At 42.2% G+C, this 72,089-nt stretch overlaps 1 protein-coding gene and 1 pseudogene across 3 annotated transcripts; both read right to left on the minus strand.

Moving 5' to 3' along the window:
* Nucleotides 1-1,761: 1,761 nt before the first annotated feature.
* TXNRD3 (thioredoxin reductase 3) lies at nucleotides 1,762-51,620 on the minus strand. Of its 3 annotated transcripts, none has more exons than XM_072989526.2 (16): nucleotides 51,410-51,620; nucleotides 29,322-29,382; nucleotides 26,703-26,812; nucleotides 24,780-24,899; nucleotides 23,359-23,431; nucleotides 21,254-21,373; nucleotides 20,665-20,807; nucleotides 18,334-18,449; nucleotides 16,241-16,466; nucleotides 15,727-15,819; nucleotides 15,365-15,441; nucleotides 13,178-13,334; nucleotides 9,252-9,359; nucleotides 8,732-8,827; nucleotides 7,208-7,342; nucleotides 1,762-2,994 (listed from the first exon to the last, which is right to left on the minus strand). In XM_072989526.2, the coding sequence occupies exons 1-16, from the start codon at nucleotides 51,530-51,532 to the stop codon at nucleotides 2,932-2,934; spliced, it is 1,821 nt and encodes a 606-aa protein (XP_072845627.1). In that variant the 5' UTR covers nucleotides 51,533-51,620; the 3' UTR covers nucleotides 1,762-2,931. The 3 variants fall into 3 exon arrangements, with proteins under 3 accessions (XP_072845627.1, XP_078241371.1, XP_078241370.1); XM_078385245.1 differs by lacking the exon at nucleotides 51,410-51,620 and adding an exon at nucleotides 51,240-51,278; XM_078385244.1 differs by lacking the exon at nucleotides 51,410-51,620 and adding an exon at nucleotides 50,616-50,970.
* LOC140705119 (U1 spliceosomal RNA) lies at nucleotides 30,535-30,689 on the minus strand (annotated as a pseudogene).
* Nucleotides 51,621-72,089: the final 20,469 nt, after the last annotated feature.

Raw genomic sequence — 72,089 nt, forward strand, 5'->3', positions numbered from 1 at the left:
CAGCCCACATAGAGGGTATTGCAGTAGTCTAATCTCAAGACTATCAGCGCATGGACCAGCGTGGTGAGGGACCCAGTGTCAAGGTAGGGTTGCAGTTGGGCAATCCACTTTAGGTGGAAGTAGGCGGATCAGACCACAGATGTTACCTGGGATTCCATTGATAGCACTGGGTCAAAGCTGTGCACCTCATCCTTCATGGAAAGAGTAGCTCCCCTAAAACAAAGGGAAGCACCTAGACCACAGACACTAGGGGCCCCTACCCACAGGATTTCCATCTTGTCCGGTTTCAGCCTCAGTCATTTTTCCCTCATCCATCCCAGTACCATGTCCAGACAATGCTCAAGGGACATGACAGCAGTGGGATGGAAGGAGAGATAGAGCTGGGTGACATGTCCATATTGGTGACATGAAGCTCCAGAACTCCCCCAGTGGTCTCATATATATGTTGAATAGCATTGGGGAGATGATTGACCCCTGCAGGACTCCACACCTGAGTCCACAGATCGGATAGCACCTCCCCAAGCAGTACTATCTGAGGACGGTCTTCCAGGAAAGACAGGAGCCAGGCCAAGGTCTGACTGCTGATCCGCAACCCTGAGAGCCTCCCCAAGAGGATACCGTGGTCAGTGGTATCAGGCCACTGATAGATCGAGGACCAACAAGGACATTTTACCCTTATTGGCCTCCCTCAAAAGGTCATCTTGCAGGGCAACCAATACCATCTCCATGCCATGCCATGGCCTAAACCCGGATTGGAATGGATCAAGGGCACTGGTTTCCTCTAGGAAAGCCTGAAGCTGATCGGCCACCACTTTCTCCACCAGCTTGCTGATGAATGGGATATGTTGGCAACTGGATGGTAGATGTTAACATCGTCAGCCGCCAGGCTGGGCTTTTTCCAAATCGGCTTAATGAGCATCTCCTTGAGGGCAAGGGGGACCATGCCCTCAAGAAGAGACCCATTAATAATTGCTGCTGCCCACTCTGGCCACTTTCAAGAGCCAGGCTGGGCAATGGTCTAGTGAGGAGGTGGCAGCCCTGCAGTGATCAAGGACCTTGTCAAACTCAGCTGACATCACAGGCTGCAAGACATGTTGTAGGATGTCTCGGCTTATCTACTGATAAGGAGGAGAGATCTAGGTCCTAGTGGATGACCTCCACTTTTTGTTTTAAAAAGGCTGCAAATTGGTCACAGGAGTTGCTACTGGGAGGCCCATCACTGTGCCCAGATAAATCACGTACTATGCAGAACAATTTGGCTTGATGATCCTGGGCTTGGCTTATTTGGAAAGCAAAGTGAGGTTTTCTTATAGCCTTCACTTTGGCCAGATAGTTGTTAGATGCAATTTTTGCGGCTTTTAAATTGGTTGCCATCGGAGCCTGTCTCCAAATGCCTTCTAGCCTCCTCCTATTTCACTTCAACACCTGTAGCTGCTGGTTATACCAAGCAGCTGGCTGAAGTCGGGAATGGAGGGAGCGTTTAGGAGTGATCATGTCAGCCGCCCTGGTAGCTGCTGCATACCATTCATCCACCAGAGCTTTGACAGGAGCGCCAACCAGATCAGCTGGTATCCCCCACATTGCATCTTGGAATCCATCACTGCACTGGTTGGCTGTTTAGGGTAATAAACTACAACTGGTTCAATGAGGGAAGAGCAGGCAAGCTCATACCTGTTAAGCCTAACAGGACCTCCATTGGAAGCAAGCCACAACACATATTCTTTTAGTAAAAGCTAAATGAATGTGACACTGCACACAGCGTGACATTACTCATTTATTGAACTTTTAATTCCATGATGTGGCATAAATAGTTTTAAAAAAACTGTTCATATGATACAGCTTTTGAAATAAAGGATTTCAAAACACACATTTAGACAAAATGAGCTAAACTCAACACCAACTTCTTCCAAATAACTGAGGACTGCCAAGGGGGAGTCATGGTATCAGGAATTTTACAAAACACAATATATGTTAACTGTTTTAACATTTTTCAAGCAAAGTACTTGCAAACAAGCAATCTAGGCCAAATGTATTTCATTTTATGGCTGAAAATATTTGGTGAATACATAAATGGGAGCAATATGAACAGATTTCAACTGAGATTGGAAATACTTTCCTTGAACAACAATTCAAGATGGTAATTCAGGTATCATATGAGTTTATTATGGAGAAAACACGTATTTTTGGATTTTTTTCCCCTGTCAAAATATTCTGTTCTACAAAATTTGTAAAGCTAACTGCATGCCTTCAATGACTGTGTTTATCCTGGTGACAAAGCAATTATGTATCAAAAACAAAATGAACTCAACATATCTGCTGTAATGCTTAGGGGACACAATGTCTTAAATTCATAAATATGTTTTTGAATTTGTGATTGATTTAAACAGGGATAAATTAAAAACATTGTAAACTTTATTGTTCATATTAACAGCAAATAAAATACACTAGTTGACCAGCTGAATTAAGAGCAGTTGCTAGCAGAAGCTACTAACTTTATGATACATTCAGCTGTGCCTGACACATTCATACAAAAGTACTGAAACTAAGAAAACGGAACTTCATTTGTGCGACTTAACTCAAGAAGTTCTTCTGGAAGGAATTGCCATGTGTTTGACTGGACGAATAGTCTTTCCTGACTTTGCATAGAAGTAATCTGTTATGACTCGCCTCCAGGTGGGGTTCAGAGCCAAAACTTCAAAAAGACACTTGCGTGCCATTCTAAGCAAGTCAGAACTAAAGCTAACCCTGCTGTTTTATTATTTCCTACAGACACCACAACCTCTACTAAAAGTTTAAGAAATGCACAATCTGTAGTAGCCATATACTGCTCAGATGCTATTCATATACCCGTGTATGTTTGTATGCTTCTTAAAACCTTCAGTATCGGTAAGTGGAGCCAAGAAGAAACAGTTTAAACAGCAGGGTTTAACCTCAGCAGCCAGACTGAGTGATATCTTTTCCTGAAGCCTTTGTAATATCCATTGTAGTGAAAACCTGTGAAAGAATGAAACAAATAATTTTCAATGAATGCATTTCAAGTACTTACAATCCATCTGATATAATTCCATCTGTATAATTGGGACTAAAGCCTTAATAGTAAGAATTCACTTAATGGAACTTAACTTGAGGACAGAAAGGACAGCTTACTTGTTTGACTGTAGCTCTTTGTCTGTGAATTCACGCATGTATTTTTGTGCCTGTGTGAAACTCATTGGAACATTCTAGCATTTGGAGAGAGAATAGTTAGAATATCCCCCCATCCGTGCATGTCCCTGTACCTAGTGATCAACCCTTAGTTGCCTCCATCCACTACTATACAATAAAATGTAGTAGAATGGAGGACTGAGGAAAAGATGGGCAGTTTGTGTGAATTCACAGATGACCACTCAAAGAACTACAGTTACAGATAAATAATCAGTCTTTCTTCTTTGTGATCTCTGTGAATCTGTTGGTTTGGAAGAGTGCTTGTGTTGAGGCCAATGTGAATGGATCTTAAATATAGAGTGACCTTCAGTGCAGTCAAGTACTACAGAGCACTGTAGATGGAGATTCTGAAACTGAATGTTCCCGTTCTGGAGGAACTGGCAGCTTAGCAGGTAGGTCTTTGATGCTCCATACTGGCGGCCTTAATTCCAAGTATTCCTACTCCATTGCCTTCAGTATGGGGTGTCTATATCTGTGCCAGGTTTCCATACTAATAAAGCATTGGGGGGGGGGGGAGAATACTATGGCTTACACTGAGAGAACTGGGATGTTTCTCCCTGGAATTCCATGGAAACAGAAGAATGGTGGGACAAAATGCCATTCATGTTATAGGTATGAATGTGGATAAAACTGGGACATTGTGCCAGAATCATACTGTGTTGGAGCACCTCTCAATTTCAATATAACATTTTCCCACTGGCGATAGGCTATTAGAGGTTTTATGATGGGGAATGCTTTTCTCCTGTACTGTTGACACAGACTTCAAAGATGACTTGTGCTATAAGTCTGGACCTATGACTTGATTTTCAGGTCATAGGCTTCTCTGGAGAGAGCTTACTCAGTATTTGTTCGGTAAACTGACTCCACTCTGGAGACTGACTGAATGCTGGTAATGATGCTTGAATATGAGATGTCTCTTCCTCCAAAGCTGAACCAAGACATACAGTATGAGAACACAGGATTTGATATCTGGTTGTGGAGCCAGAGGCTGTGAGTTCAATTTCCTACTGTACCTCCTTAACAGAGGCTGGACTCAATGATCCATAGGGTCCCTTTCAACTCTGCAGTTCTCAGATGATGATGATCATCTTGTTCTTTATTCAGAAATTCCTTAGATGTCTATGTAGCCAGTGTCTGATATTTAGGCACCTTTGGTTTTGATGATGATGATGATTTGCGAAAGTCATATCTGAATTGGTGGATTTCTTTTCTTAGAAACCGAAATCGATATTGCTCTCAACACTGAAACTGATGTTACCCTCAAAGAGGTAAATTTTGGACTTGACAGCACCCTTGAGTCTGATAGTATGTTGTCGGTATCAAGATACAGTAATTGCACTATCTTGGTCTCTTGTAGTATCTGTTCATCTTGGGGGTGGGTTCAGATTGAAGGGTCTCCATAACCCTCGCCTCTGGAACAACCTACCTCCGGAGATTCGTGTGGCTCCCTTGCTGGGTATTTTCAAAAATCAACTAAAAACATGGATGTTTCGGCAGGCCTTCCCTCCAGTTAATTCCTGAAGTTTTCCTTCCCTCTCCTTTTCTACTGTTTGTTTTCCGTTTTGTTGGATTTTGTTTATTGTTCACTATGTAATAATTTTATAATTATCTGTGTATTTTATGTGTATTTTATTCATGTTGTAAGCCGCCTAGAGTGGTCATGACTGACCAGATAGGCGGGATATAAATAAAATAAATAAATAGAAATAAAATAAATAAATAAATAAATGATCTTCTTGGAGGATGCCTTTCAGACAGGCACTGAGAGAACTGAGGACACTTGTTCGGATAGCAATCCAACCATTTGTAGTGATTTCTCCCAAAGCTGAAATATGAAATGAGATTGCTGGTTTTTAATGGGAACCTTGTGAACTTGCAGCAACGCTGACAAGTTTGAGTCTGGTGTCCCCTCCCTGAGGCAGTATAAGCACTTAGAATGTCCGTCCATGAGGGGGATTTTGTTGTTTCATGAAATGCACTTTTTGAAAGAGCTAACCAGCACCATAAAACTTGAGAAGGCCTTACAATATTGAAGGTGGGAAAGTCTTCCAATGACAAACACTATTTTATTTATTTATTTTAGTTGACTCATGAACAAAGGAAGAAGAACAATGATAGGCTGAGCCTCGTGGCACAGTAGTTAACCTGTGAGGGTAAGCCTCATGGCACATTGGTTAAACTATAGCACTGCAGTCAAAACTATGCTCATCATCAGAGTGCGATCCCAGTGGATTCTGGCAGTTTGCTCAAGTTTGACTCAGGTTGGTAAAATGAGTACTCACCTCACTGAAGTGAGAGGGAGTGTAATTTGTAGCTTACATAATTAAATTGTAAAGTGCCAAGAGAGTGGTTTAAGCACTATGAGGCAGTACATAAGCAGCACACTTTGCCTTTTTTATGATGATGATGACTGAGGGAGGATTTCTATGACATTTCACATTTTCTCTGCAACCTATACAGTGATGCCTCGACTCACGAACTTAATTGGCCCGGAACTCTGGTTGTAGCTTGAAATGGTTGTAAGTCAAAGTACCATTTCCATAGGAATGCACTGAAACGCAATTAATCCATTTCGGCCGAAGAAAAAAATCACCAAAAACAACAACAAACAAACAAAAACAAAAAGACCCATCTGAAACTCGCTTAATCCGTTCTGGACGAGGGGGGAGGGAAAAAAAGCAAACAAACCGTGCAAGACCCATCGGAAATGCAAAAAAAAAAAAAAAAAAAAGCAGCGAGCAAACAAACTATGCAAGACCCATTGGAAATGGGGAAAAAGCAAAGCAGAAAGCAAACAAACTGTGCAAGACCCTTCGGAAATGCAAAAAAGCAAAGCAAAAAGCAAACAAACCCTGCAAAACCCATTGGAAATGGGGGGGAACCCCAAAAGCAAACAAACCCCGCAAGACCCATTGGAAATGGGGGAGAAACCCAAAACAAACAAATCCTGCAAGACCCATCACAGCATAGAAACATAATCCCACCACCCAGCCCAAAACCACGCTGCAAAACTCACCCAGAAATTTTTTTTAAAAGTAAAAAGCAGCACACCTTACTAGGCAGTCCGAAGCCTCCTCCAATTGCACTCTGTCTAACTGCTACAAAGAAGCAGCCTCTTTGCCACCAATGGTTAGCAATTTGAATTCCCCACCTTTTTCCCCTGCCTTTTTTCTGGTTGTAACTCAAAGCTCCGGTTGCAAGTAGAAGCAAAATTTTGCGGCCGGAGCTGGTCATAACTCGAAATGGTCGTATGTTGGGACGTTCGTAAGTCGAGGCACCAGTGTATTTGAACCCATAAGCAAGTTCAAACATGCCTTTCTCACCAGATTACTCACAAACATGTTCAAACTCACTGATAAGCTCAAACTCAGGTTGCGGGGAAAATATGAGATGTCATAGGAATACTTCCCCAAATGATGACAATAACAAAAGACAACAAAAAAGTAAGATTTACGAAGTGAGAGAATGCTCTAGTGAACATGCCTTGGAATTTCCTCAGCAGTGGCTAAAGAGAACTGAGAGAAAATGGCTAGGTGCAGGGACATGTGGAGTTCTAATAGTTCCCTCTTCCAGTTCTTGAATGTTCCAACGAGTTTTGCACATGAGTAGAAACACCCACATGTGTGATTCACAAAGACCACAAAGAAGAAGAGGAAAAGTCTAGGCAGAAAGGGAAAAAAAGTGTGGTGGCTCCTGTAGCACTTACACGACAACCTATAGTTTTGTTGACTAATTCAGTGAAACGGATAGTGTCTTGCATCTGAAGCAATATGTATCCCAGCAGTCTTAAAAGAGTATTACTGCTACGTGCTAAATTTATGAAGAAGTAGAAAGGGAAAAATGGAGATTCTACAACACCCAGCAGTAACAGGGCAAGGAGTGGCTATTGTTTTAGACATGGGAGATCCGAAGACAATTATGATGAAGTGAAAAAAAATGGCTCAGATGCAGAAAGGCAGGCACTAGAGGTTACATATTTTGATGAAAATGCAATTATGGTTACCTCTGCACAAGTTGGATGTATACCGATAGTTTCATTGAGTAATTCCTTTGTGAGACCACATTTCATTGCTGCCCCAAAACCTTGGGTAATTTCTCCAGCATTAGGTCCAAGAACATGGAGACCTAAAACACGGTTCTTTAATGAAAAGAGATGGAAATAGGGAAGAGATCGAAAATTAGTTAAGTTTGTTTCTAGTAGATTTCTGCTTATTTCTGGGAAGCTATGTATACCTATGGCAAATCAGCTGTAATTTTTTTTAATTTTAATTTTTATTCTATTTATATCCTGTCTTTCTGGTCGATATGACCACTCTAGGTGGCTTACAAAGTCATAATACAACAACAACAACAACAACAACAACAACAACAACTTATTACAATAAATAGTAAAAGCTTCAAGATGGGTTAAAATGAAAAATGAACTACAAAGAAAAAAGAAGAGAGAAAGCAAATATTAACTGGAGGGGAAGGCCTGCCTGAACATCCAAGGTTTTAGTTGGCTTTTAAAAATACCCAGTGAGTGTTAGTGTTCTTAAATACTGGGTTGGCTACATACAATGTTGGGTTGGAAACTGGGAGGTTTGGGTTCTAGTCTGTACTGAGTAACGAAACTGACTACATGCCTTTGAATCAGTCATGCTCTCTCAGTCTCATAGGACTATTGTGAGGATGAAATGGGTAAAAGACCATACTACTGTTGTGAGGATTAAGTGAGTAGGAAGAGATCATACCACTTTGAGGAAAGGCAGAATATAAATTTAGCCAATAAACAGAAAGCACTTTGCTGAAACTAGTAACAATATTTCATTTTGTTCTTTATTCTGTTTGATTTAATACATGTGAACTACTTAGCAGTGCTAGGCAAAACTAATTAAAGCTTTTTAATGAGGGCCTGGGGCAACTGATGTTTACATCCGTTGCTCAGGATACTAAGAAATACAAAACAGGACTAGGCATTGTGGAGCTGACTTCACTGGGAGTAGATTTCTATGCTCCATAAAATCCAAATGGGTGCAGAAAATAGAAAGCAATACCTTAACATCATTAATGTAGATGAACAAAAATCACAGTACAAATAGATGGGAGTAAATTTATCAACATCGGTATAAACTGAGCTACATCTTCCACATCCAAGTCTTGCCTCAAACTTCTATTACGATACGACATGATGGAATTTGCTTATAAACCTAGACACCTAAATGCACACAAAACTGCAAAAGCATGCATTTATACGCACTGTAATATTTTCACTGAAAGTTTGCTATTTTCAGTAGGACTACTCAGTAGTTGGGAGGGAAACTGATCCATTACTTCAATCCAAGTGGTACATTACTACTGCATTTTTTCAACTAATGTCTAAGAAAATGAGTTGGTTTGTGGCTTCATTAAGCAGCAGTAACAACCAAACCACAGTCAAATTTTTAGGAACATCCTAGGTAGCAGCATAATTTCCATACTAGTAAGCAGTATGCCACACTTTCCAAACACGAAATCAGAAGATAGGTGTTTAAGGCAGAATACATACATTGTCAAGTTTGTTGCAGATTACTTTTGCATAAGATGTATTGTTGTCTCTATTGGGTATTGTCCATTCAAGTGGCCAAAACAAAGTATGATATACCTGGAGAAGAAAGTAAAGTTTTAAAACTCTGTTTAACTTCTATTCAACATGGGTTAATAGCTCTCTAAAACAGAGACCCAGGTAGCAGAACGGGCAAAGTAGTATCACTCTTATGCACACAACACAAGGGGAAATGCTACATATGCATCAAGTACTTAACATTCAGCAGAGCAGGGATAGAAAGAGAACTTCCTATAGTGAGGGGAACAGTTCCTTCACCTGTGAAAATACCATATTTGGGGAACTGAGCTGGAAGACTACAGTTCCTCAAGCTCTATGGAACATCTTTCCTCTCAAAAGACAAAAAAAAACCCATCTCAGTAACTAGTTAGCCATGAATAACTCCTCTAAAGCTAAAAGTTGAAAAAGGTATAAAGCATGATATGGTTGTATATACATTTAAAGCAACAGTTTACAACCTCACCTCTATGTTGTCTTGTCCAAATTGCTCTAAGGCTTGTTCTTCTGATAACCCACAACAGCCATATTCCAGAGGTGTGAACACTGTAGTTGGCACATTTATGTAGTCACACTAAAATTTAAAACATGAAGTAAGAGTCAAAAAATTACAACTGGAAGGCCAACAACTACATATATTTTAATTGGGCAGTTTCACTAACCAGAACAAAAAGTGATAACACTTTAGCACACAAGGTCTTGGAAAATATAACTATACAGCACAGAATGTATGCATATATGTGTATACATACTCTATCATGCAAATATCACATTCCAATCTTTTCCATATAAACATATATATGTGGGGGGGGGGGTCAGAGAGAGAGAGGGGGTATATATTTCTGTATACGTGGTGTGTGTGTGTGTAAAGACTGGAATGTGACATTTGCATGAGGGAGCATTCTAACCAATAAAAATCTTACTGGCATCAACAACAGAAGCTGCAAAGGTAAACTGTCAAATAAATAAATAAATTAAGTGGCAGTTGACTGTTGGTTAGTTAGGTTGTGAGTTTATTAGAGAGGATGTCTGTTAGACCAGGGGTCCCCAGCCCCTAGGCCATGGGCTAGTACTGGTCAGTGGCCTTGGAAGGGTTGGGATGTTGGGACAGATTAGTGGCAAGCAGGAGGTGAGCGGCGAGAGAAGCTCCGTCTCCTGTCAGCGTGCTCCTATTAGGTTCTAAGCCGCTACTGATCTAACAGGAGGCGGAGCTTCAATTGTAGCTCACATCATGCTCCTGCTCGCCATTTCCTTTATGAGCTCCATTCAAAGCCATCCTCCAACAACCTATTGCATAACAAGTACCCCCCCCTTGGAAGAATGGTCTTCAACTAAACCGGTCCCTGGTGTCAAAAAGGTTGGGTACCACTGTGTTAGACAGTCTAGAACAGGGGTCTCAAACAGGCGGCCCGGGGGGGGGGCATTTGCGGTCCGCTGGATGATAGTTTGTGGCCCCCGCCTTGTCTCCCCCCTAAAGCAACCTCTGCTGTCAAGAGTAAAAAAAAAAGCCTTGCCTCGCTCGCCGGCTCTCTCCCAAGACAGCGCCTCTTGCACCCTCCATCCAGAACTGCAGCCTGCCAGCCAGCCCGCCTGTCTGCCAGCTGGCAGGCTGCAGTTCCAAATGGAGGGTGCAAGAGGCGCTGTTTTGGGAAGAGCCAGTGAGCAAGGTGCACTGCCGGCCCTTTTCCCTGAGCTGCCATTAAGCGATGCCTGAGAGCAGAGCTCGCCCCCAGCCCGTCCTCAAAGAGTGCCTCCAATCCTCCAACAGCAGCTGCCGTCGCCTCCACCTCTTCCAGGGAAGCGGCTTTCTGGCTCTCTTTCTCTCTTGGCTCCCCCAGCACCAGTCCAGCCAGCGGCCGCCTCAGCGCCCAGCACTGCTTCCTCCTCATCGTCTTTGTCCTCAATTCTGGAGGCTGCCTGGGCTCGCCTTGTAAAGTTTGCTCCTCTGTCATGGTGGGGGGTAGCTGCTGCTACTGAGTGTGCCTTTTTTTGAGGGGGGCCCTCAGAGGAAGGTTGGCGGACCTCAGTGTGTGTGTGTGTGTGTGTGTGTGTGTGTGTGTGTGTGTGTGTGTGTGTGTGTGCGCGCGCGTGCACACACACACACACCTATGGGGGTGCTCCATTCTGTTTAATTTCGCAGGTACCGATGGAGGCTTTTCTCCTTTAGCAAGGTGATTATGTGAGGTTTTTTTTTAAAAAAAATGTCGTTCCCTCCCCCCCCTCCCGGCTAGGCGGTCGCCGGTGCTCCCTCCCTTTTCCGCTTCTTCATTCTGCTGCTGCTGGTGGCAGTGAAGAAGGAGCCAGAGGGGGTCATGGCTGGCAACGAGGGCTTGCACGCTCCTCCTCGTAGCCCCAGCTGGGCTAAGGAAACTCCTGGGCGGCTTCCTCAGGCTCTTGCTCCATTTGGTGGAAAATCTGATGCGGCCCAGCCTCACCCAGACTCTGCCTCCAGCAGCCCCTAGGTAAATTGAGTTTGAGACCCCTGGTCTAGAAGTTATGTTAGCTAGAGATGTATATGAGGGGGAGTAATTATTTTTGTCAAATTTAAAGATAATATAACAATATAAATAAGTCAAGCACAAGTCTATGTATAAAATAACAAATGTCAAAACACTATTTATTCCACATGTTTTACAATAAGTATTCTTTCACATTTGTTAACCAAGATTAAATGATCATTTATTTTCACTACTGTAACACACACACAAGGAAGAATTCCTGAACCTTGAGCCAACTACCTGAGATAAAACCCTGGGGTCATGAACACAGTTTTGGCTGCAGTGACACGGTTTAACCACTGTACCACAAGTGGGGGGACTCAAGCCCCACAGCATCATGTAAATAATAAAGAAGACAAGGGATAATCCTGAGCTTTTGGGGAACCCATAGGCCATAAGGCAGGGGTCGTCAACCCCTGGTCCGCAGCCTGGTGCCGGGCCATGGGCTTGCCGGAACAGGGCCACGGATACAGATCTCCTCCCCTGCATGCACGGTGGGCGTGTCATGCTCGCATGCAGGGAGGTATTGCACACCCCGTGCCCACGAGTGAAACACGCCCCCCACACTCGTGCACAAAGCAGGAATTCAGACTTACATCTGCATGTTAAAAATTCAATGCAACTCGCCTATTTTCATCCTTGTCGGATAGCCCAGCTGTGTGCCTATCTTGACATTGGGGCGCTCACCACTTTGGTACACGCGCTTGTAATCTCAAGATTAGACTACTGTAATGCGCTCTGCATGGGGCTACCTTTGAGGTTGAGCTTCAAATGGTGCAGAACGCGGCAGCCAGACTCCTTAGTGGTGTGAGAAAATATATCTCTCCCATGCTGGCTGCTTTGCATTGGATGCCCGTTTGGTTCCGCATCAATTTCAAAGTTTTAAAGCTTACGTACAAAGCCCTAACCGGTTTAGGGCCTCGATACCTGGCAGAGCACCTACTCCCACCAAAATCTGCCTGTATCACTCGATCTAGCCAGGAGGTGAGGCTGAGGAGTCTAATGCCAATGAAGCCCCGGAAGGAAAAAACAAGAAACCAGGCCTTCTCGGCAGTGGCTCCTCGCCTTTGGAATAATCTCCCTCCGGAGATTCACATGGTCCCTTAGCTGGGCATCTTTAAAAGCCAATTGAAAACCTGGCTGTTTAGGCAGGCCTTCCCTCCAACCATGATTTGATTTACTCTTTTTACCTTTTCCACATTGAAGCAGTTGATTATGATGTCTTATATTATTTTTATATTTTAAATTGTTTATTTTATATGTTGTACGCCGCCCAGAGTAGTCTATTGACTAGATGGGCGGGATATAAATTCAATAAATAAAAAATATATGAATAAATAAATAAGCAAAGCTATGGTGGCTTTCTGTTTTCATTAACCAACCTATTCATTAACTTACAGTTTTGTTGACTAAATGACAATTTGATTCTCAAAAGCATATGCAAAAATAGGCACAGACAAATTCTGATTGCCCAAAGGAAAACATATGACATTTTGGTACAAATGTCACAAAGCTAGACTGTTACAAAGCTAGACTGGTCTAGAGTCATCAACATGACCCTAGACCAGTCTAGCTTTCTTCTTGATCTATCCCATGACATCCTAGGTTGCATTTATTGGGAACAAATGGTATTCCTGAAAGCTACTAGAAACAATGTTTTCTGTTATATCAGTAGCTGGATAAAAATCAGGACCTGCCATAAGAATAACATTTATACTTCCTGCTAATATTCTCAAATTCAGAGGGCTGGACTAAATATAACACAAAAATTCTTATGTTACTATAATAAATATACTGTCTGAAAATAATTCCTATTATTATTTCAAAAAAGATACAACATTCTTCACCAAAACGACTAGTCAGTAGCCAATACCACTAAGAATCATGCCTTTACCTTGATGGAGCTCCCTCCAAAAAGCCTGCGTGCTAATAGCTTGCCTGCCTGTATAGCAACTGGAGTAAGTTCAGGCTTTCCTTCTAAAACATCTCCAATAGCATAGACGTAAGGCACATTGGTCTGTTCTTCATCATTTGCAGGTATTTTCCCATTCCTTGTTATGGAAGAAAAAAAAAGTTAACATAATTTGATGACTTGACCGTATTAAAAATTACAGTGGCTTCACGAAGTCTGCGGCCCTCATCAAACCAAATCTGTCCAGACAGCAAACAGACTCTATAAACAGAGTGATTCAACTGGCTGTGTGAAGACTGATAGCTGATATAGTAACTTCAGATTTGTTTTTCATTTAGGCAAGCAATAGCTCGGGTTCCAAGGTTCTCTTAGGATCACTTTTCAGCTGGGGAAGTCTTTGGGAGCCTCAGGACCAGGGGGTGGGAATTGGGGTTTCAATATTAGAAAATCACTGACAGTACCAATCCTGGCACCAGCATTAATGGCAACAATTTTCTGGTATGGAAGGCTTCCTCCCTCTCCCACGTCCCCCAGGCTTCATCAGGTCAAAAGGGATCCCAGGGAAGCCTTGAAATAGGAAAGAGTGGTGGTGGGAGGGATGGAATAGGAAGCTTTTAATGAGTGATAAAAGCCCATTTCTTAAAGAAATGAGGGTGCCTGATCACCTTATCTATCTCCTGAGAAATCGATACATGGGACAGGAAGCAACCGTTATAACGGGACATGGAACAACTGATTGGTTCAAAATTGGGAAAGGAGTACGACAAGATTGTATATTGTCCCCCGGCTTATTTAACTTATACTGTATGCAGAATACATCATGCAAAAGGCTGGACTCGATGAATCCCAAGCCGGAATTAAGAATGCTGGAAGAAAGATCAACAACCTCAGATATGCAGATGATACTACTCTGATGGCAGAAAGTGAGGAGGAATTAAAGAACCTCTTAATGAGGGTGAAAGGGGAGAGTGCAAAAAAGGGTCTGAAGCTCAACATCAAACAAAACAAAACAACAAAACCCTAAGATCATGGCCACTGGTCCCATCACCTCCTGGCAAACAGAAGGGGAAGATATGGAGGTAGTGACAGATTTTACTTTCCTGGGCTCCATGATCACTGCAGATGGTGAAAGCAGCCACGAAATCAAAAGACGCCTGCTTCTTGGGAGGAAAGTGATGACAAACCTAGACAGCATCTTAAAAAGTACGCATAGTCAATGCTATGGTTTTTCCAGTAGGATGTATGGAAGTGAGAGCTGGACCATAAAGAAGACTGACTACCGAAGAATTGACGCTTTTGAATTGTGCTGCTGGAGGAGACTCTTGAGAATCCCCTGGACTGCAAAGAAATCAAACAAATCCATTCTGAAGGAAATCAACCCTGAGTGCTCACTGGAAGGACAGATTCTGAAGCTGAGGCTTCAATACTTTGGCCACCTCATGAGAAGAAAATCTCCCTGGAAAAAAACCCTGATGTTGGGAAAGTGTGAAGGCAAGAGGAGAAGAGGACGACAGAGGACGAGATGGCTGGACATTGAAGCTACCAACATGAATTTGACCAAACTCTGGGAGGCAGTGGAAGATAGGAGGTCCTGGCATGCTTTGGTCCACGGAGTCACAAAGAGTCGGACATGACTTAATGACTAAACAATAATAAAAGCCCATGGCTGATGACATCATCAACTTCTACAGATAAGTTGTAACTAAATTCAAGAGGATTTTGGCCACTTTCAAACTGTTCAATTAAGGCAAAAACTTGAAGGATGTGAGATTTCAAGTTGGCACTGTGACTTATATAGAAACCAGTAAAAACAAGTATTGAATGCTGTAAGCTGCCCAGAGACCTTTGGATAGTGTGGGCGGCATATAAATTAAATAAATAAACAAATAAATTAGCTTCTTAACTGAAAAAAATAGGACAGCACTTGAAGATATGGTAATATTGAACTTCAAACACATACAGACGTAAAAGCTAATTTCAAATTAATTCTGATAGCAATGTTTAAGACACCCAGGTTTATTCTCAAAGAATTCAAAGCTGATAATTTTTCAACTGATTTTTTTTAAAATAGCTATATCTGGTGGGAGGAGGGGGCTATTAAAGACAAAAGCAAACTTCCAAACAAATATCAGTAGGTTCTGAGAGAAATCAAGGAGTTGGAATACTTACTTTTCATTAATCTGCACACCAATTTTCTCCAAGCCAATGTTTTTAGTACAAGCGTCACGACCAATAGCTATCAAAACCTGCATAAAATGAATAATTGTCTTAATGACACTATGACAGCCTTGAATGAAAAACCTCCCTCTAGTTATAACATGTTTTGTTTATGAACAGTTTAAATATTCCATTTAGTCTCAAAACTATTTCAAAACTGCCACAGTAACGTGTACTGCACCAGTTTTGTTGTACGAATGTTCTTTTACAGGCTCTCCAGTGACTCTTGCTGGTCACTGAGTTTGTAAAGGTTGCCATATTGAACACCACCCAAACCTACCACCTATGCCCGCACACAAGTATGGTGTTCTTACAGTATTGTATTCTCCTTCAATCATTTCTGATCCTCCCGTTGCTTTTGCTATCACTCTGAGTCTTCCAGGCATGCCATCCTCCAACTTTACAACCTGCATGAACAATCACAAGTATAGACATTTTATCTCAACTTGCAGAATATTATCTTGCCACATTCGTCATTTTGGCCTAAGTACTAACCTGATATTACATCCCTTGGCATTAACATTTGTACGTATTATCATTCAATGGGCAACTTTGCACTGGCATAGCCTAGACTGGGTGTTTTAAGCATTTAATTTGAGTTACAAGCTTCCTAAGCTCTGTCCTTTTTTAATGTTCTGAGGCTCATGAGGGCTCCCTTTTGACCCAGGGAAGCCTTTCAGAACCTTGGGATGAGGTGGCAATGAAACATTTTATCAGTAAAAAATTGCCAGTGCATTGTCACTGGTGGTCCTGATCTTCTACAGAAAAATGCTAGATATTAGCATTCCATTCTCTGAAGTAAAAAAAAGAAGATGTCTGAATACTTACCTCAATGGGAACAAACTGCCTAATGAATTTTACACCATGGTTTTCCATATATGCACCTGCTTTTTCGGCCATTTCTTGATCAAAGCCACGGAGAAGGATAGAGCGTACCATGACGGTAACGTCCAAACCAAGACCCGCAAGAAATCCTGCACATTCCAGAGCTACATAAGATGCTCCCACAACCAAAGTCTTCCCAGGGCAATAGGGCAGTGAGAAGAGGTCGTCACTGGAAAAGAGGGACATTTTGTTAAAGACTCAGAACACTTTCTAATCTAATCTAATCAGCAAAGTGGTTGAGTGGGTGGTGGCAGATCAGCTTCAGGCGCTCTTGGACGAAACCAATGGTCTGGACCCATTTCAGTCGGGTTTCAGAAATTCGGATGACCTGTTGAGGGAGGCTGATGGGGGCAACATGTCCTTGTTGGTCCTCCTCAACATCTCAGCTGCCTTTGATACCGTCGACCACGGTATCCTCCTGGGGAGGCTCTCCGAGTTGGGAGTCGGTGGCCTGGCACTTGCCTGGCTCCGCTCCTTCCTGGAGGACTGCCCCCAGAGAGTACAGCTTGGGGAGAGGGTCTCGGCCCCATGGAATCTCAATTGTGGGGTTCCACAGGGGTCGATCATCTCCCCAATGCTGTTTAATATCTATATGAGGCCGCTGGGCGGGGTCATCAGGGGCTGTGGGACATCGTGTCATCAGTACAGTGGACCCTCGACTTACAGACGGCTCGACTTACAGACTTTTCAAGTTACAAACTTCTCTGGCTGCAAAATTTAGATTCGACTTGCAGCCAGAGAATCGACTTACAGACCAGAAAAAAATCAAAATGGAATAAAAATAGAATAAAAACCACTGGTTATGGGATTAATTGGTTTTCAGTGCATTGTAGGTCAATGGAGATTCGACTTACAGACTTTTTGACTTGCAGCCACCGTTCCAATACGGATTAATTCCTTAAGTAGACGGTCCACTGTACGCTGATGACACAGCTCTACATCTCCTTTACACCAACTTCAGTGGATGCCGTTCGGTCCCTCCAGCGCTGCCTGGAGACTGTACTGGAATGGATGCAGTCAAATGGATTGAGGCTGAACCCGGACAAGACGGAGGTCTTGAGGGTGGGCGGCCCTTCCGTCAGCGGCATAGGTGACTCCCTCTCCTTTGGAGGGACGACCCTTGCCGCAAAGAGTGAAGTCTGCAGCTTGGGAATACATCTGGACCCGGCGCTTACCATGGAAACCCAGATGGTGTCCGTGGTCCGCTCCGCCTATTTTCATCTATGGCGGGTTGCCCAGCTGCGACCATATCTTGATCAGGGGGCCCTCAGTACTCTAGTCCATGCGCTCGTAATCTCAAGATTAGACCATTGTAACGCACTCTACATGGGGCTGCCTTTGAGGCTGATGCGGAAACTTCAGATGGTCCAGAATGCAGCAGCCAGACTCCTTAGTGGGGTGAGAAAACACCAGCATATCTCCCCCACTCTGGCTGCTTTGCACTGGTTGCCCGTCCGTATCCGCGTTGACTTCAAAGTGCTAATGATCACTTATACAGCCCTAAACGGTTTGGGACCTCAATATTTGGCAGACCGTCTTCTCCCACCGTCTTCACCCGACATACCCAGCAGGGGCGGCTGAGGGGTCTGACGCCGAGAGAGGCCCGGAAGGAAAAAACAAGAAACTGGGCCTTCTCGGCAGTGGCTCCTCGGCTGTGGAACACCCTTCCAACAGAAATCTGGCTGGCACCCTCGCTGGGTGTTTTTAAAAGCCAGTTAAAAACTTGGTTATTCAAGCAGGCCTTCCCTCCAGTCAATTAAGTCTTTCTCCTTTTTTCTTTTCTTTGCTATTCCATCTTGGTAATCCTCTCTTTAAATTAATTGTTTTAAATTGAAATTGTAATTGTAATTTTATGATTTTATATATTTTTATACTGTTCTGTTTTATTTTGTAAGCCGCCCCGAGTAGACATGGTCTAGAGGGGCGAGGTAAAAATCAAATAAATAAATAAATAAATAAATAAATAAATAAATAAATAAATAAATAAATAAATAAATAAATAAATATTCAGAAACAGACGTTTAGTTTGAGCTCACCTTGTAATACAGTATTCTTTATCTCCTGGTATACCTAAATATCGAGGTCTTTCTCCTGTGGCAATAACAAATGACTGAGCTGTGTAGAAAGTTTCTTGCCCTTTTCTATTAGTTGCCTAATAAACAGAGTAATACTGTTAGAAGCAGCTCTTTATTTAGATGACGTTTTCCCTAAGATATTAGCAACAGCATAATTTTACCAAAAATTACTTATTGCTTTGCAAACAACAAAGTGACAGAAAAAGATAACCCATTTAACATTAAACATCCATCTTTAGTAAGTTCACAGAAAACAATACAAATAACTTGATTTATGAACTGGATGCAAGTCAAGTCCAGCTACCCAATCTTTATAGCCTCCCCCCCCCCGAGGTTAAATAAAGCTTCACTGAAGTATACCTAATGGGAATCTTAACGTAGATATTATTCAGATATAACTACCCCAGGGTCTCAGAGTTTTAGACTCATGTGATTTATCTCATTCTTCCACTTTCAGTGCACAGAACAAAAATGTCTTTCTTTTAGCTCCAACATTTTTATCACTTACTTAAACATTTACATAAACTTCTGTATTTAGGCAGGAAAAATCAGATGCACAAATGCAGAATGGGAGACACCTGGCTTGACAATAGTACATGTGAAAGGGATTTAAGGGTCCTAGTAGACCACAAACTAAACAGGAGTGTGACGCAGCAGCCAAAAAAACAAAAAACAAAACCCTAATATGATACACAGCTGCATTAACATTGTTAGTAAAGATAAAGGTAAAGGTTCCCCTTGACAATTTTTGTCCAGTCGTGTTTGACTCTAGGGGGTGGTGCTCATCCCCGTTTCCAAGCCATGGAGCCAGCGTTTGTCCGAAGACAATCTTCCGTGGTCACATGGCCAGTGCAACTTAGACACGGAAAGCTGTTACCTTCCCACCAAGGTGGTCCCTATTTATCTACTCGCATTTGCATGCTTTCGAACTGCTAGGTTGGCAGGAGCTGGGACAAGCGACGGGAGCTCACTCCGTCGCGTGGATTCGAACTTACAGCTGCAGATGTACAGATCTTACAGCACAGAGGCTTCTGCAGTTTAACCTGCAGTGCCACCATGTCCCTGCTAACATTATTAGTATGTAATCCAAATCAAGGGAATTAACAGTATTACACTATGCTGCATTAATTAGCTACTATGTGGAATACTGTGTCCAGCTCCGGACACCCCCATTTGAGAAGGATATTGAGAAGCTGAAACATGTCCAAGGGAGCACAACCAGGATGATAAAGGGTTTGGAAACTAGCCCTACAAGGAATGGTTGTGAGAGGTCAGCATGTTTAATCTGGTGAAGAGGAAAACGAGATGTGATATGATACCCATCTTCCAAATAACTGAAGTTTTCACATGGAAGATGGAGTGAGCTTGTTTTCTGTATCTTCAGAAGGCAGGATCTGAAGTAATGAAATTAAATTATAGGAAAAGAATTTTCAACTTACAATAGAAAGAACTTCCTAATACTGTAGTGAAAGGTGTTAAGACAATGGAATGGGCTACCTCAAAGGGTGGTGGATTTTCCAGTGCTGGAGGTGTTTAAACAAAAATTGGATGATCCATCTATCAGGAATACTTTAGGTTAGGATTTCCTGCTTTGGCAGACATTGGACTTGATGACCTGTTTGTTCCTTTCTAACCCTTGTCTTCTACAATTCTATCATTTCCTCTCAGTATTATACTTGAAAAAGAGGGTTTTTGTTTTTAAAAAAGATAGAGGCTTCAAAGTAAAGCATGACAAATATGACAGTGGAAACGTTCAGATGTTTGCATATTATGCCTACTCACACTTTTTCATTTATAACAGGTGAACTGTTTTAACAGTCTCTTATTCAAACACAATTTTAATTTAATATTAGTCACAGTAAAATTTTTCTCACAACACATCTACTTAAGCAGGCAACAAAATCTTCATCCTTGTAGCATCAGCTTGCATATATATCCTAACACAGGTTGCAAGGTTGAAATTCCTTGATTGCTTTTTCATTTTATAAAGTCTGTATATATCTGCCTCAGTTGAAAGCTAATAGGTACTTTCAAAAATACAAGAGAGTCACTCCACCCATGGTTAATCATTACTATATCCATTATGTCATGGTTTGTTGGTTTGTTTATTTTTAGCAAGAGCTTTACAAAGTTTGACATTTGTGTGAGGTAACAGTTTGGAACAACAACAATATAGGTTTACAGAAGTTGATTTTTCTGACTTTGATCCATTTAAACATTGTTGTTCATACACAAACTTTAAAGCTAACTTGGCTGGACTAGAAGTTAAAGAGCAAATAAATCTGCAGATACCTTAATCTTGTGAGGCCCAATAAACTCTGCGTAGGCATTGAGGTATGTCACAGTTTTTTCACGCAAGGCCACCCGATAACCCCAGTTCAAAGATCCTATATAATTCTGTATTGCTTCAACCATCGTCTGCCAGTTGTGTTTAACTAGAGCAAGAAATACGTGTTTTTCATCCAAGAAATTAAATCTCAATAATAACAGCAAGTCCAAAGCAATTTAAGATTATAATTAAAAAGGTAAACTTTGTAGATGAACATAATAAAGAAAATTGCTTACACTGGCGTCTTTAAGAGACAACTGTGACATTTTAATGCTGCTTTCCCCCCTCTCATTAGTGGAGAGAAAGACAAGTTAGCACAAGACAGGCCAAGAACACAAGAACTGTGTGAATGCTGAGAAGCCAGTTGAATGGGAAGTGAGAAACAAAACCATAAATTCCTTACATTTTCATCTAGTAATACTGTATGTGCCAACAACTTAATTTCACTACAGTTGCTAGTCATTTCTGCCAACCATCAACATCAACCGCCAACCATCAACATCAACCAGTTGTTATCTCTCCCCTAATAAAGAACTGGTGGTTTTTACAAACCTTGCTCATCATATTCCCAGCCAAACTTCCTTGAATCTTGCAATGCCTGGCCTAAAAGGGCTGCTTGATGCATCAGCTTCTTAGGAATGCAGCCAACATTTACACAAGTGCCACCAAGTCCTGAAATGCAAAGTGCAAATTTAACAAAAAGCATCTGGTTTTGTATTAACAATGCTAATTAATTTTACTTGTCCTTTCATTATTTCTGAGCACTTATCACACACTGACAACTATCTTATTAGCCTATAGATTTTGCCAAACTTGCATGTGTAGCACACCTTGAATGAATATTTTATTACGATCAACAGATCAGATGTGGCACACCTTGAAGCCCCCAGTCCTGCACCATCCAATATCTCTCTACACAAATAGAGGTGAAACCACAGCACTCACAACTGTTGCCAGCAGACCTCCATGAAACACAGCAGCAAAAAGCTGCTTTGTTGTTACACACTTCTAAGTCAGTTCTGACCCTATGATCTAATGGCTTCCAAAAGGTTCTGTCAATAATGGCCCTGTTCAGGTTTTGGAAAATCAAAGCTGTGGATTTCTTTATTGATTCATTCAATCTAATACAGTGGTGTCTCGCAAGACTATGTTAATTTGTTCTGCAAAAATCGCTGTTTTGCGAAAACATCATCTTGTGAAATGCAGTTCCCCACTGGAATGCACTGAAATCCATTTAATGCATTCCAATGGGGAAAATAGTCATCGTCTTGCAAAAATCGCCCATAGAGAAAACCGTTTTGCGACGCGCGGACCAGCTGTCAAAATCGCTGTCTTGCGAAAATTGGTCCCTAAAAAACCCATTTTGCAAGTCGCAGACCTAGCTGTCAAAATCGTCGTCTTGCAAAAAAAATGGTCCAGAAAAAAAAGTCTTGCGAAGCATGGACCGAAACATCACCCAGCGAAAATCGCCCATAGGGAAAACCGTTTTGCGAAGCGCTATAGCCGTTTTGCGAGGTAATCGTCTAGTGAGGCACCACTGTATTCTGTCTTCCTCTTTTCCTGCTGTTTTCAATTTTTCCTAGCAATATTGTCTTTTCTAATAAGTCTTCTCATGATGCGCTCAAAGTGTGATACTCAATGTAGTCATTTTTTTTTCTAGAGAAAGCTCAGGCTAGATGTGATTAGCAAATAAAAATATTTACTACACCAGGCTAAATCCAGCTTTAAATCCTAACTAGAGTAAAAAGCGTGCTGCTTAGAGTAGCGCCAAGTCTTCAATTTTTGGAAGAGGGTTTGATAGCAAAAGCACACAAACCCAGCAGAGGCAGTTTTCAAAATGTATAAAGAGCTGCATGCAGTAAACTCAAGAGGAATGATTTGCGCTGCCAGCAAACAGTGAATTTGAAAAGAAATTCATTATAAACTGTTTAGAATACTCAAGTAAACAAGAGGCCGGTGTAGCCGACACCTCCATCACTGCTTCCGCAGCTCTCCTACTGGCTGCAGACAACAAGGATGAAGAGAAAGAGAAGCAGTGTCTCAGCTATTCAGTCTCCATATGTGTCAGAACTCTGGAAAATGAGGTTTCAAACTCAAGTGGAGATTCCCCAAAGATAGTGGTGCTTCTCTCTTTAGCCTCACTACCTCTCATGCATAGAAGGGCAATGAAACAGGATGGAAAGGGTGGAGATAGAATGCTCCCCTCTAAGCATTAGTGTTCTGCATGTTTTTAAACAACCAAAATGGGGCAGTGGTTCCCAAACGTTTTGGACTTCCGGTGGCAGCGGCAGAACAGGAGGAGTGGCAAGGGTGGAGCAGGAAGCAAAGAAGCCCAAAGAAGCTGGAACTGAAGCCAGAAGAGCAGCAGCAGCAGTCCCATCACCACTGGATCGGCAAAAAACAAAACAAAGAGAAGCTTCCGTGTTGCTCCTGGCTGGCTTGGCAGCGCATCAGGGAGCTGCAGGCACCACGGGGTGCTATGGGAGACACAGTTTGTGAAGCTCTGAAACAGGCTAACATTGACCAATGTCATTTTCACACAATAACCTGTCTAAGAACTCAGTACACAAAACAGGCTATTCAGGCTTTACAAATGAGCAGAACCAAGAGAAGGCTGACAAATGGACTAATAATCAACAGGACAAGCATAAGCATACCCCATGTAGTGCCCAATGGTGTAGGTACAACATAGTCTAGCACCATGACTTTCTTCCCTAACGTGGCAGCTTCCTGTGGAAAAAAAAACAATGTAGATATAATACAAACAAAGTCTATGGCTTCATTTACGATATGAGTTAAGCCTTAACCAACATCAATGTTAGCACTTGTGACAAGAAGTTATATACCTGTTAACCCAACAGAATAATTTAGCACAGCATTTATTTGGATGTTTCCTTGCTCTCCCTTCCCTGTGATGCACACATCCCTTTTCATATTTGATTCAGGACCAGCTATCTGAAAGACTATATTCTTCCATATCAGCCTGCCAAGTCATTGTTACAGTCATTGGGTGGGTGGGGGCTTCTTTCAACCCCCTATTCCTTGAAGGCAAGTTTTGTGAGAATAGAAGACAAGCCTTTCTTTGTGGCTGCTCCCAAAGTTTGGAACTCCACGGCCTCCCTTGATTCTTTCACTGACAGTCAAGGGTCTGTTTATTCACAAAAGTCTTTTGTGCTAAAACTGGGATGCTGTTAAAATGTTCTCAACTGATTGGCTGCCATTATATCCTTTTCACTAAAGGACAACAGTGTTTTAATATAGATTCATATTTAATTGTATTTGTTTTATTTAAATTTTATTATAGTAAAGTCCCTTAACATATAAATTCAACGTTTAAGTATTCTACATCATCATTACTTATTTCAATTTTATTTGTACAATCAACAGATCAGATGTGATCATTACTTATTGTTTTATTCCCCTCATTTGCAAGTCTCTTACTTATCCACTCCATCTTCTCTATGTATTTAACAAGTTTCACATATCCATAACCAGACCAATGACCATCCCAAGGATAATGTGAATGAAGGTTTCCAAGAATTAATCATTCAGAATATTGCAACCAGTCTTCATAAACTAACAAAGGAAGATTCTATATATAATAAACGAAGTGATACATCTCATGGATTAAATATGTGCACTGGCATTATCGTGATGTGAAAGATATACTTTTGGAGGAACAAAATTTCTTTTAGAGCATTACAGACAACATTCTTTTATCTCACTTTAACTTGTGTACTCAAATTCCCACTATATTGTTGGTTGCAAGAATTCAGTGCTCTGACAGCACAACTTTATGAATACAGTAAATTCCACTGTATTCAATGGAACATACTAAATATCTAGAATTGCAGCCAGAATCCTTCTCAAAAGCAACACAATTTCTCCTTAGTTCTTCTTCTTTTGTTCCAAGGTCAAAATATGTAAGCGAGCAGTTTTTCACTCTGGCCACAGTTTGATATGCAATACAAGATAAATTATTATGTAAGTAGAATGAAAAAAAAATCAAAACAATTTTTAAAGGAACCAAATGCATATAAAGCACCATGTGCTCAGCACTGCTTTGCAGGCTTCATACCTTAGAGCATGAGAGTCCGCCAGAACCACCACCAATAACAATTAGGTCATAATCGTAGGCTTCCAACTCTTCACCTTTGCTGTCCCCTAAAAGCTTCTGTAACAAGCCGCTATGGTAGGCCTGCAATAAGGATTCAAGATATACAAAAAATGGAATATTTCATTAATCTTAAGAAATCAAATTCATAATGATAGGTTGTACATAGTGCTATTCTTCCACTCATGAATGATTGTTTGATCAAGCAGGTCCTTCTGGTTCTGGAAATGGAAAAGAGGAAAGTCCATTTTCCTGTAGCCACCTTTGCTACCTGAAATTCCCTTCAGAAGACAGACAGTGGGCAGGATTGGGGGGGGAGGTATAAAGTGTTTTGGAGACCTTCATCAAGAAAAGAAATGGGGGGGGCTGTTTTTTTTTTTTAAATCTCTGAGCAGCTTCTTGTATTGCTTACTATATTATTATTCCACACCAGCTCAGTGGAATGGGGCACCATACTTCAGTGGCTCCACTCCCACCTACAGGGCAGGTTCCAGACACTACCGTTGGCAGACTATTTCTTTGCCTCATGGAAACTGTACTATGAGATGTATTAAATATCTATTTGAATCCCCTGGAAGCAATCATTGAGTGATTTTGGAACAAAGTGTCATCAGAATGCTAATGACATCCAAAACTATTTCTCATCCACAACTGATTCAGATGCAGCCATGCAGGTCCTGATTTAGTTTCTGGATGTAGCAGTAGATTAAATGAGGGGCATTTAATCCATTTTAAGCATCCTTCTAAGGATTCAAAGTGTGCAGTCTAAGGCTACTTCCGGATCTCTCTTTGTTGCTAGATAACCTAGTGACTTCACTGTCTTGGAAGTGCTTTTCCCTGGCTTTCTATTTGCTACAGGCTAGGTTTAATATTTCATTTTTAATGTAAAATATCAGAAATATCTTTTGATGTAGTTGTCTGAAGTCATCTGAAAAGGTTCAAATGCTACTGAAGTTCATTCCAGTCATCTGGGCCAGAGCATTTAGTATGGTAGCATACACCATGTGGAACATTCACCCCTCTGATATCTAACATGAATCGACAGATCTTATTTTTAGGCACACACTGAAGTCTTTTTGCAAGGCTTCCTGGTAAAGTTCAACATTGCCATGTACTGTATGGATACCCCAAATATTTATTTTATTGTTTATATGACGTATTATATTATTACAGTAGATTCCTTTAAAATCCTTAGCTACCAATGGTACATAAATACTGTATTTGCTGGGGTATAAGAGTACTTTTTGCCCTGAAAAACATGCCTCCATCTTATACGCCGGGTGCACTTCAGTTGGGATAGACATAGCTGCCCACAGTGGCCTTCCGATGCTCGCCCGGTGCCCATAGTAGCCTCCCGATGCCTGCCCACCTCATTCTACAACCGTCCAGTATCGCGCGGTATCCAGTGCGGTCACGGCGAGCATCAGCAGCGGGACAGGGGTGCCAGCCTTTTCGACGTGACCGGCCTGTTCTGCTCGGCAGGAAGCAGCAGCACTCCAGCCTGCCCATTGTCTACACAGAGCTCACACATGCGCACTCATGCACTAGTGCCCGTCACAGGGAGATGCAGGGGTGAGCCGGAGGCGCTGTGACCGTACAATGGTGACAATGAATAGCACCTTTTATTTGGTGTGTTGAAGGTGTGCGGAAGAGGGGGTAGTCTTATACGGCGAGTATATAACAAACTCTATATTTTGAGTGGAAGTGTTGAGAGGGTCGTCTTATACGCTCAGTCATCTTATATACCGGCAAATACGGTACCTGTAAACAATATTGCCACCATCTTTCTTCTGTTCATATCATGAAAAGAAGTTCAGCACTGACATAATGCTAGGAGGGACAGATGTATTATTAACACCAAACCTACCTGCTGAAGTTCAAGATTACCTGAAAAGTCTGGTCACATCCACCCACATGTGTTCCATTTACAAACACATTGGGGACAGTCTTTTGGCCCGTGAATTCTGCTAATACTTCCTGGATACTGGGACCTTCATCTGGAGAAAAAAAAGTAAAAAAGCTATATTTATCATGACATTCATTGAATTACTGATCAGAATAAAAAACATTATCTGTTCAGATCCATTCAGGTATAATAAATAGTTGAGTAGATTTTGTATTTAGAAAACAGATGACTACTGCAAAATTGAAAATTTTAATAACAAATATGTTCTCAGAAAATGCATTAAATATAAAATCATAATAACAGAAACCTACTGGTACAAGAGTTAAAGGATTAGATGCATTATGTTCCACGTAGATATATGAGAGTCTACATATTTCCTTTGCAGAAACGTCCATGATAACAGTGTATTAAATCTGCTGCAACAGTAACAAAAAAGAATTTTGTTGGATCTTAAAAACAACTACATTTTTATTTGGAACAAGCTTTTATGGAATAAAGCCAACTTTATTAGTTTCATCAGATGCAGTAGGCTGCAGGCCATGAAACCTTGTGCCAAATACAATGTGGATGTCTGCAAGGTACCTTGTAATTTCATTCCAAAGCATCTTGATGCCTTCTGCATTATATTTGCAATTCCATTAGATTAAACTTTGCAATTATGTATTCTTATTTTTTTAAAAAAACAGTCACTTGCATTTCAAGTCTAACAGAAATACAGAGATTTTGTAAAAACAAAATTTAAAGATGGAATATCAGAATACTCTTTTAAAAGGGTGACATGACTCATCTGAGACCATGCTGTCTCACTATGAATTGATAAAAATGTTTCGGTGTAGAAACCAAAGAGTCGGACTATATAAATGCAGTTCAAAAGGATTTTTTAAAAGCCTTTTGCTTAGTCACTGCACCAGGAATTCATATAAAAGACAAGATTTTACTTGTTCCAACAGCCTGGCTTCTCAATATAATATAATCATACATCTGAAACTGGAACGATTACAGACCTTTTTCTCGAATGTAAATATATTGTAAAAAATAACAGCGCAGGCCAGACAGAAGAAATGACCCCAAAATAAATAGATAAATAATCTACAAATGATAGTTCAAAATGGCAAGCAAAAACAAACCTTAGCATATATTGGCCCAAATCCTGTTGGGCAGGGCACATATGCACAATGGGAATATGACCAGCAATGGCAGATTGGCAATGATTAAAGACGTACTGTATGTCCTTTTTCAATTTAGGATGCCTGTGATTTTTTTCTCATTGTGGTTCAGCCATATGCGCCCCCCCCCCCGAACAAGAGAAATATTTAATCAGCAGCAATTGGCTGCTGACTATGACATCATTCATAATGCACAAGAAAAGCTGGACACTGAATTGTATGATAGCTTTACGCTGCTTTTTGCTTTTTCCCTCATGTTATGCTGTTACTGCCTTTTAAAATGCAGAACCATATGCATGCAAAGGACACCCATACCGCTTGAGAGCTTCTAATGCACAACTTGATGGTTGCTATGTGTCAAGAAAAACACAAATATCTTGATACCAAATTAACTCTGACGTGATTATTTTTGATTCACACTGGCATTTAACCCTTTCATGTACAAATGTTAGTCATAATGGATCACTACAGACCCAAATTACCAAGGGGTGTTAATGAAGTTCTATAGTGCTCTGAGAGTATTATTTGGGTGTCATACGTTTGACCTTGACATTTGTGTACAGAATGCTCAATTAGATAAATCTAGGGATGCAAAAGAAATTTGTATTTACCAGTTTTAATATATCTCATTCATGACACGAATGATCAACTGCAAAATGTGATTTATTTTTTGGTTGTGTATCATTCAGAAGATATCACAAGCAGCACATTCACACCCAACTCCTTCATTTCAGATTATATGAAAACAAGTCAAAATATGTATCTTTGAAAAATTTGCAGAAACATTATTTAGTCAATGGAAAAAATGAGTACCATTGATAAAAGCGTGGAACAAGACATGCCAAAATTTTCATGCAATACCATCGCCCCAAATCTTGCAACATAAAATGAAAACAAGTACCTGAAGAAAAGCATATGGGATTTGGACAACACAATGAAATCAAGCAATGAACTATATGACATTGCTAGACAAGCCTTTGGTATGATTCTGAAAGTTCTTCTTAATGTTCTTACAGGAACCAACACCTATCACAACATGATTTGAAGTGAACTTTTTTTGTTTTTTTAATTCTAGTAGCATCTTTTCCATGACAGGCAAAGAATCCTACACTAACACCTATATTCATCTGACTACAGTAAGGAGAAATTTGTTTAGTCAGTTTTTGCTGACAAAGGGAAGAAATAATTAATAAGTTACCAATTCAAGAAAGTAAAGTATTTGGAAAGGTGATGTTTGTAGTCATTTGAAACAGAAATAGATTCAGAAAAAAGTTGCTGTCCTTCACATTTCCATCAGAAAAACTTGCTGCCACAACATGCAAACTTGCTTTCCTTAAAATTTGAAATTAAATAAGGTCCTGTGTACAACAACTTTAAGTTTTTGTCTTGAAGCAACAGTAGTGGGGTGGGAATGGAGATATGTGTTTTACTTACCAGTCTTGTCGAGTTCCAGAACACCGTATTCTACTGCCAAAGAATGAAAGAGATCTTTCACCTGAAAAAGAAGTTTTGATAAGAAACTACAAAAAGGTATAAAAATATTACCTTTATTTTTCTTCAAAAATTGTACTTTTTATCTTATGGAATAATGATAATTTGTAGAAAAATAGAAGCAGCTTGCTGTGGTTCAAAGAACACTGGGTGTATGATTTAACTGCATTTCCCACATAGTTTAGAACACTGGACCAAAGGCATTTGCATAGATTTAGAAGAGACACTTATCAAATTATTCTTCTACATAAATAGGCTATATTTTTATTTTAAATTGGCTGTAGACATAGTATATTTTGAATTCTGTAAAGCTTTTGACAAAGTGCCCCATGATATCCTGATTGGCAAGCTAACTAGGTGTGGGCTGGATAGATCAAGTGTCAGGTGGATACACAATTGGCTACACAATTGTATTCAGAGGGAAATGATTAATTAGTCCTTCTCTAACTGGGAGAAGGTAACAGGTGGGGTGCCACAAGGCTCAGTCCTGTGCCCGGTGCTCTTCAATCTTTTTATTAATGACTTGGATGAGGGAGTTCAGGGAATGCTTGTCAAATTTGCAGATGATATCAAATTGGGCGGAATAGCTAATACCCTAGAAGACAGAAACAAAATTCAAAATGACATTGATAGGAGGTAGCATTGGGCTGAAAGCAAAAGAATGAAATTCAACAGGGATAAGTGCAAATTACTGCACCTTGGAAGAAGTAACCAATTGCACAGTTACAAGATGGGGGATACCTGGCTCAGCAAAACTATGAGTGAGAAGGATCTTGGAATTGTTGTAGATCACAAGCTAAATATGAGCCACCAGTGTGAAGTGGCTACAAAAAAGGCTAATGCTATTTTAGGCTTCATTAATAGAACTATACCGTATTTTTCGCTCCATAAGATGCACTCCCCCCCCAAAATAGAGTAAATACAGTAAAAAAGGGTTCAGCCACCACCACCCAGAAGCCTCCCACTGACATTCTGGGAAGCCTCTGAACTGGCACCAAAGACTGTTTACTGTTTGGACCTGACCATTCTGCACTACTAGCTTTCCAGGATCTGCTTCCTGCAGCCCACCTGGAAAACCAGCAAGGCCAACAGGCCTATGGCAGCAGGCAGTGAAAACAGCCAAGGACCAAAGGGGAAAGAGTGATTCTAGAAAGACCAGGGGAAACCATAAACACAGTCCCCCACTTAGGCAGTTGATTTCCCCACATTTGGGGAAATCACAGAGGTCAGCACATCCAAAGTGTAATAGATGAGCCTTACCCTGGGAAAACCACTTTTACAATAATGGTATCTCCCCTGCCAGGTATGAGTTAGAATGGCCCCTGAACCTCCTGCCCCTTTCTGTGCCCTATCCCCCAAAAGGCATGGTGACACCCCAGCTGCACCTCCTGATCAGAGCAGGGCTGCACAGCCCCAGTCCTGAAAGAGGCCAAGCCTACTCAGTGTTTTGGGGTGCCCCACAGGACCCCCATCAGGGGCTGGAATGTTCCTCCCACAATCTGTCCAGTGCACAGATATTAGCATACCTAATATGCGGGGAAGGCAGGGAAAGCGGGGAAATTCAAACTTTCGGTTAGTGAAGAGGCTGCTTGTCTGCTTCCTTGCTAGTATAAGCAGTTAGGGAGCTGGGAGAGAGAGTCCTGGGACTGCCTGGTATTGTCATTTTAAAATGTAAAATTTAGTTTAAAAGCTGCTTGTTTGGGGTTAAATCGTGCTTGGGTGAAAAGGTGCTCCATTTGAGTTGAAACCTGCTTGCCTGGGAAGCATTTCAGACCAGTGCCGATCAGCTGTTAGGTGAGGAGAGGGGAGGGGCAGGAGCGGAGAAGAACACAAAATGGCTGCTGCCTGCCTGCTGGCTTTTAGCTGTTTGGGGCTCTTTTTTGACTGTTCTGGGGTCTACCAAGGCACTGTGAAGAGCTGGGTTCAGTCTACAGTACCTGGTAAGTGACTTTCTTTTAATTTTTTAAAAAGTTTCTGACCTTTTTTCCCCATAAGAATGCATTAATTAATTTTCAATGCATTCTTACAAGAAATTTGGATTCGACTTGCAAACTTTTCAACTAGTTCCGGGCATCTAATAGAGAATGTATTTCCAAAAGGTGTTGCAGCAAGGAAACTAACTGTGCCTCGTGACTTCTAACTGGAATACAGTACCTGCTTCCTGATTTCAGCTACTATAGTTTGTAATCAGTTTTTTTGGCTCGTCAAGAACATTGTTCATGGCTGTTGTGCCTTGCATGCTATAAATGTTCAATTATGTCAGAAACCCGAGATTTGGTCTTATGCTGAGCATGTGCTACTGCTGGTGAATGGGTTAAGCTTTGTGTTGCTGTTCTTTTTCATAACCTAAAGTAAATAAGGAAAACCAGCTGTTAAATAGTTTAATTCCACTATTTATCCTCCACACAACTAAAAGGGACCTCTCAATGCAGTGTAAAATCAAACAAACCATTTCTAACTTAATATAGGCTTGAGCTGTAGATGGGCAGAGTTGCACAACAATCTCATCTGTCATTGAAACATTTCTATAAGCATGGGAAGGAAGTGGATGAAAGGAAATGTAAAATATAGGTAGCGTGGTAGAGGTCTTATCACTGGCTGGTAATGGTCTGTATGTACTTGAATTAAATTTATGGTACACAAATTTATGGTACATAAACTAGAGTACACAAAGCTTTAAGTCTCTCCATTTGTTAATGACAGTGGTAATGGTTCTTAATGCCACTGTTGACTGCTGTTCACTTTACATGGTTCAAATGTTATTCTGTTATAGTTTATTAAAAATTTTATTACACTATTTGGTTCAGAATATATTTTCCCTGTTTTCCTCCTCTAAAAATTATGTGCGTCTTAAGGTCCGGTGCGTCTTATGGAGCAAAAAATACGGTAGTTTCCAAATTCCACGAGGTGCTAGTCCCCCTCTATTCAGCACTGGTTAGGCCTCACCTTGAGTACTGTGTCCAATTCTGGACACTACACTTCAAGGAGGCTTACAAATTGGAACAAGTTCAGAGGAGGGCAATAAGGATGATCGGGGGCTGGAAAACAAGACTTATGAGGAAAGGCTGAAAAAACTGGGCATGTTTAGCCTTGAGAAAAGGCTGAGAGGTGATATGATAACACTTTTCAAATATTTGAAAGGCTGTCATACAGAGGAGGGGTAAGATCTGTTCTCGATCATCCGAAATGCAGAACACACAACATTGAGCAGGGGGTTTGACTTGATGGCCTTGTAGGCTCCTTCCAACTTCACTTTTCTATGATTCTATATGGTGCTTCTCTTCAATGTTTTGGCTATTCCATTTTGGGGGTGGGGGATCCTCACCCAGTCCTGGTTAAAGTAATATTTTGGATTTCTCCCTCATATGTATGGACAGATGTGTATATATGTACATTTAAGAATGTGAACCACAAAACAACCTATCAAAACAATGAGGTAATTTTCTCTGTAGCCTCTTGTAGTGTTCTCTATTAGGTCTATGGTTCATGTTATATTATGTACGTTTGTTACGTAATGGAATGATTCATGCACCTTTGGGTAGAGTGGGCGGCATATAAATTAAATAAATAATAATAATAATATTAATGTTGCTGAGAGGCGGAGCCGGGAGAGATGCTATAAGAGGCAGAGCCTAAGTCAATCAGTCCGTATGAGTAAGAGTCAGACAGTAGAGAAAAGTCAGGCAAGCAGGAGAGAAAAGTCAGAGAGAGTAATAGTGTGTGTAGTTTGGGAAATTCTGAGGTGTGATTAGCTACTGAAGATATCTATGAATCAATCTCTGTAATCAATAAAGTTTTATTTGAAAGAACTTGAAGAGTGGACCTAAATCTTTCTGAAGTAATGATGATATAGAGATTGTCTGGTGGCAGCAGTGAAAAGAGAGTGTCTGCCTTCATGTGCTCTGAGGTTTGAAGGTCAAGCAAAAGGGGCATGAGGGTGGATGCCACACCTCTTCATACCTCCATCTCATCCCCAGCCCCATTCAGTCTGAATTTCCTCATCTAATCAGATTACTGTATTATTATTATTTCTCAATATTTTTTCCAAAGTTTGTTTTAGCAGACTCTTGTTTATTTCCTCATTCATTTTTCTCAAGTTTTTCATCCTCACAAACTACAGCATTTTTTCTTTCTCTCCCTCCCTCGCTCTCTCTTTAACAATATTTTTACCGTGTTTCCCCGAAAATAAGGCAGGGTCTTATATTAATTTTTGCTCCAAAAATGCATTAGGGCTCATTTTCAGGGGATGCTTTATTTTTCAATTATGTCATCTTCTTCTGGTTGCTGCACAATGCTGCACAATAGTGGAGGGCAGGGTTTCACTTAATTGGGGCTTATTTTTTGGGTAGGGGTTTTATTATTAGCATCCTGAAAAATCATACTAGGGCTTATTTTCAGGTTAGGTCTTATTTTCAGGGAAACAGGGTACAGTGGTGCCTCGCTTAACAAGTTTAATTGGTTCCAAAAAAAACATCGCTATGGGAAAACATCGCTAAGTGAAACGTGTTTTCCCATAGAGATGCATTGAAAACCAGATAATCCGTTCCAATAGGAACGGATTATCCGGTTTTCTCCCCCACCATCGGGCGCAGCGCTTTGGGAGAAGCCTCGGGGGGGGGAGATGGGATCGGCTCCTGCCTTCTCCCCCACCACCCGGCTTCTCCCAAAGGGCTGTCCCGATGGTGCTTACAGCAGCGGAAGAGGTGCCCGGTGGGGGAGAAGGCAGGAGCCGATCTGTCATTTCTCCCCCACCGGGCACTTCTTCCGCTGCTGTAAGCACCATCGGGGCAGCCCTTTGGGAGGAGCCGGGCTGTGGAGAAGGAAGGCTGAAGCCTATCCAATCTTTCCCCCCCACCGGGAGGCTTCTCTGAAAGCGCTGCGCCCGATGGTGGATTCATCGTTAAACAGAGCACTCGTTATACGAGGCACCACTGTATTAAGGAATGAGTGTTGGTATAAAACCCACCCAGTTGTATCTATTTTGTTGTGGAGAGTTACGAGTTTGATCCAGCATGATTATCTCATGTCTGGTATGTCGGCGGTTTGCAGCTAATGGTCTGAGGAGGGGAGCATCTTAATTCAATTTTGGAAGTCCCTCCCCTCCTTTCACCATAAGCCCTCCATGCCTTTTATGTAGGAAGGTGACTGGGTGAAACTGGATTGTCAAAATAATGCCATTTGTTTAAGGGATAGAGAGTCATTATACAAGCTGATGGTTGAAGGATGGAGAATGCAGGTATCAGATGCTGGTGGAAACACATGTTCCAGACCCCAGCTCTGTTCACTGGGAAACAAGAGTGTAGCAAGCCTAGTATACATTTCCTAGAACTCTGTCTGTCCTATCTACATACTGCAAGCCTGCCCAGTAAGGGAAAAGCTGGACCTCTTCCCTAACTCTTATCAGGGATTTTTTTTTTTTACAAGACAGCATTTGTACAATTTAAAGTGGCTGATAACTATGTTAGCAGTAAACTGAAATTGAAATGTTTTATTACGGTCATTGACCAGCAAAATTAAGATACATTATTTAAATTTGGGGACATAAAAACAATCTAAAAACATTAAAAACACAAAAACACTAAAATACCTAAGCACTAAAAACATCCATATATTTTATTTATTTATTTATTTATTTATTTATTTTATTTATATCCCGCCTATCTAGTCGCGAAGACTACTCTAGGCGGCTTACAGCAAAGTTAAAATACAATAAGAATAAAACAACAAATTACAAAAACATACATCTTACCAAGTATCTCTTACTCCCTATCATAGGCCTTATCTATGGGCTATTACAGCTTACATAGAATGCCAAAATTGTTACTTTGAAGCTCGTAGAGCCCGTGTGAACATTACCAATTTATACAGCAATTTACAGATTCTGTAGCTGCGCTCTAGGCGGAACCTTTCCTTCACGGATTTTGATTGCAGCAGCACAGAATTTAGCTACTTTTGTCAGCATATCTAAATTTAGCCCAGTATATCTGTCAGAGCATTGCACCGTCAACAAAAGCAGTGTGTAATGTGCCTCTGATCATCCAGGAAATGCCCTTATGTAAGGGTTAACATGAACTTCTCGAATGTCAGAATAAAAAGCACAATGTAGTAATACATGGGAGATAGATTCAATCTCACCAGTTACAGGGGCATAAACTGAGGGTAAGGGATGTTGTTATACTTCCCTTCCTGGACTGCTGACTGAAGTGCATTGAAGCGGGCCAAAGTAAGAGCTTTGCGTTGTTTAGGTGTTAGGTAGGTGTTAGGGGTAAGTAGAGATATTTTGCCGGTTTCAGTGGGAGCAATGCGTTGTCAACTGTAAACCTATTTCTGATAATACCAAGATCCTGCTGCCTTTCTGTCTCAATAATACGCTGCCTAAGATTACTCTTGGCCTTAACATATACCATTTGTTGGTTACTTTCTACTGAATAGCCGTATCTGTTGATTTTATGGTATATTGCTCTCTTCCAAGGTGACTGATGGTTATCCTGTAATACCAGTGAAGTCAGTCCAATTGGTTGAAAGGTTAGTTTTAGCCAAAAGTTAAAAATAGCCAGCCAAGCTCTGGCTTCAACCTTCAGGTAGCCGACTTCAAGCCTGAGGGCTGCATTAGATACCCCTCTTGGAACTTTATGTTAGCAGTAAAATAAGCAGTGGAAGATACCTCTAGAATCAGAAACAGAACCTGCAACCTTGATGAAGCATAGCAGTTTCTCCTCTTGCAGAAGATAACTGCTGCAGACTCTACTGCTACTCTCTGCAAAGTGTTCACCAATGTTTGCAAGAGGAGGGGCATTATTCTAAATCAGGGGAACCCCTTTACTGGTGAACTGGTGTCCTGCACGGATTGTTTCAAATGCAGGGACCAATGTCCTTCTGAGCTTCTGGTGAGTGGAAGGTCCTGCCAGTATTTCAACATGGAATTGTTCCACATGTGCAAGTACAGCCCTTATGCATGTGGAGTGTGGGCTTTCTTCATTCTTATCACCTCTTGTGGAAGTACAAATGCTTGTGCATCCCATGTTTTTATCCTGACGGAACATTCCACTCAGTGCAAGTTCAACAGGATACTTTTCTCCCACTTTTTGCAGACTTCTACATGTCACTGAATGTGTTGTTAGAGATCAAAGGAAACATGTGTGCTCATACACAAAGAAAATGGAGTTCTGTGGAGTCTCCCCTTGCAAACAAATTCTGGTGGATCACCTTGATGTTGGCATATTCCTGCAATAGGACATTTTCTTCCTTATGCTACCTATCCTTCATGCTCCATGTGCCCCACAAATCTGATTCAGGAGGGCCTTCTTTGCATAAGGGATTGCAAGCAGGAAAAATTGGTTCCACTGGTGCACTTCATTTCCACTAGTGAGTTGGAAGAAGAGTTGGATTCAACCCATACTGGCCAAATGAAATTACTGCCAAAGGAAACAATTTTGAGAGGAGAAAAGGAAGCTGACTGTAGTTCAGTCTTTCCTTGAATGCATCCATATGTAATGGTCGTAATGTAGAACTTTAGAAGTCAGCAAAATTCCTAAAACTTTTCTTCAATGTTTACATTGTGTGTCTGAATTTGTATTGATTACAACAAGCCTACCATCATGAAAAGCTATGTCCCTTATTTCACATGTCCTGAAAATGTCTGTATAGGTTTATGTTTTCAAGTGTCCATAATTTGCCTTGGCCTTATTCTTTAAAACTGATAAAATATTGTCATTGAAACCTCAGGAATCGGTGGGAGGGGAAATCAGCCCAAGGCAAAGACCTGGTATGGAACTACAGTACTCAGTAGATGACGTCTGGCAGGGTTCTAAACCATTCAGACTAACAGGAAATAACAGCTCTTAATAATAGTTCTTGTATCTTGAGATATAAAGGATAGATAAGGATTGGCCAGTGTCAACATATGAATGGCAGCCATTTTAAGACATCTTTAAGCATGTGTTTACACAGCCTTGTTTTACAATACACAGACCTGGAAGGAACTGCAGAAAAGAAAAATACAAAATATGTTTTACTTCTTATGATTTGCTCAAGCATACAAAAAGTGGAAAAGTTTAGACTACATTACACAGAGAAAAAGAATGAAAATTTCCAGACACTTGTGAACACAACAGTAACTCCATACACGTTTGGTTTTGAGGTAGTAAAAAAATGCACATGTGAAAAACTTTTTTTAACTAAAAAAAAAAACTACCTGTGGAAGGGTAACAGGAAGGAAAGGCAAATTTTCATCTGTAACTTCCAATGCAATCATACATTCATTTGGATTTGTTGTTATGTGCCGTCAATTCACTTCTAACCTATGGTGAACCTATGAATGAACAATCTCCAAAATGACCTGTCCTCAGCAAGCCTGCTCAGCTCTTGTAAACTCAAGCCTGTGTTTCCCTTTAGGGAATCAATCCATCTCATATTTGTTATTCCTCTTCTCCTGCTGCCTTCAACATTTCTTTCCCAGGAAATCTTTCCTGCTCATGATGTGCCCTAAGTATGACAGCCTCAGTTTCATCATTTTTGCTTCCAGATATAGTTTAGGCCTTATTGGCTCAAGGACCCACTTATTCATCTTTCTGGTTGTCCAGGGTATCCACAAAGCTCTCCTTCAGTACCATATTTCCAAAAAAATAAAAAATATATTAAAAAAAACCCACCACATTTTTCATGTCAGAGCTATCCAGCCAGCTCTATTCGGATACATGGAGAATATTTCATATGAATGCTTCTGAGAGAGAAATCGTTCATTTCTGAGCAACATTTAGTTCTCTGAACTAACAAAAGAGCCTCGGGTATGAATTGGTCCAAGTCTTGTGTTGCTGAGTATCTTGTTTTGATATTTTCGCAACCTCGCATGCTGCCTTTAGCATTTTTTGGCTGGGATGGATCTTTCTGAGCTGTGATGACTGTCAGTCTGTCCAGTACTAACCAATTGTTTCCTCCTGCCTTTTGAATTAAAAGGGAACCTTGGCTCTCAGCTCAGAGCTCTTTCCCTCTCTTTGTCTATTATAAGCAATTAAGGGACTCTGCTGAGGCCTGTTGCTAAAAGCAGCTGTATTTGTTTTTGCTAGTTTGCTGTTTGATTTGTTCAACTGTAAATAAGTGAATATTGCTTTTTATTTTTTTCTCCTACCAATCTCTCAGAGTGAGTTACTGAGACTGTAGGTTCCAGTTAATAAAAAAAGGGGTGGTTTGCCCTGGGGAACGTGAAGATATTCTGCTGTGCAATTCACTGCACTTCTGCTTTGCAGCTAGAAGAATTTAACCAAAATTCAAAATTCTGCAACATCTTGTTCTTGTCTTAAGCTCCCAACTGCTCTGCCTGCACACTGGCTAGAATACTATTGGTGTAACTTGGCACAACTAATTGGAGCTACAGTGGTGCCTCGCTAGACAGTTACCCCGCATGACAGTTTTTTCGCTAGACATTGACTTTTTTCAATCGTTATAGCGACTCGCAAAACAGCGATTCCTATGGGGGAATTTCGCTGGACAATATTTGGTCCCTGCTTGGCAAACCAATTTTCGCTAGACTATTTTGACAGCTCCCTCCACGCTCGCAAAACGGGTGTTTTCGGGACTTAAGCTTCGCAAGACAGCTATTTAAACAGCTGATCGACGGTTCGCAAAGCGACTTTCCTATGGCCGATCTTCGCTAGATGACGATTCTTCCTACTGGAACGCATTAAACAGGTTTCAATGCATTCCAATAGGGAAATGCTTTTCGCTAGACAATGATTTCGCTAAACAGCAATTTCAGTGAAACGGATTATCATTGTCTAGCGAGGCACCACTGTATTTGATAAGGGGCACATCTTAGCTGTGCAGTTGAGTATGTGACCAGGCACATGATCCAGATGTGCCTCAACATCTTGTCAATTAGTTGAGGCAAGTGAAGCAAACCTTACACAAACGCCAATAGGATGTTGGCTATTACCATGTTTCCCTGAAAATAAGACAGGGTCTTATATTAATTTTTGCTCCAAAAACCGCATTAGGGCTTATTTTCAGGGGATTTTTTTCATGTACAACAATTTACATTTATCCAAATACAGTCATGGCATCTTCTGGTTGCTGCACAATGGGCTTACTTGGGCTTATTTGGGTGGTAGGGCTTATATTATGAGCATCCTGAAAAATCATACTAGGGCTTATTTTCAGGTTAGGTCTTATTTTTGGGGAAACAGGGTAAAGCCATTGAAATAATTAAAAAAATAATTTTTAAACGATAGATTGAGTGTTCCTAAAACTCTCACTATTGATTAAAATCATGCCTGAAAAGGGAGGTCTTTGCCTGATAATGGAAAGTCAAGAAGGAAGGGGCCTACATTGTAGCAATGCATTTGAAAGCATGGAAACAGATGCTGAGCCAACTGTCTCTTCCATTTCCACCAAATTAGCCTGGGAGGACAGTGGGACTCAGATGAGCCTTTGGAGAATATCTTGAAAGCCAAAGAGGCTCATATGAAGTTATATAGTCCTTCACATAGCTTGGAACCAAGCACTATAACAGGGGTGGGCAATTAATTTCTATAGGGGGAGCACATGAAAAATCTGAACTGTGTTCGGGGGCTGAACCAACTTTACTTAAAAATAAAATGAAACAGTGATGTTATGATTGTTTTTCTTTTAAATTTGTTAATCTTCACAAATACTAAAGAGGTTTTTTGCGGTATGTTAAAGATAAGCAACTGATCAACTTTAGACAAAGCTTTAAATGGTTTTGATGTTCAAAACTGTCCATGGGCCAGACAGTAGAGGCTCGCTGGCCATATGTGGCCCTTTGTGCCACACTTTTCCCAGGTCTGCACTATAAGGATTTATAGCTTATGAACAGTACTTTAAATACAAATAAAGTTGTATTCACGAAGGCTTTCATGGCTGGGATCTAATGGTTGTGGGTTTTTCGGGCTCTTTGGCCGTGTTCTGAAGGTTGTGTTCTTCCTAACGTTTCGCCAGTCTCTGTGGCCGGCATCTTCAGAGGACAGCACTCTGTGCTCTGATGTAGTTTGCTTGGGAGTTGAGTATTTATGGCTGTGAGATAGGCTTTTGTCCTTTTCAGGAGATGGGTGATTAGTGTGTCTTGTTGTGGGTGTATTGTTGTGATAAGGTGGAGAGATTGTCTGTCACTGTGGTTGATGGGTGTCGATAGCTGGTCTTTTGTGTGTAGTGATCCCTGATTCTTGTGGCTGGGTAGAGTTCATTGACCTTTTGCACGCTGTATTTTTCAAAGCTGGGAGCAGAATTTTGTTGAGTTTCAAACTTTCCTCTTTTTTGTTGAAGTTCTGCTGGTGCTTGTGGATTTCAATGGCTTCCCTACGCAGTCTGACGTAATGATTGCTGGTGTTGTCCAGTATTTCAGTATTTTGAAATAGAATTTCATGTCCAGTTTATTTTAGGGCATGTTCAGCTGTTGCAGATTTTTCTGGTTGTTTTAGTCTGCAGTGTCTCTCATGTTCTTTGATTCTGGTGTGGATGCTTCGTTTTGTGGTTCCAATATACCTGTCCACAACTACAAGGTATCTGGTATACACCTGCAGTGGTGAGGGGGTCCCTTCTATCTTTGGATGACCATAATATTTGTTGTATTTTTGTGGTGGGCTTGAATACTGTTTGTAGGTTGTGTTTTTTCAAAAGTTTCCCCATGCGGTCCGTGACCCCTTTGATGTATGGCAGAAATACTTTATTTGTGTCATTCAAATTCCTTTTGAGTGAATGAGCTTTCTGTGGAAAGATTAGAAGTGTCGCAAGTTTCCATATCAAGCTATCTAGCAAAGTCTCTTAAGCAATAAATCAGTATTCTAGGTATCTGTAAGGTCAAAGAAGTCATCTTTTGTTCCTCCCATCCCCTTTTGAAATCCATCCTTTTATATCTCACAGATGATTCTCAGGTTTCTTAGAATAAAACCTTGTGACGTCAGTGGGATATATACGTTTATTATAAGTTTTCTGCCTTAAGCTTTAGTAAATGTTCTTTAACATAATCAAACAGTCTGAGGTAGTAATGTAGATAAACCTCATTGTAACTACAGATTAAATTGTTGTGATGATGTTTAAAGTTAATTTTTTATTTATTTATTGTATTTATACCCTGCCTATCTAGTCATTTCGACCACTCTAGGCAGCTTACAACATAAGGATAACAAGTTCTAAAAAAATGTATAACAATTAATTAATTAAATAAATGATTCTATAAGATAGGAAAAATAAAAATAAATCAAATAAAGAGGAAAAAAAGGAAAGAGGACAGGAGTTAACTGGAAGGGAAGGCCTGCCTATACATCCATGTTTTTAGTTGGTTCTTAAAAGTACCCAGCGAGGGTGCAGCGCGAATCTCCAGAGGTAGGTTATCCCAGAGACGAGGAGCCACCGCCGAGAAAGCCCGGTTTCTAGTTCTTTCTTTCCGGGCCTCTCTCAGCGTCAGGCTCCTCAGCCTCACCTCCTGGCTCGCGCGGGTGACACGGGTAGAACTAGTTGGGAGTAAGTGTTCTGCCAAGTATCGAGGTCCTAAACCGTTTAGGGCTTTATATGTAAGCATTAACACTTTGAAGTCAATGCAGTAAGGAGTCTGGCCGCCGCATTCTGCACCACTTGAAGTTTCCGCATCAGCTTCAAAGGAAGCCCCACGTAGAGCGCGTTACAGTAGTTTAATCTAGAAATTACGAGCGCAAGTACTAAGGTAGTGAGCGCCCCCGTGTCTAGGTAAGGTCGCAGCCGGGCAATCCGCCAAAGGTGGAAAAAGGCGGTGCGGACTACCGATGCCACCTGTGTTTCCATGGTGAGCATTGGGTCCAGGTGTACCCCGGCTGCGGATCCCACTCTTCGCGGCCAGGGTCACCCCCCCAAACATGAGGGAGTTTCCCAAGCCACCATCCACCCACCCTCAGAACTTCCGTCTTGTCCAGGTTCAGCCTCAGCCCATTCTCCTGCATCCACTGCTGTACGGCCACCAGGCAGTGCTGGAGGGACAGGACAGCATCACCTGCAGTTGGTGAAAAGGAAATATAGAGCTGGGTGTCATCAGCATATTGATGGCACGATGCTCCACATCCCCTGATGACCCCACCCAGCGGCCTCATATAGATGTTAAACAGCATTGGGGAGATGATCGACCCCTGTGGAACCCCACAATTGAGACTCCATGGGGCCGAGATACTCTCCCCAAGCTGCACTCTCTGGGGGCGGTTCTCCAAGAAGGAACGGAGCCAGGCTAGAGCCAAGCCACCGATACCCAACTCAGAGAGCCTCCCCAGGAGGATACCGTGGTTGACGGTATCGAAGGCCACTGAGATGTCGAGGAGGACCAACAAAGAAATTTTACCGCTGTCGGCCTCCCTCAACAAGTCATCGTACAGGGCGACCAATGCCGTCTCTACTGTGCCATGGCCTGAAGCCCGACTGAAAAGGATCCAGGGCATCTGTTTCATCCAGATGTGCTTGAAGTTGGTCAGCCACCACCCTCTCGACTACTTTGCTCATGAAAGAAATATTGGCGACAGGCCTTTAATTGCCAATTTCGTCCGCCGCCAAATTAGGTTTCTTTCTTATGGGCCTAATGAGTGTCTCCCTGAGGGCAGAGGGAAACCTGCCCTCAAGGAAAGACCCATTTATTATTACTGTGGCCCATTCTGTTGTTATCGGCCTGGCTGCTTTGATTAGCCAGACCGGGCAAGGGTCCAAGGAGGAGGTGGTGGCTCGACAGCGGTCAAGTACTCTGGCCAGAGAATCAGTTAAGTGACCATTCAGTGACATAGCATAGTAACGTGAAACTGTTCTTGTTCAGTAACTCCATAACCCTAGTAACATTATAGTCTAAATGTTTGGTAAAAGCATTACAAATAAATAAATAAATAAAATAAAATAAAAAAAATATATTCTGTAATTTTTTCCCTAGACAACCAGTCTCTAAAGAAAAGACTGCCTGAAGAGAACAGTCTTTGCCTGCTTGGGGAAGGACAGCAAAAATGAGGCCAGTCTGGCCTCCTGAGGGAGGGAGATCCACAGTCTGGGAGCAACAGCAAGTAAGGCTCTCTTTGACCCCATCAAATACATCTGTGAAGGTGGTGGGACAAGAGAAAGGCCTCTCCTGATTATCTTAGCACGTAAGCCAGCTCATAGTAGAAGACACAGTCTTTGAGACATCTTTGACCCAAACCATTTAGGGCTTTATAGGTTAAAAATAGCACTCTGAATTGTCCTCAAAAATGTATCAGCAGCCAGTGGAGGTGCTGTAGCAGGGAGTAATATGATCCTTGTTAACAATCTGACTGAAGTGTCTGAACACTTTCCAAAAGCAGCCACACATAAAACACATTACAGTAATCCAGCTAGGACAGCAATGGTGAACCTATGGCATGTGTGCCACAGCTGGCATGTGAAGCCCTTTCTGCTGGCATGCAAGCCATAAGTCGCAGGATCACTACTCCCCCCCGCGCAGCCAGACCCCCCGCACGCAGCTGTGGTGCTGGCGCTTCAGCAGGTGGATCTGGAGCAGCTGGTGCTGGCAAAAGATCCAGAGTGGGGTCTCAAGGCACATCCATGCCTGGGATTCCCCCTTCCGCTGCCACTTCTGGTTCCACCTCCGCATGCCTCCCGCTAGTCCCCCCCCCCCAGTCTGGGCAATAATAAAAATATTGGAGAGCACGGGGCCCAGGACTGAGCACTGTGGTACTCCACTTGTTGCCTCCTCCCAGTTAGAGAAGGAGCCATTAATCATTACTCTCTGAGTACAATTCTGTAGCCAATTCTGTATCCACCTGACGCTTCATCTGTGTTGGCTTCTAGTTATTACTGCCTTATTTTCTAGGTGCTTGCACAATGACTTTCTGATCTGTTTCAGAATTTTGCCTGGGACTGATGTCAGGCTGACTGGACTGTAGTTCCCAGGTTCCTCTTTTTTGCCCTTTTACGGACAACATTGGCCCTCCTCCTATCCTCTGGCACCTCCCCCATTTCCCATGATTTCAAGAAAATAATGGATAGCGGTTCTGAGAGTTTTTCAGCCAGGTCCTTAAGTACTTTTGGATGCAGTTCATCCAGCCATAGAGATTGGAACTTGTCCGAGGTGGTAGGTATTCTTTGACTATTTGTTTATCTATCTCCAGCTGCAATCCTGTGCCCACCACTTGCACTTCCAATTTGTTTGGAAGTTCATAGTCTGTCTTATGGGAAAAGACTGAACTAAAATAGGAATTAAGCACCTCTGCCTTTTCTTTGTCCTCTGTTATCATTTTTTCCACCTTCATTGCGGACCTGTGCCACTATATCTTTTGGTTGTCTTTTGATACTCACATAATGCTTTTCTATTACTCTTTAACTAATCTCACGGCAGTGACATGAATGCAATACATTCTGCAGGGACATGAACAACTTCCCTCCAAGATGTACAATACAACTTGGAATACAATAAGAAATCAAGCATTAAGTTAGGAACTGCAGTGCAAACATTTTTAAAACACTTATTTGACCCTTTAAAAAAACCTTGGTAAAGATGGCCAGAGTAACAGGAACTACTAGTCTCAGTATATTACTGAACAATTCTAAAATGTAAAACATTATTTAATAGACCCTAGTATGATAGTCTGCTTTCTACAGCAATTATTGGCATCATCTGCCTTTGCTCCTCTAAAACCAGTTCACCTACTGAAGCCAATTAGCTGTCTCCTATGACTGATGTTTCATAAGTCAGTTTTGTAACATAAATTAAATTGACTTGGCAGGTGATTATGCGCATGCATGCCCATTCAGATATGCAATATTGTAGCTAAAGGCATGTTTTCAAAATGACTATAGTCAAAGGTCATATGCATTTGTAGGTTATTATTCCAGCATTTAAGACTTGTTGTAGTTTTGTACTTTCCTGTTTCACATCAGCTACTGAGAATACACTAGGTGGGCCTAATAAGCAATCACTGTTTAATGCATTATTATTTCTAAAACTGGAAATATGTTTTTCCTAGGTTTGAAGGCATCAATAAGCCTCAAAACACTCTTAATTTTAGTGAAACAAACTGATATACACATGCCCCAATTCAAAAAGTTAGCCATAAAAATCTCCCTAATTAACCTACACAATCCCTTTCTATTTTGGCAGAAATACACATCAAACTGTGCCAGTAGAGCTAACTGCACTGAGTAACTCAATCAAAAAAGAAACACCATTATTATAAAAAAAGATAAACTGTGCAGAGTGCCTCGTCAACCCATTAAAAAAAGGGTATTTCCCCCTAATCCCAATAATATCAGTTGTTCAGAGATAAGTTTGCTCACTGCAAAAGAAGTGTTATTAACCCCCACCACCATGGTACAACTCCAACCATGGTAGTTCTTCAATCAAGAACAAAAGAAGACACACTGAGAACTTAACACTGAGCTCAGTGGGGTTTTAATATGCGCCACAGCCTCACTGATTTCAATGTGTCTACTCAAAATATGGCAAAATCTGGATCAACTCATTAAATTTAAAATAATTCCAACTAGATATATTAATGCCTCTAAAGCAGCCATTCATTTTTGCAATAAATAAATAAATAAATAAATAAATAAATAAATAAAATCTTAACTTAAACAACAACCTTCCTGTTTTGAAATTAATTGCATCTAATGTATGCCACAATCTGACATCCTTCCTCCTTTGTAACTATCTAATTCTTTTAGTTATTAAAGTCTGTAATGCTTCAACAAAGCAATGCACACAATAGTTACATGTGGTGTCTTATTGCTTATATGCTCCCACTTCTATTGTTCACTGTGAGAAACAGAGACCATGCCTACTTGTCATCTCTGCCTGGACACAATGTGAAATTAATATGGAGGATGGGGATAGCATGATCCAAACTAAACCTTCAAGAGGTGCTTGTTGTTGGCATGGAACTAACAACAAAACACAGTCCTGAGTAACTGGGCAGAAAAGGGCTCATAAGATAAGAAACCTGAAGCATAGGGGCATCAGAAGCATAGCAACTCAAGAAGGGACTAAAACTTGAGTAGTATCTAAGTCATTCAATGAGAAAATAGGGGAAAAAAGTGAAAAACCTTCCTCAGAAATAAGAGATATAGGCACTGGCAAAACTGTATTCCAGAGGTGCATATGGCATGATTGTTATAGAGGACAGGGATAATGTTCATGCACAAAGTAGTTGTCACAGATTTTATGCCACAGTCATAAAACCACACACAGGGGACCACAAAGGGAAACAGGTGAGGATGACAGCTCATCAAACAGGTGAGAAGCTAGATCTACAATAAAGCACAGCCCCAAACTTGCTGGTACTTGCCATCTTCTGTCTCTAGTACAGTGGTTCCCAATCTTGGGAAGATGTTCTTGGACTGCAGCTCCTAGAAATCCTGTCCAGCACAGTTAGTGCTGAAAGCTTCTGGGAGTTTTAGTCCAAGAACATCAAGGGACCCAAGGTTGAGAACCACTGCTCTAAGATATCATTTGTTTGTTACATCACTACTTAATTTATTCTTCCAAAAATGCACTGCAATTTACACAGAACTCCCTAATTATCTCTAATTATCTAAAGCCTAGACATCCTTACCTTTAAAGATATTAAATTTACATGGTCTCTGAACCTTCTTTGTTCAGGAATCAGATCATACTCAGCATATACTGTTTGCAAAAATCTTAAGAAACAAAGCAAAAATTTAAAAAAGGCGACAGAAAAGGTATTGAAAGATGGGCTGAGACAGAAGAAGAGATTAACATGAAAAACCGTTTCATACAGCTTACAGACAAGAGACTCAAAATCTGAAAGACAAAGAATGCAAAAGGAAGAACCTTGATAATGCAACATGTAGAGTTTGGGAAATAAGCACTGGACACAGTGATTGAGGGAGGGAGGGAAAATATTTCTATTTCTAAAAGTATACTGGGCTAATTAAGACTATGTCACATTTAAAGAGTAACTGTTCAGCCAGTTTCATCAATTGTACAATCAATAAATGCAGGTTCAGCCATACATGGTAAAGTTACAAGTAGTCCCCCATGTGTCCTCACTCTTTTGCAACATTCAAATGCAGGAGAAATCTTTAACTGATGAATTAGGCATTAAAATAATAAAATCTATCCAAACAAAATAGTTTCTAAGAAGATGTTGTAAATTTGCTTGATTCTGTGCTTTCAAACAACATTTAAATTCTACACAATTCCCCTGCATAACATATTTCTAATTAGATATTTAAGTCACTTGACTGGAAGAAAAATTGATTTAAAAATTTCAAGAAACCTGTATCAATGCATGGGCAGAGAAAAACTCTGGAAACTTTACCCAAGGCTTAGAACATAAACAGCTTTGCAAAAATGACAGGAGAAAAAATTAGTAGCTTTCTAGTTCAAAAATTAAATGCTGAAGAGGAAGCTCATTGCATTATTGACCAAAATCCTGTTACTTCAAGCTGAGTATGCTATTGCAAAATTTGCATCAAGGCAGAAGTCTTATCCAGGAAGCAGTTCTGTAGATGCAGTTACACAGTCAGTTGTGTGGTTCATGTGTGGCCAGCTGCACAGTCGTTTATATGATCCAACATAGGGACTCACAGACATAGGTACCGTGAATGTAGGCAAATGTAATTTTACACTATGCCAAATCCAACAGGATTTCTGCAATTATTTCAGTCCTCCATTTTGAATTAATCAACCAGTCTAAAATTTTAAATGCACCCTCCCTCATCCATTTAAAGATAAAAACGAATAACCAGGAGTCTCCAACCTCCTCGGCTGAAGGAATGCACGTGTATGCACATGTGCACAATCCCGCCCGCCCCTACGCACCCCCCACATGCACACATGGATGCACACATGCCTCCTGCATACACCCTGCACCCCACCCACCTTCCACGTGCACACCTGCATCCCATGCCCGCACAGGTGTCCGCCCCCCTGCACACACACACACCTCCCGCATGTGTACACGCACGCGCACACACACACACACACACACACACACACACACACACACACACACACACGCACGCACGCACGCACGCATGCACCACAGCATCCACGGTCCTTGGAAAAATGGTCTTCAACTAACAGTCCCTGGTGTCAAAAAGGTTGGGACCCACTGCTAATAATCACTAACTGACATGTTCAGCATATATATTTCATATATATGAAATACATGTTCAGTTATATATTTCTGCAATATTATGATACCCAAAGACAACAGCATGGCTCAGTCTTTCCTTCAATATCTGAAGTATGCAGTGCTTTTTTTTTAATTTTCAAAACCTCCTTCTTATTCCTCAAGCTTTCTTCCCCATTTACTTTCCTGCTCTACTGTTTTCCCTCCCTACGAATTACAAAGTATGTCTATTGTTAAGTTGGACCACTAATGTACTGAAAGTCCTGCCATGCTGGTGAAATTAAAGGAAGGAGGGGAAGAAAAGTAAACAACAACAAAATATTGTGACACTTTAAAGATTAACAGATGCATTTCATCACAAGCTTTCATGGATCAAAAGTATTACAGTACACAGAAGAAGAAGAACTGATTGACCTATCTTTTCTTCTGCATTGTTCTCTGAAATACCTTATTTTACTCTTACTGACCATCAACTCTTAGCTGGTCTAAAAGTTCACATATGGGGGCGGGGAATGGCTGAACACTGGAAGGGACCAGACATCCTCTATGAAATAGTGTCCAAAGCCCCATCCACATCTCTACAAGCTTCCACCCTGTTCCAATAACAGAGTTCCAGCACAGAATCATTATGACTACAGAAAGATCCAGGAGATCACAAACAAGGGGTGGGAAGGCAAATCAATCTTGACCTTTGAAGTCAGAATTCTCCATCTGAGATCAAAGGTGAGATCTGATGTATAAAATGGCCCACAGGACACTATGTCAGGGAAAGTGGATTGGAACTTAGGATAACCGTTGTTGTTGTTGTTGTTGTTATGTGCTGCCAAATCACCCCCAACCTGTGGCAACTCCATGAATGAGCAATTTCCAAAATGTCCTGTCCTCAACAGCCTACTCAGCTCGTACAAACTCAAGGCTGTGATTTCCTTTAGGGGTTCAGTCCATCTCATATTTGGTCGTCTTTTCCTGCTGCCTTCAGATTTGCCCAGCCTTATTGCCCTTTCCAGTGAAGCCTGTCTTCCTATGATGTGCCCAAAGTAGGACAGCCAGTTTCAACATTTAGGCCTACTAATGCCCTTTTCCTCCTTGTGTAAACTCATTTATTCTTTCTTCACCTCTTAAACTGATACCGTCAGTGAGAGATCATGAGTTCACTTACATATGCCAGGGATTTCAACATACTCTTAGCAAAACTTATCCATGTTCAAGTTTATTGCCTAGTTCAAGAACATATATTTAACCTCCACACATCTGTATTTCTGCCATAATTTCTGGTGCTAGTTTCCTCCTTAGTGAAGCACTGCTGTTACTCCCTAGACAAAGCTGGGCAAATTACAAGCCCAGAAAGAAGAACTTGCTCAACTCAGATCTCCAGGTTTCTTTATTTTTACCAACTTTTATTTGGTGAGGCAACATATTGGAATTACATGCCATGCCTGAAACTTCCATGACACACTGCAGTAAGTTGCAACCTGAATCCTGTAAATGAGTCAATGAAATCATGCATTTTAATACAGTGGAACTTCCACTTTAACAAAATATTAGACTGAATACAAGAAATCTACCGTAACATCTCATCTAACTGATTTGTTCCTCTCTGCGATACTCTTATACAACGCATTTCAATCACCTGCCTATTTCCTTCAATTAAAAACATGTATATTAGTTGCAACCACAGGAATGTGATGAGGTACCAAGAAACACTCTGGAACCTCAACTACTCGTTGCCAAGCCCTTAATGATCCTATTTCCATGAGGATTGCCTCTATCCCAAGAGCTCCAGTGTGGGTGTTTGGGAGTGACATTCTAAAGGAAGCGCTGAGGGGGAAAAGATATCTTAATCCGTACAGAAATCCAATTATTTGTTTTCCACCCTACAATTATTTCACATTCTCTTTGCAGACATTTTAAAAAACATTTCTAAAGATCCAAACATGTAATTCCTGAATGCCAAAATGCTTGACACTGTTATATTATATTTCTCATTGTCTGACATGAAAAGCCTGGCATTTTTTAAGATAAGGGTTTCAAAACCTGTTCTACTAATACTCTTTTCTTTCACGTTACTTCTTTCCTTAACTGAGTCCCAACAGAGGTCATAAAACTAACATCGATCAGCACTGCATCCCACACACCAGTCAGGAGAAATTCTTACCTTGCAAACAGATCTGTAGCTGGCCCATACCCACAGTTATTCTGAAGACTGTCTGATATCAGCAAAATATATTTCCAAAGCCACAAGTGATTTATTCCTTTATTTATGTTTATAAGGCTCAGTCCCCTAAGAGTTAAGTCCACCGGGACATTTACCGGCACCACCCCCAAAACCCTGGCACTACATTTATTTAAGCTGCAGAAGAACACATCTGATGACGTGATTTTATGCCAGCCTGCATTTCACATTTGCCTCGGATCGTGCCCTTATTTCCCAAACCAACAGTCCTGGAGGAGCGCGGGCAAAAGCAGGCAAGGCCACTTCGCTGGGCTCCGCCATGAGTTTCAGTTACTCCTAAGCCAACGCCATACATTAATCCAGGGGTCACCCAGGGGTCACCCACCCACCCTCCTCTTTCCTCCTCGCCTGACAGACAGACAGACAAGTCCTGCCTGGTGCAACGGCGTGGGAGCCAGCCATTTGGGCCACCCATTCGCTTCCTCCGGGCTGCCTTCAAGGAGCCACCGGGTGACAAAAGGCCCTGCGGGGGGAAAAGAGCAGGGAAAGAAGGGGCCATGGATCGAGAGGGGCAACCACGGCCTTCCTCCCCCTCCCCCAGCCTACCGAGAGCGAGAGAGGGGCCGCCGGCGCCTTCCGGGCGTCTCTCTCTCTCTGCTCCCGCCCCCTCCTTGTCTTTCAGGAGCGGTCGCCACGGCAACGGCGGCTTCCTGCCTTCCCTCCCCCCCCCCTCCCTTCCCCCCCCCTGCGCCTTTCTGCCGGGTGACCTTCCTTACCTTCCGACAGAAAGGGCAGTAGCTCTTGCTAAAAATCATGACCCGGTGGGAGCTGATCATGGTCCGCACGCGGAGCTTCAAGGAGTCCCAGTCCGGGAGCCGGACCTGGCCGGGGGGCGGCATGGCTGTGCCTCTCGCCGAAGGCAATGCGGAGAGAAAGAGAGAGAGAAAGAGAGAAAGAGACGCAGCCACACAGTCGCCGCCGCCACTCACTCACTGGCTCGCTCGCTCGCCTTCGCTTTCTCTCTTTCGCATGCGCAGTGGGGACGCCGCCCGGCCTGGGACCGCCATCCTTAACTCCGCCCTTCCTCCCTCAAGAGTAAGGCGGGAATAAGGAGGCGAGCGGTCAATGAGAGGAGAAACAATCACACGCGCGCTCACCCCGCAGGCGAGAGAAGAGGAGGAGCCCCACCACCCACCACCCAGCGAGAGCGAACACGGCGGGGGGGGGGGGATGAAGAAGGAGGCGCCTTGGTGACGTTGCCCAAACTCTCTCCTCCGTTGTCGCCCAAGGAGAAAACAAGAAATGAGGGCCGGGCTCCGGCTCGTCTGGAGTCCTCATGCCAGGGCCTCCCTCTGCCTCCTCCTCCCGATCCCCTCTTAAGATGGGACATGCCCAACGGTTGCCAGAAAGCAGTCCTAGGCACGGTTTTCTCGAAAGGAAGCTGGATGAAGTTTAGTCAGGGGGCGTTTGACCCGCTCCGTATTCCCCTGCAGGAACGATTGGGTGCGCTCTAAAAACGTGGTTCTTCTAGAGAGGACCTTCCTTTTCAAGGAGTGCTCCAACTGGACCCTAAAGCGGACCAATCCGCCCCCCCCCGCCCCCAGGTTGGTCTCGGGTGGGATGTTATTTATTGGTAACGAATAGGACTGGCCCAAATAAGCTCGCTTTTCTTCCTGTGTGATTGTCTACATTGCTCCAGTTGCGGATGGTTTCTGCACTTGCATACCTGCGTGCTCACGTGCACATGCAAACGTATGTCCGTGTTGCAGGCGTGTGCAGGGGTTGGTCACTAAAGCTAGATGGTGCATCATTTTAAAGCTTAGGGGGGGAATGGGCTGAGGGAACAAGTAAATATGTGCATAGCTCTCTTCCCGTTTGTGTGTGTGTAACAAGTGCATAGCTGTAGGTGTGTGTACAAAACATACCACCACCCCACAGATATCACCAGTGTGTGTGTGTTACTAACTGCCTTGCCTCCTTTCACTGTATCAATGAGCTCCACTTAGCTGCTTCCAGATGTGTTGCACCCTTCTCATATTGTCCCCTGTGACGTGCCCCTCGCATGTCCCCAGATTATTTCACTAGTCTGAGGCCCACAACAGGTTCTCTCCTTTCTGCTACCACCAGTTGACCACTTTCAACACCCTTTAATTAGAAAGATTGAGGTCCAAGCTGAGTATAAAGTTGAACAAAACAGGTTTATTGGTTACAGTTCGTTTAAACAGGTTCTCCACAGACTTTAAAGCAGGTGTGTCCAACCTTTCACCTTCCCTGGGCCACATTAGAAGATGAAAATTTGGTTTGGGCCGCACCTACATTTGGTTTGGGCCGCATGGGGGGGCAGCCCTAGCCGTCCTCCGCAGCCCCGCTCCAAGCGTGCTTACCGGCAGCTGCGATCTCAGACAGCAGAGGCTGCCAGCTTCGACTCTGGTGGCTTTATGGGGCCAGGAGGGGGTCCACCTATTGACAGGGATGGCGCAATGCAGTCACGCAGCCCCCCTGTCCCCTCCCCTCCCCTCCCGCTCCTTCCTTCCTTCCCTCTCTCCCCCTCTACTGTTGTGACATGCCCCGGCCATATTCTGGCAGTGTAACTTGAAACTTTGGAATTTCTTTAAAAATAAAAAATTGCACTGGGCCGCATTACGAGCTGACCTGGGCCGCATGCGGCCTCGGGCCACAGGTTGGACAAGCCTGCTTTAAAGTATTCATCAGATTAGTAATAACTTGTTTCACTCTTAACTCTCTTAGCTTTGTATAAGTTCCGCACTCTTGACTGCCTATCTTGACTTCTCACTATACCACACTTTCTAACTCCCACAGAGTAACTTTTACTTCAGACTCTCATCTCTGACTCTTAACTCCCTAACTAACTACTGTGGTGCCTCGACTTACGACTGTCCTGACTTGCGACCAATTTGAGTTACGACCAGCTTCGGTCACAAAATTTTGCTTTGACTTGCAATCAGAACTTTGAGATATGACCGGAAAAAAGGCGGGGAAATTTAAAATGCTAACCATTGGTCAGCGAAGAGGCTGCTTCTCTGTAGCTCCTTTGCCCCAGCTATTAGAGAGTGTGCCTTGGGAGAGAGGCTTTGGACTGCCTGGTACTGCTTTTTGCTTTTTAAAATCAGCCTGTTCTGGTGAGTACTGTACAGGGCTTTGTAGCGTGGGTTTGGGGCTCGCAGCGTGTTTTTTAGTCCGCTGGAATAGGTTTGTTTGATTCAGAGGTTATGTTTCTGTGCTTTGATGGGTCTTGCATTGTGTAGTCCCTGCTGGAATGGGTTTTATTTATTTATTTATTTATTTATTTATTTATTGGACTTATATACCGCCCCATAGCGCTACAAGCACTCTCCGGGCGGTTTACAATTTTTAATTATACAGGCTACACTTTTTTTTTTTTCCGGCCGGAACAGATTAATCGCATTTCAATGTATTCCTATGGGAAATGGTGCTTTGAGTTATGACTTAATCCCGGAATGGATTAAGTTTGCAACTCAAGGCACCATTGTAACTCACTCCCAAAACTCCTCTTCTCTGTCTCACCCCTCCCTTCTGGTTTCTCTGGCTCCGCCTCCCAACAGCTCCCATTGGTACATGCAAATAATCTCCTAAACGAGCCAAAGCAGGTGATTGCCACGTCTCCTTTCCATCTCTCTGACAGCTTGATTCCAATTTTTTTGTCTTCTCCATTATCACTCCTCCCCCTTGCAACCCCCCTCCTTCCAACCCCCCTTCTTTCACAGATGACATTGAAGCAAGTGATGGGGGGGCTCTGCTTCTAACATCACTAGAGCTGGACAATGTGCATTATTTTAAAGATTTTGTGTGGGAAATGGAATGAGAGAGCAGGTGAATATGTGCATGGAAATGTGTCTCTGTGTGTGTGCATGCAAGTTGCTGATCCTCCAACAGCACCTGTGTGTGTGTGTGTGTGTGTGTGTGTGTGTGTGTGTCTGTCTGCCTGCCTGCCTGCCTGCCTGTCTGTCTTGCCTCCTTTCACTAGATCAATGGGCCCAACTTTGCTCCCTCAGAATTATTTGCTCCCTCTGCCTTGCCCCCACTTTCCATCTCACACTCCCCCCCCCTTCACCTGCCCTCTGCCTAGCAGGGGAAGTGATTAATTTGCCAAGATACAGAAGTGGCTCGCTTATTAAATCATATTACAGTTCTGGCTTTGAAACTGTTGAGCTTGATCAGAACAACTTACGGTAATCTGACCACACGGAAATGACAGGAGCCATTTCTGTGTAAAAGGTTGGGCTGGATTAGATTGCTTTCATCAAGCCCCACAGACCATTCCAAAGCAGCCCACACTAGCTTGCTCTCTGCTATCAATGTAGCTGTGTCCTAAGAATGTTATCTAGTACAGGTGTCCCCAACCTTTTCCCAACTGAGGGGGCAGGGTCCACGCATGGGGGGCATGGCACGCTTGTGTGGGATGGGGTCCGTGCATACGGGGGTGTGGCATGCTCATATGGGGGCATGGCTCACATGCATGCACACGGGGAGGTGGCACACTTGCACGGGGGCATGGCACACTTGTGCGCATGCAAAGATGGCTTGCTTACAGGTGGGCAGGAGATCTGTGTCTGCAGTTCGCTCCTGCCTAGGCCAAGGACCGGTGCCGGGTTTCGGTCTGGGGGTCAGAGACCCTGCTGTAGTAGACGTGTTCAGGACTGTAGGGTTGCCAGATCAGTAGTATGTGTGCTTGCTTGGAAATAAATCCTCCTGCATTTCAGTAGACATGTGGAGGGCTCCACTCAAGAATAGATATCAACAGTTACCGATAGGCTTTAAAATAATGATTTATTCTAAAATAGAGGTCTGTAAGCATTTGTCCACACAACAATATCTTAGTCTTAAAAGTACTACAAGAGCTTTTTTTTCCCCCTTTTAGATTATTATATTGGTTATTGGTCAGCAGAATAACAGCCAAAGTGGATTAAAAATTACAAGAAGTGCCTGTAATTCATAGTTGGTTTGTTCCCTCTTTGTAAACTAATTCTTTAAATTGCTGGGTTATGAAACTTCATTCTAAGACAATTAGAAATCACTGGTTTGGTTGAAGTTCACCATTAACCATTAGATATTTATGATAAATTTGACCTGGCTGAGATAGTTTTGAGATATTCTGAAGTTATTTTTTCTGAAATCACTTAAATATTTAGCTTTCGATTTTTTGCACAGTTTTGGTAGTTGCAAATAATGCAATTTTTTCATGGGAGGAGAAAGAATACACAGAACAAGGGGGAGTTGCTTATGTAGACTGTAACTCTCAAATTTCCTAGCCAAACGTGATCTGTGGCCATGCTAGTTTGGAATCCTGGTAACTTTCCCAAATTCTGGACTTATGTCACAGTCACAACACTTCAAAATTTTGCCAGAGTAGTATTGCTATCATCCTTTTAAAGATTCGTGTTTCAGGCCTGATCAACCCCATTTATTTTCCATGAAATATTTTACCTCCCAGGTTCAATATTAGAGTATATTGTACTGTACCATGAATCTCAAGTATCATCTGTATTCTTATCTATCACTATGCCCTTTCATATCCTGTATTTCTTGAAGCTTTTTTTGTTGCTGGGGATGAAATACGAATTGCCTTTCTAAAACTGAAAGCCAGAGTACCCATAACTTTTTGGAGTTGCTCTTCAATAATTAACCTAAGTTTAAAAGATTAGGACATCTTTCACACAGGAAGATTAGGGAAGGAGTGTCCTCCTTATTTAGTTGGCCCATGATAAAACAAATAATATATGAACATTGCATAAATTAAACAACTCCATTCCCTTTCCATTTCTCGACAGTTATAATTTGATGTGTGCTCAGTGTGATCTTGGAAGTGTACATTAAACTATTCTATATATTTTAAATTTTAGGAAGTTGTGATTAATTATTCATTAGGAAGGACCTCTCCTATATTATTCTAGGTAATATATACTTTTTAATTACCCATGAGGAGAAATGTAAATCTACCATAATATCTGATAGGATTTTGTCCTACTACTACTACTACTACTACTACTACTACTACTACTACTACTACTACTACTACTACTACTACTACACTTAATTACTTGCAGTGAAAATAGAGAAATAAGAAACAACAATTTGAAAATAAATTAAACACTTGGAAAAATAAGCCACTACATGGACAACACCTGAGAAATATTGATGGAAAACATAACAATTCAACATGGGCAAGGCTAAAACTGGGAAAGAAACTGAAGGCTTAATTTTTGCTGCACAAGAACAAGCATTCCAAACAAATCTGATAAAAGCTAAGATTAAAGGAATTAGTGCTAGCAGCAAATGTGGACTCTGCCAGGAAAAAGATGAAATTAACCATCAGAGCTTTAAAAAAAGGCAGCACTAGGAACAGCATACACACTCTGCCAATATTTAACAGATACTTACATTTTTAGTTAAAGCTTGTATCGTATAATACCAGTCAACGTTTTTATAATTTTGATTGACTGTGCCTGATGAATAATAAACAATACTAATAATTCTATGCTGTCGATTCTGACTTATGGCAGCCCTTTCCAAGGTTTTCTAGGTAGAGAGTACTCTGAAGCGGTTTACAATTCCCTTTTTCTAGGGGTGATCTGTGACTATGTAACTTGCCCATTTGTGAAGGAGAGCAGGCTAGTGAGCCATCCTCAACAAAAAAATGTGCAGGAGGAAACTTGTGGATGTGTAGAAGGCATACTCGTAGAAATAGAAAAGGGAAGAATAACAGAAAGGAAGGTGATAGAAGTATGTTTGTCATAGGATCAAGGGGAGGAGAAAGGGGAGGAGCAAGACCTGATAGTGTGGGAGGAGGTTATAAAAGAATGGGTGACGCGTGGGAATTTAGAATTGAAACGGATGGGACAAGGAAAGGGACAAAAGATTGCACGGTACAAACTGAGAGAGAAGAAGAAGCATCTACCAAGGTCTGTGATTTGTTAAAGGATTTTCTGAATCTAAAAACAGGTGGAGGCTTACTACCTGATCCAGATCTGCCTAAAGTGGAGAAGAAGGGAGTAATGCCCTTAGAATGGACTGTGGTAGTTTACCCGCACAACCAAGGTGGAGGGAGGAAGGTGATTTCATCCCAGTCCCTCTTTCAGCATCCTACCTCTAGAAGAGGACTGGGCGAGACACCCTTGTTGTGGGACAATGTACACAATAAGGAGCACCCCTCTGAGGGAGATGACCGATCGCAAGCGCTTTGGTCCAGCCCCGATGTAAGAAGTGATTTATTTACGCCAGGAACAAGAATTCCAAGTTACAAGACATTACCAGAATTAAGTTGTTTTGATCCGTTTAATTTGGTGAATCACGATGCCGAAGTTAATAAAGTTGAACCTGTTGGATTTTTAAAATTGCCTCCATCTCTTATTCCTGCCAAAATGAGGGAACTGTCACCAATTTAAGAACCTGATCACACCAGGAGGCACAGTAGGGAATTGAACTCTCAACCTCTGGCTCCACAGCCAGACATGTAAACCACTGAGATGTCCAACTAGCATATAGTCTAGGTATGGATCATTTTAAAAAATAACAACAGAAACACAAAGCAGTCTATGGTTAAGTGTGACAAGATTCAACCAAAGACAAGGTGAGGGCAATATGAAGGCTGATGCCCAAGGCAATCTAAGATCAAGCACAATAGGAGTCAGAAAGAACTAGGACCAGAGACCCAGTGAACAGACTGACTAGGGAGAGCAACATTATTGTTTTCTTTAGGTATCTCAGCACTGAAGCTTGTAAGTCTGAGATCCATCATGTTCTTCTTCATGGTCTCTGTGAATGCACACTATAGGGTTTCGACTGCGCTTGTGCAGAGGTTTTCAGAATGTTCTAGAGCTCTATCATGCGTTTGCCAGGACTGCCCACCCATCCTGGCAATTGCCTCAATTCCTTTTTGCCGATGCTGAGATTTCATCTCACAACTAGCTCTCCGTTCGTGACTTGTCTTCCATTCAGTCCTAAAGAAAAAGAGAGAAATCAGTGAGAGATTTTTCAATCTGTATTCCCTCTCTCCACCGCCCCCTCTCCCTTCCCTTCTCGCCATTTTTGGCCCCCACAGGACCATTTAAGAGGTGCACTTCATGCCCCAATAAGATCCCCCTTTTGGATAGACACCGCTCTTCCCTATTTTGTCTGGGAGAGTCCCATCAACCATCTTTGTGCCACTACTGTAAAAATCTCACAAAACAAGCTCTTAAACTCCATCAATAGTGCCTCAGATCTTTCCTGTGGGAGCGACCCCTAAGTCCCATATCATCCATAATGGAGGATACACAAACCTCTCAGCCGCCTTCTGTTTCCTCTGATATAACCACTACTCCGCTGCTGAAAACAACGTTGTCAAAATCAAAATCACCTCTAAATCTAAATCCTCGGGATCTACATCGAAGTCGAACCCAACACTGAAACTCCCTTTGACATCAAAGCACTCTAAATCCAAGAAACCAAAGAAATATTCTACTGATTCTTAAGCCACTAAACAACCACCCACTCCTTCTCCAGGATCAGCCAACTATATATCTCGACTCTTTCTCAAGATCATGATTCCATCCCAACATCATCAGGCCAACCACCTTCTCCTCTACTTACCCAGTCTCCATCTTGGGCTAATACTTCGGCTGAAGTAACATTAATTCCACATTCGGCTTACTTGAGCCCCAGGTCTATGGGTTGCTCTGTCTCCATGTGTGAATCAGATAATGCACCTTCTTTCTTCAGTACCAAAACCACACAAATCCTCTCGTAAGAGAGGTCATATTGAATCTCTCACAGCGCAACCACCTATGGTACTGAAACAACCCCGAATATAGACTTTGGCTTCATTACCAATTGCTGAACCCACTACACTTTCACAGGTCCACTCATCTTCTCTTCAGGTTACTACAGCCTATACCGTACCCTCACCTACACCTTTAGATGCCACTCAGGCTCACCAATATAAGCACCTTACACCTACCTCACCGTTCTACTCATGCCGTACTGTCGAAACATGGTATCAGTAAACGCTATCCGCAGGATATCCCTCCTAACACGTCCGCCTCTCCGTATCGACAGGTCTCCCCACCATCATTTCACCACTCTCATTTATCTACGCAGTTCTCTGATTCCGAAACTTCAGACTCATTACTATCACAGGAGTCTCCTCCTAATCTACCAACTCCTGATTCAGACATTGCTGATAACTATCCTCCATCTCCTTCTGAGGATTTTTTCCTCCTACTCACAACTACTGCTTCGCATAGCTAAGGTCATGGACCTTGATGTCCACTAACCGGTTCAATCACAAGCTGATAAAGTATACGAGGATATTAATGAAGACCAGACACCTTCACTCCATGTGGGGTTTATACCATCTCTTCTAAAATGAATCAAACAATCAGGTCTAAACCGTCCTCCGTTCCTCAAATTTCTAGGAGGGTCGAAAATTTATATAAAACTCATGGAGACAATACCGCCTTCCTTTCCATGCATCCACCTCCTAATTCTGTTATTGTTGATGCTACACAAAACAGAACAGGCAACCGCTCTAGTGCTTTTCCTAATAACAAGGAAGGCAGGAAGGTCAATATCATCGGCTGCAGAGTTTATTGACTTGCTTCCTTCACTCTACCTTCTGCCAACTATCTAGCAGCCATGGGAGCTTATCACCGGTATTTATGGAATAAAGCCCTTCCGACTCTTCAGTCAGCACCTGCCGAATATAAAGCCTGTGGCCTCGCTTTCCATCAAAAGGTCATGGCCCTGGTGAGTCAGGAATGCATCACAGCACAGCATGTCATTGAAGCCACATCAAAGGACATGGCCACCACTATTCCCCCCCCCCCAGAGCCATGCTTGGCTCCATTCAGCCCACATCTCTGACGACTCTCGCATGCAAGTGGAGGACTTACCTTTTGATGGCGTCGGTCTTTTTGATGATAAGACAGATTAAATCCTAGATAACCTACAAAAGATGAGAAAAACAGCACGCTCATACAACACCCAACCATACTACAGAACTCAAAGATACCAATGGCACCATTCTTACCCTTACCAACAATACAAATCCTTTCCTGACAAACAGCAGTACTTACCTCACTCTTCTTCTTCCTTCCAGCCTCAACATGCGACACAAAGACAACGTCCCAGGCAATCTTTCAGGCGCCCCGACAAGAAAATGAAGCAGAGTCTTTGACTCCCCTGTCGCCCAGATCCATTCATTTCATCTTCTACCACCCAGCGCCACCCATCTTGCAGCCCATCTTCCATCTTGGGCATCTATCACTACTGATTCTTGGGTTCTCGCTATTATAGCCACCGGCTATACTCTGGAGTTTGCTTTCAAAACTCTTATTACAAGCGGGGCCATGCAGGTGACTACAGACAACACCACAGCACTCTTCTATATCAACAAACAGGGAGGCACCCACTCCCTTCCTCTCCTATACCTTGCCGTCCAACTGTGGGAATGGTGTTTTGACTGCCATATTTTCCTTGTGGCAGTCTATATCGCCACTCAGTGCAACCAACTGGCAGATAAACTCAGCAGGCTTCGAACCCAGATGCATGAGTGGGTAGTTGACAACTCCGTGTTCCTCCTGCTCTGCAACCTACGGGAATGTCCCCGAATAGAAGTTTTTGTCATGTCTCAAAACACCAGATGTGCCCTTTACTGCTCCAGGGTGGGCATAGGTCCAGGCTCCCTCGGAGATGCATTCATGAAGCAGGGGACCTCCCATCTGCTCTACCTCTTCCCTCCCATACCTCTCCTCTTACGGACCATTGTCAAACTCTGTCACAATCACTCAAATGCCATCCTCATTGCCTCATGGTGGCCCAGACAGCCCTGGTTCAACATGCTCTGGTTGATCTCCACCGACTTCATCCGTCTTCCCCCCCATCCCTCACCTGCTCACTTAACATCAGGGAAAAACCTTTCACCCTGACCTCCACACACTTCACCTCACAGTGTGGAGGATTCATCCTCTGTAGCTACCATCCTAGCTCACGCTCGAAAGCCTGCTACCACACAACTTTGTTCCTGCAAATGGACTTTCCAGAAGTCTACAGCTCAACATAATCTCCCTACTGCACCAACAACTCTTCAGGCACTCCTTGCCTTTCTTTCTCGTCTTTTCAATTGATATCTCTCATTGTCTACTCTCAAGGTTTATATCTTCACTATAGTGGCACACCAACCAAAAGATTCTGATACTGCCCTGTTCTTCAGACACCTGACCTTAAAGCATTTTCTAAGGAGTGTTTCCAATCTCCCTGCCCCTCCAGACCCTCCCCTCCACCACAATAGGTGTTGCGCACTGTCCTTCGACATCTCATACTACCTCCCTTTTGAGCCTCTTGCAACTGCGTTGGACTGTTTCCTTTAAGACCCTATTTTTGGTTGCTATTACTTCTGTTCGCAGAGCTTCTGAACTTGCGGCTCCTCGAGCTGACCTTCCATTCCTCCAATTACACCCTGACAAAGTTATACTTTATCCTGATGTCTCCTTTCTACCGAAGGTTATCTCTGATTTTCACCTTAGACAACCCATCATTTCAACTACCTTTATTCCATCACTGACCAATGACTTGGAGTGCTCTCTCCACCTGTTGGACGTCAGAAGAGCCTTGGTGTTCTATGTCTCTAGGACTTCTTTTGCCTTACAGGGGTTCTCATATCTCTTCTCAAACCATTTCTCAATGAATTGTCACAACTATACGCCTTGCATACCAGCTTACCCGAAAGCCTCTGCCCTCAGGCATTAAGGCCCATTCTACAAGAGCTGTTGCTGCTTCCACAGCCTTTCTCAGAGGTGTACCTCTACCTGATATCTGCAAGACTGCTACCTGCGCAACTCCATATATGTTTGCCACTCATTACCATCTAGATGTCAGGGCAAAGATGGATATGGCCTTTGGCAGAGCTGTGCTGTCATCTATTCCGTGACATCCCACCTCCGGTAAGTAAGCTTGTTAATCACCCTATAGTGTGCATTCACAGAGACCATGAAGAAGAGCGGCTACTTACTTGTAACTCTGGTTTGTCAAGTAGTCATCTCTGAATCTACACTTCCCGCTCATACTCCCTTCTGTCCATCACGTCTGTTTCACTTTGATACTGCAACGGGCTGTTCTTCAGAACTGAGGCAATCACTAGGACGACGTGTACTACGGGGGGCGGTCCTGGCGAACACGTGATATAGCTCTAGAACATTCCGAAAACCTCTGTGCAAGAGCAGACTAAACCCTATAGTGTGAATTCACAGGTGACCACTTGAAGAGCCAGAGTTACAGGTAAGTAACCTCTCTTTTTGGGCGGGATATAAATCGAACAGATAAATAAATAAATAAAATAAATAAATTCATGAGGAGAGCCTTTTCTCACAAAGATGCCTTTACACCTGAGGAGTCTTATGCTGCTCCAAGATGCTATCAGTGCTTTGACTAGGTGTGGTAGCCCTTCATCATCCTCCAGCATAGGGTGGAGACCTCACTTCCTGCTATGAGTCTCCCTCAACCATTTCCCCCAAGGCTGAAGATCATTTAGAGAGGCTGGGGTTATTTTAGCATGCAGCTGTGCACATGGGGAAAAATTGTCCAGTTGGGAAGTATATGATGGGAAGAACAAGAGGAGAAAATAGGCAGGTTAGATGTATCTGTTAATTACTTAAATTACAGGTTATATCGTGTAACACCAGTTTATGTAAGGGCTAGGAAGTGCTTGATTTACCATATCAAATTTCCCAAACCATATTAAACCAGGTTCTTTAGCCAGAACATCCTTTTCTTCACTTTCACCAGCACTGAAAGTCTGCAAGCTCAAATGACTGCAGTCTAGTCAACTAAAGTGACCACTCAGCCTCAAGATTTGTGTTTGGCCTTTGGTGGTGGTGATGTCTGAAAGGGCATTTCATAGAATCATAGAATAATGGAGATGGATGGGGCCTTTAAGGCTGTTGAGTCCAATTGCCTGCTCAGTGCAGGAATCCAAGTATATCTGACAGATGATTGTCTCATTTTCTCTTCAATACCTTTAACACCGAAACACTTGCCACCTCCTCAGGATAATTGGTTCCATTGTTGTACTGCTCTAAAAGTTAGGAAGTTTTTCCAATATTCAGCTGAAATCTGATTTCGTGTAACTTGAGCCTATTATTACCTTTCCTGCATTCTGGAATGACTGAGAACAGAGTCTGCCCTTCCTCTGAGTGATAATTTATGCTATCATATCTTTCCTTGGCCATCTTTTCTCAAGGCTAAACATGCCCAGTTCTTTCAGCCTTTCCTCCTAGGGTTTGGCTTCCAGTCCCTTGATCATCCTCTGAACTTGTTCCAGTTTGTCTGCATCCGTCTTAAAGTGTGGTGTCCAGAACCGGGCACAGTATTCTAGATGCGCTCCAGCCAGCATTGAATGGAGGGGAATTAATACCTCATGGACTTTGGAGATCCTACCTCTGTTAATGCAGCCTAAAAGAGCATTTGTGGTTTGTTTTTGTTTTGTTTTTGCAGCTCTTAGCTGATACTCACCTTGTGATCTACAACAGTTCTAAGATTTGCAGTATTACTGAGCCAAGTGTCTCCCATCTTGTAGAAGTGGGGAACTTTACAGTTATATGTTTTAAAATACATTCTGTTATTTTCAGCTCACTGCTTGAAACTATCAAGATATTTTCAAATTTGTGTAGTTGGAAAATCTATCTTTTTAAAAATAGTGATGAATTTTTTTTCTTTTGTGTCATCTGGCCAGGGATCTCTGGATTATCTTTGAAGAAGGACTTCTTCTGTGGGGCAGTTTAGAAAAGTTACTTCTTGGGGCTACAGCTCTCAGAACCCATAGCTGATGGGTTCTGGGAATTACAGTTTTCTCAGAGTAACATTTCCCCAACTCTCAACAGAGATTAGACTATTTTATTGGCATTTACTTTCATGACATCATATCGATATATTTACAATTGTGTTTCTTCAGTTTTGGGGGATGTGGTGGTGCTGTGGTTAAACCACAGAAGCCTCTGTGCTGCAAGGTCAGAAGACCAGCAGCTGTGAGATCAAATCCATGCGACGGAGTGAGCTCCTGTCACTTGTCCCAGCTCCTGCCAACCTAGCAGTTCGAAAGCGAGTAGATAAATAGGTACCACCACAGTGGGAAGGTAACAACATTCCGTGTCTAGTCGTGCTGGCCACGTGACCACAGAAACTGTCTTCGGACAAATGCTTGCTCTACGGCTTGGAGATGGGGATGAGCACCGTGCCCTAGAGTCGGACACAACTGGATAAATGTAAAGGGGAACCTCTACCTTTTTCAGTTTTATTATTGTTCTAATTTAATCCTAGTAATCCTGGCCCATATAATTGTTTAATCTGAGAGTTCATTGAATCCATTAATAGGTTCTCCCAAATAAAGAACTGAATGTTCTGGGTGTGAAAACAGGGCAGTTGTACACATGAAAAAGTTCTCAACTAGCTTATGATATATTCCATCAGCAGTATATAGTGGTGTTCAAAAGACTAATACCCATTTTAGGTAGGTAGCATCAACAGAAAAATGACTTCCAAGCCAGAGGAAGTAATAGTTCTATCTTCATTAATCAATAGTTCCATCTTTTTCATTGCTGTTCACTGGGAGTAGTTCTGGGCATCTAGACAAATTGGAGAGGGTTCAAAGGAGGGCAGTGAAGATATTTGGGAGATGAAAATCAAATCTTATGACGAAAGTTTGAAGAAATGCCATATGTTTAGTCTGGAAAAGGAAAGACTGAAATGACACAGGATAGCATTCTGTGTGAAAGGCCAAGGCTGCAACCAGGGTGGAGCAACTGGGGCTGCACCTCAAGGGCTGAATCTACGTTGGAAATCTAGAGCTGAATTACTGGTGAGTGTTACTCTCTGCACTTTCCCCTTCCCCCACCTAAAATACAAGCTTTATCTCTATATGTGTGGAGGGGGGAGGAAATACATTCTCCTCCTTTTTCACTGGATTCACTGGAAGAATGGGTGGGAGATGGCACTGCTTGCCCTGAAAGCCAAAATGGCTAGTTAGTGCTTTGTGAAGGACTGTCACTTAGAAGGAGAATTTTTGTTTCTCTCTGTTGCCTCAGATAGTAAGGGTAGAGCCAATGGGCATTAGTTACAGGATGGTAATTTCCTGTTGTACCTTAAGAGGAAATGCTGGATACAAGAGGAGTTCAACCATGGTACCCTCACTGGAGGTTTCAAGCACAGGGTGAATAGTCATCTTTCTAGAATGTCCCAGCTCTGGATTTGCTACATACAGCAATGGGCTAGACCAGATGGTCTAATTCTCACCCCCTCTGTCCCTGACTATGATTGTACAAAGGTGCCATCCATAAATAGAAGTACTTTTCTTTCGCTTCATAATATCATAACACTTTGGATCTCTTCTAACAGCACGAGTCAATCACATTATTACAGTGGTTCCCAACCTTGGGTAATCCAGGTGTTCTTGGACTGCTATTCCCAGAAACTCTGGCCAGCACAGCCAGTGGTGAAGACTTCTGGGAATTGCAGTCTAAGAACACCTGGATTACCCAAGGTTGGATGTATTTAAGACAGAGATAAAAGCAATACTGTCTCGAACCTCTGTGCTATGGCTGGACAGGCTTAGGAGGCTTAGGAGTAAATTTGTGCCCCTAGATTCCCCTCTTTGACCACAGAGAATCATAAAATAGCTGGATTTGGCCATTAATGGAAAATGAAGGGGATATGCCTTCATGAGCACTCCAGGGTTAATTTCATTTCATTTCGACTCTTCCTTTTTTAAGTGGGAGTCCTTAATGTAAATACACTGCTTCTCTTTGAGACCTTTAGAGGCCACAAAAATGTCCCTGGGGGTGGCATATGGCTCACAGACCACTTTGCCCACTCTTGCTGTATGCAAAGCAGACAAATTTTAAGTGTTAACCATTGTTGATGATTACACTAGATTTTTTGATTGGTACAGTGTATAAATGGGTAATCTGTGCCTCTCCAGGAGCATTCTGGGATGGCATGCTTTTCAAGATTATATATTAAATAGGGTAGAACAAATTAAATCCAAAGCCTCTTTAGCATCAGAGGACAGGAGTTAATATGGGAGAACTCAGTAAGATTAATTACTAAACATATTTTTTCAGTGACAGCAGTGAAGCTTATTTCTGAGTAAACCTGGAGGACCAAATTTACAGTTTGCTTTGTAAAGGACATTAACTTTTACTCATTTTGCTAGTCACTGGCCAAAATCTCATTTCTTTCTTCTACACAGGCAACAGCTTCTTGTACTTGCAGTTGTCTTTCTGTTTCAGTTGTGCAATGGAAAATTCACTACCTGCTTACAGCTGCATAAGTCCTGTTATTCTTAATAGGATGATCTCCAGTTTGCCGTTATACAAGCTGGAAATCACTGGAGCGACCGTGGAACGCTCTGCCTGTGGAATAGTTATGTTCCGCAGTTGGTAATAGGATTCTGGTCAGTCTTGCAGAAAGATCTCCAAATATGTCAATTGTATTCATTCCGTTCTTGGCCGACTCTGATCAGATCAGCACAACTGAGAACAAGGGTTACTTATACACAACAGATAGTAACCGTTGAAATTAGGAAGTGCAAAGGTTCACTTAAAACCACGAGGCAAAGTGCACAGCCAAGCTTCTTTGAAGTTAGAGATGTTGTAATAGCGTGGATCCAGAGGACCAGCTTTGCCAGTACAACCCACACTTAAATTTACCATGAAATTTACATGTGACAAAATATATACAATCTGATTATCTTTTGTCAATTAGGCAAAACTTGGATTTTCACAATAATGACAACAGTGATTATTATGATTTAGAGTTCCAAATCAGGTTTGAGCTAATGGCTCCTGCAAATGGCACAGTTAATTAGAACATTCTTCCACAAAGGAACTTCAAAGGCAGAATCCTGCATGAAAACCATTTATTCATAACTTATTTATGAAGGTTGAGTCTGTCTATCTGGATGTCAAACAAGATAAATGTTTAGCGTCATGCCGCAAATTTTAATTAATGTAGTCCAACTGGGATGGCTCATCACCCATTATTACTTTTATGGATGACTATTTTACTCATTTTAAGCTTTACACAGAACTATTACAGAGTGCAGTTCTTGTATTATGTTGCTATTGTACCTCCATTAGTGTTTTATTTTATTTTTTAAATCTATAACCAGGATCCAATGAAGGTCAGCACACCCACAGAAATTTTTCAAGTGAGAGGCAGACAATGGTTTCTTTCTCCCACATACTCCCTGGAGTATTCAGTGACTGAGTCGGCTGAGGCAGTGGGGAGCGAGTGCTGGAATATCATACCTTGGCTTTAAACCTTTATCTGAGTGTGTGTGTCATGTGTGCATTCAGATATGGGAAACACAGCATCTGAGGGTAATGTAAACTTGGAAATGTTACTTCTTTGGACTACAGCAATCAGAATTTCTCAGAAATACAGTGGCCATGTTGGTTGGGGGAATTCTGAGAATTATAACCCAATGTGATTGTTTTAGTCTTAGTGTATGCTTAATTGTTTTTTAAACATTGTATTTATATAGTGTTTTTAAATGTCTTATTTTGCCTGTTGTGAGCAGCCTTGATGCCACTTTGGGGAGAAAGGCAGCAAACAAACAAACAAACAAACAAAAGGTAACATTTCCAATCTTTGGGGTGGATCTGAGAAAGTGGACCCTATTTTACAAAAGCCTGTGAAGTAATAAATCTGCTAGTCTTTAAAGTTTCCCGAAACCTTTCACAAATGAGATTTCCCAGTATGCCTATAAATGGTGATATTTTTGAACTTTTTATTTTACAGTATAGGAAATGAGAAAGTCTGGTAAAACCTGCCATCTAGAGGACTGGATCTGACACTGAAACTCTGCTGTTAAACTAAATTTTTCGTTAAGGCAAATCATCAAAGATAACAGAACGAACTATTGGAAACAGGAGGAGAAAACTAAGTGTGGTGCTAAAAAACAACAACCCCTAAGCACTTCATCTGAATTACACAAAAAGCCCATCGCTTACTTTAGAATAATAGAGACCTCTACCTTTCAAACAGAAAATTTGTGGTTACTTGAATGAGCTCAAAGGCTACAGTCCATCACAGGATTAGGTTGGTAAGGTAATGAAATCATTAGTCATAAACTTTAGATCAAACCAGGGAAAAGAGGGGCAAAGAAGACAGCAATTATGCAAGTGAGACAGCTTCAGTTTTCCTTTATTGAAACCAAAATGAAGTCACAACATCCAGGTAGTGCTCCCATATGCTGAAGTTAAATAGATGCAGATGATTCTTCAAGCATGGATGTTTGGAATCAGAGTCAGAAATATTATGATTTTCCTACAAATAAATCAAAATTACGGACAAAGAATGCCTAGAAGGTGCAGTAGTGAAATTGCTGTAATGCCCCCCAAACTGTGCTCACGACCCGGGGTTCAGTTCCAGGTAGCCAATTCAAGGTTGACTCAGCCTTCTATCCTTCCCAGGCTGGTAAAAAGAGTACCCAGCTCGTGTGTGTGTGTGTGTGTGTGTGTGTGTGTGTGTGTGTGTGTGTGTGTGTGTGTGTGTGTGTGTGTGTGTGTGTGCGCGTGCGTGCGTGCGTGCGTGCGTGTGCGTGGTGCGCGCGCGCGCGCGCAATGTATAGCCTGCATAATTGACCTGTAAACCACCCAGAGAGTGCTTTAACCACTATGGGCTGTCATATAAGCAGCACACTTTGCTTTGCTTTTGCTTTAGAAGAACTCTTTCTCTTGCTAGTTGCAATTTCCCCACAGCTGTACCTAACTATGTTGTTCAGTGAAAAATCTCAAGAGCCTGGTAATCTATTTTGTTTAGACATCATGATTCAATATGCTCGAGCACTAGACCTGTGTTCTGGTCCTGCTTGCCAGTTACCGCCACATTCTCCTCTTCACCTGGAGACAAAAATGTCAGGAGGATAAAAATACTGCTATTGGCACACCTACATTCTAGTTTGGAAGTTCAGTATGGATGTTTGGGTACTATTTTCCCTGTAACTTTTACTGGCCATAGTAGGGAGAAGCCCATCATGGAGGAAACCACTGCACTGTCAAGGATCCAGGCAAGCAGTGTGCCATTCAAGCCACTGCGAGAATGCAGGACCTGGACTCGAAGGATTCTCACCGTTTTGGGTTGAGCTGAGACAGACGAAATGGTGGCACCAGCCACAGTTTTTCTTTTCCTTGGGCCCCAATGCTGTGTGACCTGAAAGTGGACAGAAAATATATATATATAAACACTCTCCTCAAACAAGAGATCAAACAAGGAGAGAAGACTTCTGATCCAGGAGTCAGAGGATTCTTTTGTTTTGCGAAAACGTCCTAGCTTCTAAAACAACACATTTGCAGCCCTTTCTACTTGGCAGTGCAATCTGTTATTTCTTTCTTTAATCAGATATTTGTACGCCACATTTTGGCACTACACAAAAGGGATCAGGACAGCTCAAAAGTAAGTGGGGAAACTGAAAATTTGATAACAAAACATCAAACTGCTGAAACTGCATAACAGACAATCATTCTGGGGACCAGAATGCCTGCATGCCTTTGATTTCTGGGGATCAAAGATGTATGCAAAGAACACAATTCTGACAATCTCATGGACTCCAGGGTAGAAGAGTGCAGGAAGTTTTCCAGAGAGGGTGAATCTGAATATTGGTATATATGTATGATTGGCACAGATAAGGTGTAACATTACATGACTGGAAACCAGAGCCAACATTTCCTTTTTGTCATGTCTGTCCTTCCTTCCTTCCTTCCTTCCTTCCTTCCTTCCTTCCTTCCTTCCTTCCTTCCTCACCACCTTGAAATGTTTGGAGAAAGGGAATAGCTGAAATACGAATGTGTGAATATTTCAGCTAAGGTTGATATTAAAACTTTCTCCCCTCCCTCATGGCCTCTCATTTCCCCTGGAACCTTCTGATATCTTCCCATCGGGCATGCCACCAGTTTGGGAATCAGTGCTCTAAAAGTTAAGTCTAAATAAATAAGACTATGTTATTGCATAGGCACTGGACTAAATTGGACCTTGGCAGAATCAGGAGTTTCTGACTGCTGTTCTGCTCTTATTAGAGGATGGCAATAATTATTTTTCTGTAATTTCCTGATTAGTGTGTCTTCTGAGATATCCATTACAGTCTATAGAGTCTATAGGGTAAACACAGCCTTCCCGTTTTAGTGGGAAAAATTAGGATGGACATTGTTATAATACTTGGTATTTATTCTGTATTGGTGAGCTTATGGCTGTTTAACAGGAATAATTGCTCTAGAAATTTGTAATCACATAAAAGTAAGAAAAAATATTCAGAAATAATGCAGGTGAGAGATCGCTAAACATCTTCACAGAAGCCCCTAAAGTTGAGTTTTTTGTATGCAAGGTTGTTCTGACATTATGGAAAAGCCATGTGAGCCTACCTCTTTCTAGCTAGGAAGAGTAAGAAGCAGGAAGTTGTCCCAGAGAGAAGAAGAAGTAAGGAAGCCCACCAAACTATGCTTAGATCTAGGAGTGGGGAGGAATCAAGAAGGCAGGCGTTGGCTGTCTCACGGTCTCTACCCGCTACCATTGGTGAAAATTACTTGGCCGCATGTCGCTGATCTTTTCTAAGAGGACTGGTGTATGCAACTGATCAAGCATAGTGGCTGAAACTGCAATCTTATACAGGCTGTGGGACTTGTGAGGATCCCCCCCCCCAGTTGGTGGGGAGAAAGTGAACAACACTCTCAAACCCACAGGCATAGCCATAGTTGGACTTGGACTTCAGGAGTGGGAGACAGGAGGGGAAGACTGTTGGGCAGACGCTGTAGATCAGCAGGTGTGTGTGAGGCTCAGGAGGTGCCACCGCCACCACCAAAGTCAAAGGCTGGCTCGGAGACGGTCTGCAGACGTGATCCTGGAAATGGCTATTGGGTAGAGCTGCTGGTGCCAATGGAGGAAGCCACTGGGGTTCTGTCGGAACCATTGAGGCTCGAGTACCAGCGGCGGGCTTGATGCTGGCAGGAGCAGCAGCAAGAGTAAGTGGCCCCAACATAAAAACCCCATGGCCATCCTCCCCCTCCCCCAAGTCCCAAGAAGCTCCACATCCCACTCCTCCCTGCTCTCCACCCCACTACTCAGGAGATGCCAGCCAAGTCCATATGCGGTTTGGGCAAGCCACCCGAGAGGATTGCAATATCTATGGGCTGCTGGCTACCAGCAGACAATTATATGGAGTGGCAGGAGAGGGAGCCATAGCTGCTGACCTCCAGGGACACTTCATGGCATGTATTCAGCACCTGCGTTGGGGAGCCCCATGCCTGGCCTACCTGCAAGGGTCCTTGGCCAGGTAGAGGAGGCAGGGCTCTGACACCTGCCCATAAAGACGGTACAGCAGCAGTGCCCCGAGGGCTGAGGGAGCAAAGTTAACTTCCTGGCAACCGGGGTTAAATTGCTTAATATGAACAA

Source organism: Pogona vitticeps, chromosome 2, assembly GCF_051106095.1.
Source record: "Pogona vitticeps strain Pit_001003342236 chromosome 2, PviZW2.1, whole genome shotgun sequence".
NCBI lineage: Eukaryota > Metazoa > Chordata > Lepidosauria > Squamata > Agamidae > Pogona > Pogona vitticeps.

What these genes read in the sequence shown, in the direction of transcription:
- TXNRD3 (XM_072989526.2), bottom strand. Translation starts at nt 51,532, where the DNA reads ATGCCGCCCCCCGGCCAGGTCCGGCTCCCGGACTGGGACTCCTTGAAG. An exon ending in CTGGGAATATGATGAGCAAG is followed by an intron (nt 20,808 to 21,253) that starts GTTTGTAAAAAC and finishes TTCTTGCTCTAG; the next exon opens with TTAAACACAACTGGCAGACG. An exon ending in AAAGAATACTGTATTACAAG is followed by an intron (nt 16,467 to 18,333) that starts GTGAGCTCAAAC and finishes CCTCTTTTCCAG; the next exon opens with TGACGACCTCTTCTCACTGC.